General features: G+C 34.0%; 2 protein-coding genes across 3 annotated transcripts; both read right to left on the reverse strand.

The window, feature by feature from the left end:
• Positions 1-4,173: 4,173 nt before the first annotated feature.
• LOC132705687 (mitochondrial amidoxime reducing component 2-like) lies at positions 4,174-13,539 on the reverse strand. 2 transcript variants are annotated; one of them, XM_060676459.1, is made up of 6 exons: positions 13,200-13,539; positions 8,166-8,342; positions 7,008-7,197; positions 6,668-6,954; positions 4,727-4,856; positions 4,176-4,307 (listed from the first exon to the last, which is right to left on the reverse strand). In XM_060676459.1, exons 1-6 carry the CDS (start codon positions 13,457-13,459, stop codon positions 4,302-4,304), a joined length of 1,050 nt encoding a protein of 349 aa, XP_060532442.1. In that variant the 5' UTR covers positions 13,460-13,539; the 3' UTR covers positions 4,176-4,301. The 2 variants fall into 2 exon arrangements, with proteins under 2 accessions (XP_060532443.1, XP_060532442.1); XM_060676460.1 differs by lacking the exon at positions 4,727-4,856 and having other exon boundaries at positions 4,174-4,307; positions 13,200-13,524.
• Positions 13,540-19,429: 5,890 nt separating this feature from the next.
• On the reverse strand, positions 19,430-58,422 carry LOC132704296 (transient-receptor-potential-like protein). Its single transcript, XM_060674194.1, is given in 20 exon segments — positions 19,430-19,743; positions 22,276-22,874; positions 25,031-25,230; positions 25,282-25,362; positions 31,336-31,465; positions 31,517-31,742; positions 34,752-34,919; positions 34,973-35,168; positions 38,594-38,717; positions 38,993-39,126; positions 42,247-42,502; positions 44,316-44,468; positions 47,657-47,891; positions 50,504-50,695; positions 50,749-50,763; positions 50,765-50,933; positions 56,337-56,479; positions 56,539-56,776; positions 58,184-58,308; positions 58,367-58,422. Coding segments are annotated over 20 exon segments (3,663 nt in total). The 5' UTR covers positions 58,388-58,422; the 3' UTR covers positions 19,430-19,485.
• Positions 58,423-60,528: the final 2,106 nt, after the last annotated feature.

Consider the following 60,528-nt stretch of genomic DNA (forward strand, 5'->3'; position numbering starts at 1 on the left):
GCTTATCAAGTAAAGCTGAAGAGCTTTCTGTATACTTCTAGTTGTTTGAACAATGACTCTTGGAACAATTGAATTAAGATACGATAATGATGAATTTAAAAACACATAGGTACGCATTTAAAAAAAATGACTTATTTTTATTGGTATGTCCTTCCAAAGTGCACTTTTTGGGCGTCCCCCGTATAAAAGATTGTATTGTATGTGCAGTTTTCCGTACGAACCTATGAAAGTTTTAAATGAATAATTCAATTTTAAGCCAGTGTTACACTTTATCGAAGCTGGTTTAAAAAAAAACTATTTTGTTTCGAAAACAAAAACTTTCTTATAAAACCGGCCACATTGCAAAAGCGAGAATACTTTTAAATTGTACCTCAGGATGGATAATGGTTATATACCAAGTTTCACAACAATATCTATTTTGGTTCTCATAAAACATCATATCTGGGTTTCGAGTCTCTCCTGTCCTCCAAGTTTCTCTCTTGGAGGTATTATAATCCTTCCAGGAGTCTTTCTCTTTTTCTCCTTTGAGGCGGTATTCAGTTTTGCATTTCTTTAGGCCACCTCTCATTTCCCATTCAGTGCAAGACCATACCATCTTGGGCCTTTAGCTTCAACTGTGTTTATGATAGATGTACTAACTCTCGTTCTAGTTTTGATCTTCTCATTCCATAAGTAGTCTTAATAGTATTTATCCATGATGATGATATTTAGCCAATTGATTGCGTACAGCAAAGGCAGAGTTGGATAATTTATCCTTTTATTCCGACTACTGTTCCCAAACTTAATTTCAGTGCACTTCATCACAGACAAACTTCTCAGTGACTTTTCGTTTTCTTTTTGGAAATATTCAAGAACATTTAAATCTAACTTCCGACTTTGATCATTTGATACTTTTCCTGGTATTTCGTGTCTATTTGTAATTTCTCAGTCGACAAGTAATAATTACAACTAAAGCATATTCGAAAATGCGACGAAGTTTTGTAGTGCAAACTACTGTAATTTCGAAAATCTTAGTACGCGAGTGGAACCAAGTAAAATACTTTTGGTTTTATGACCGACTATGCCATCGCAAATCGTACCGACTATATATTAACCACTTCAAGTTGTTATTTATATCACAGCTAATGTCAATGTGTGCGTTTCTAGTAAATAGCTCACCTATTCTAAATGTGCTGAAATGTAATATACTTTATTGGTTATAAATCATCATTAAAACTAGAGAGGAATAACAATTTGAAGAGTAACTTTTACCCTCTGCATCGATGATAAAATATGCGGATATATCTAAAAAAAAATAATCTACACTACCCCAATGTCAATAAAAAATTATGCTTGTAATCCACATATACTGTGTGAGGGGGACTGAACTAAAGGAGGGGCAGGAACATTGTTTCATATCGGACGAATTTAAGTTTAATCGAATAACATGCTGATAAGTTTATTTGTCGCTCTCTTAAGGCTGTATCAAGTTCTTTTATTCTAGGTGCATGGAATACTGTAAACTCCTGATATGCCGAACGGAATTTTCCATTTGACGGATCGATGGTGTTGAGGGTTTTGTGGACAAGCACTAATTCTGGTTTTAACGTTATAGTTTTTAAAAGTTTTTGTTATGCGGTCTGTGATGTAAGAAAGGACCACAGTCCTAAATCTAATATTCTAAATGTAAATGTAAATCTAAAAGTAGATGAAGGAAATGCAGTGGTCATCAACACAGCTATCAGAAAAAAATTCAAGATATTCTTATAGACGAATCCTATCGTCAACTTACAAAAGATCCGCATGAAACGCAACCTTAAATCTGTTATTAAGGCTTCTACTGAATTAGAATCTGTGAGAAAATCTATCATGCCTCATCAGATTCACAAACCAGGATTACCCCTTGTCAGCATCCAATATATTCTGATAGTTTCGTATTAAATCCCTTTCACTTCATGGAACAATTGACCACCATTACATGAGATTCAAACGATACTCTGGTGTTTCAACTTAGAATCCCTTTTACTAAAGTCCCTGTTCCTAACACTCTTAACTTTATTTGAGATATATTAGAATCCGACATTTATTTCAAGTTTGGTCTAAATCATTCATAGTGTGTACAAAGGGCGGGGACGTAATCAACGCAAGCTTACGACTTGCGCTTACTGAAAATTCAGAACTAAAGCTGGGCCATTCTCTATACTGAAAACCTACGCACACAGACCGGTACATTAATGCATTGCCACATCACCATCCGGTCCAAAAATCATCCGTTATCAACTGTCATGTTTAAGAACCTTAAAACTATCTCGGCCCGAGTCACCGAATCCAAAATTACATCTGCTCCTCCTCTAATAATTTACACCACAAACTTCCAACAGCATTGAGGCCGAAAGCAATCCTATACTTGCCACTGTTGTCCTTCCTTACATTACTGAACACATATCAAAAGTTTTTACGAAGTATTACCTTTATACTGGTTAACATCAGTTCTTTTTTTAAATTTTTGGATGTATTCTACGTAGAAGATAAACTAAGTTTTTGAGCTTTGTCGTGATTCATGTTTGAGGGGATATTGAACTCGGATTTTCAAGATATGGAACCCGAAGAGTCCTATTGATTTGTTATATTTTTTGCGGCCTTCTCGAATTTTAGCAAAACTAAATTTACTAAGAATTTTATAAGCGGATGAGGTTTGGGTAAGCCATTTAAACTCTATACACTCTAACATAAGTTTAACCATTGAATTTGAAACTAATAATAATCTCCCATTCTTCTTCTTCTTCCTACTGCATATGGGCCTGATTGCATGTTTTTCTTCACATCTTTGCTATCATTCAGTCATTTGGGAGGTCGTCGGTCTACCTTTTCCTAGGTCTTCCAAGGCTCCTTTTTCCTGCTGGTGATTTGCCCTTTGATATTTTCACTATTCTTAAAGATAGAAAATCAGACCTAACATTGGCTCATCGGCTATCAATTCTCTTTTTTCTCTTGTTTACAGAGTCTTAAACTGTCGCAGACTCCAGAATAAAAACACCTTACGTCTGATGTTCTTTCTAAAATTTCCACATAAAAGATATTAAGTGTTCCATCTACACTTCACCAAAACCTTCCAATGGCAATGAGGCCGAAAGCAATCCCACACTTACCAGTATTGTAGTTGCGTACATTCAAAATATCACTAATAACATATCAAAAGTTCCAAAGAAATATAACGTCAAAAAATCGAACGAAAATCTCTCAACATTTTTGATCCGTTTGAGATAACAGGATGAAAAACATAAATAACACTAAAAAAACATGATAGACCCAAGACTAACAAATAAATGCATCAGTTTCAGTCAAACTCTGAAGAAGCCTCAGCAAGTTTAATTTATAAACAGCCGAAACTGGCGGAATACAGAATATTTGTAAATAGTATCGTTTTAGGTTTATTATGTGAGTTTCTATTTTTGGAACATATTTTTGCGGTATTTCGAAAACTATGTTTACCATAATGTCTTGAAAGGCTTCAAGAACAAGTCTTCTCAGTTGACCCTCAGTCTTTGTCAGTTTTTGGAACATTACAAGGTGTTATCTGCGATTGGAAAATAGTGGTCATTTATTTGGACTTTCTATATAATTTAATTGTAGTAAGTTTTTTGTAAGTAGTTTGTTTAATGAATTTATAGGTGATCATCAGTTTTTTTGTTTATCTTGACAGCGCCTAATACACCAAAACATTGAAAGTTTAACAGAACCCCTTTTTTGTGATTAAGACTATGTAGAATCATATCGTGTCGTATATCGTTGAATTCGCAGTATAGTGAAGTTGTTTTCACTGACCATATGACAAAAATAAGTTCATGATTTCGTCAAAACGAGACGTCACACATAAAATCTGTCAAAGCTATCTGGGACTTATTTTCTTTTAAATCTCTCTAAATAAAACCAGAACAATAAATTAACAAACTTCAGTTTTTTTGAAGTATCTTCGGAGGTGATGGGAATTATTTAGTTTTGGTTGGTTTTCTCCACAACGCGTTTATATTTTCGAATTTAACGATGCTGAGTAAAAAAGATGAGAACAGAGAAAACAAGCATTGAAGACAGTTGAAAAGGAAGTTTTGGAAAAAGAGAAAAACTACCATATCGGGTTAAATTAAACATTACAGAACCGCACTTGCCCAAAAGAAATGAGTTAAACCAGGCTTTTCTTACATCGTTTATTTGCTTATTTTCTGGAAACGTAAACGGTGTCTCCGACTTTTAACTGCCCGGTTTTTCTGACCGCGCAGTAGACACCCATCATGGGACTTCCTTTTTCGGGACCTGTGCACATCCTAAAACTGAACAACAAAAACATGAATAGTACAGAGGATATAGGAGGGTTGAATGAATGCAAATGTTATTATTATGTTATTTTTTTTTTTAGAAAATCGGTGGCATGGTACTGACTCTCTGTGAAAAAATAATAAATGGTTAATTAGTAAATATAAATAAAATATCTAGTTTTTAGTTACTAACTAGTCTCCTTCACAAAAAAAAATTAGAGGACTGTCCTTTTTACTTTTGCAGTCTTATTGAAGTAACATAATAATAATAACATAATAAATAATAAACGATTCTTTTTTAAAACACTACCTACTATTAATAATTTTTATCAAAATTGCTTGGAACTAAGACGTGCGCGATATTCAAGATAGTTAAGCTCAAGATTATCATCAATACAATTTAAAACTGCTTCTTCAATTTCTGGAGTTCTTACAGTTCGATGGGCTCCTTTTAAATGATAATTTGCCCCAGTCAACCTTCCATGTACATTTGAACATGTTGGCCTGTCTGCTATGACTGTACTAGGAAAGCGCTCTTGATATAATCTCCTAGCTTCTTGCCCCCTGTACATACACATAACCGTACATAAAATGCATATTGCCACCTCCTCATTAATAGACTCGACAATTTTTTTCTAAAATACTAATGCTTGGATGTCTTAAACACCAACTTAATAAGACGCGAAGAACTGAATTTAAAAATTGATGTCAAACAACCGCCTTTGCAACAGAATTAATAATTCTTACAGACTCAGAATACTAGATTTCAAAAATACACCTCAGAGTTGGTATTGCGATTTTTAAATAATGATAGAAATAATAATGATTATAATTCTCTACATCCTGCCATATTAACGATATTGCTATCACAATGCAGAAGAGAGGTTTTTATTTTTTAAAGCGAAAACCGTACATCAGATTAAAAAAATCAAGAAATTGAATTTGTTTAGCAATGATTGGAGATTGTAAAATAATTTTTATTTTAAGAGTAATCAGTGGCGTACCACCCATGTCTGCCAAAATAGACAGGTGAAATTTTGTACGCCCGTCACTTGTGTATTCTTTTAAAAAATATGGCCTCCTGACGCATGGGACATGTGTGCCAAAAAAGAAATGTCTATGAAAAATCAAGACGTTTAGGACATATGTCCATCTCCCCCTTAATAATTGATATTCAATTAGAAAACACCCAGTATATACATGACAAACTGCAATACAGTTCCTTTCATAAAAATATTTAAAAAAAACGAGATAAAAAATGGAAAATTGAAAAATTGAATGTTCGAAGGGGATGTGAAAAAAGATCCTACCAGAAATGGATCAATATCCACAGCCACGAGGACATAAAGGAGTGTGCAATGATGATAAAGAACTTAAGAAGAAACGAAAATTAGAAATTATAAGTATGGAGAAGTGGAAAAACTATTACAGACAGTTACTAAGAGAAAACAGGGCAGATTTCAAACATAGAATCATGGGATCTAAAGAAAAAAAAGGTGAACGAAATAAGTGTGAACGACATGCAGAAAGCATTGAGGTGATAAAATAGGGACCCGCTATTCTATATATATGGCCAACCTATTCCTAATACAAAATGTCAACATTCCTGAAGACTAGAATGTATATTTAAGAAAGAGAAGAAGAAGAAGACGTAGAAGCAGAAGAACAAAGTGGTTTGCAAAAAAGATTGGTGCCATCATCTATAAATTATCGCAAAACTGATCCCTTATAAGATCTTCCACGGTTTTTGTTATTACCTTTCTACGAAATCCGCATCAGACATTACATGAGCCTAAAAAAACATAATAGTGAACTACCAACATGTGATTTCAAAAACGGAGATACAAATTATAGTTTTATTTTTACCCATTTTTTTTTTTTCATATATTTATGAAAAGATAAACAAGGCATTTTGACCTAGTATTGATATTGGAAAAGTTCACGGTACAGAGGGCACTATTTAAAAGGTGGTAAATTATTTCAAGTTGATTCCCATAGAACAAATCTGATCAGGTTTAATGAAGTGAGCGCAGCCTTTACAGAAGAATTTCAGAAAAACGGTATTACTCAATCTTAATTGTGCGACAATTCTTAAAACGGCCATTGGCCTGGCTTGAGTAAAAGTTCGTGTAGTGTGAAATCGATGTTGATATCTGCTTGCTTTTGATATATGATGGATTACTCCACCACTCACAATGACGCAACTCACGAAACAGCTCTCTAATCTGACATGCCTAGTTGAATTTGGTGTACTTCGTGTTATTGACCAGAGATATCAGTTTCGCTCATTCTTAACACTTTCAGAAGAAAGGTGAGGCAAGATTTAAGTTGAGTTGATTTAGAAATATAACTAGCATTCCGGAACCAAATCTTACGTATTCAGTGTCTTAAATGGTTCCCCTTTCGGGTGCTTAACGGCTGTCTTTGGATCGATCGTGGGCATCTGGCACCTGACGCACTCTTTGACGTTCTTGAGGACGACTCCACCCACCTTAATAAAGTCCCAATGGTCTTCGTCGAAAGGCCTCAAACCAGGTCCAGTCACTAGCAGGTTGTTTCTGTAGTTGGCTGCAGTGATTGTGGTGTCGCCTATCCTGCTGTTGCAGTCATCTATCGACGCCTGATTGATGACGCTGACGCTTACTAAGTCGGAATACAATCCCTGCGAAGTTCACTCACATAAAAGTCACCCGATCTGAATAGGATACGACTTACCCCAGCTTGGTTGGTAAAATCTGCGTAGTATCTCGTGAACGCTTTGTAGTACTTTTCTATATCGCGTTTAAGGCTGCCGTCGTTATACCCGAGACGTAACCCGAAATCTTCGTTTAACAGGAACTTGGACAACCACGTGGCGACTTCTTGACCGCAGTCGACGGTTAGCACAGTTTCTTTCTCGAACAACCTCAATTTTTTTTTATAATAATGTGAACGGTTTTAGAAATGTCCAGCCTCAAATATCAACAAAATTCTCAGAATAAACCAACCCTATCTGGTATTGCCGGTAAAAGAAAGAGATTGTTTATTAAGTAATGAAATAATCTTTCAAAACGAATCCCCTACTATTTACAATGCTTCTGAATTTCTCCTGCATCAGTTGTTGATTAATCGAACTTGCTGACGTCTCGCCAATCATCACAATGGCCCCTTCAGGGCAATAATAACCGACGCAGGAGGAATCCAGAAGTTTGTGGAAGTTTCTTTGAAAAATTTAGATAGTTCAAAGACGTGTCACTTTCTGTTGTCTGTATTGTTATATTATCATAGGGATGCCGAACTTTTTGAAAATTGGTTTCAAAACCAATCTTTAAAAAAAATCTGGGCATGTTTAACCCCATAGAACTTTTCTGGAAACCAAGTAAAATGAAAGGTAGGACAGAAAATGTTACTCCTACTTTAAGTGCAATTTGAAAGCTGGAATAATTAATTAATTAATAAACATAAACCATATTTTAATTAACCTCAATGACAAGTCTGATAATGAAACTGAATTAAATTTAGACATTTAGAATAACAATTTAATTATGTATTGATATTCCCAGCTTATTACCAAAAGCTTTGAGAGTCCGTCCTTACTTTCAGAGAAAATTTTAATTACATCTGGAAATGATTTTATTAGGAGCTTCAATAATTCTTCGATGTTGACTAATACTGCAGATTCCTTAATAACATTATAGTTTTTCTTTTTGTTTCCTCTTATCTCACACATAATTTCTGACTCTAACATGTTTTGATATTTGTAACTTTTTTGACGAAATGGTAATTTTTTAACATCTATCGAATGAAGCTCGCAGTTACCAAGAACGTCAATAATGAGTCACAAGTTCTTTTGGAAAAATTCAGGCCGCAATAACCAGACAACTGCATACTCACGTGATGCATTTGGTTTGAATTTCGTCAGCGGGAATTTTGACATAGATAGTTTCCATTGCCGGAGCGTCAAGGGCCACGGTGTTTCTGTCGTAGGGCGTCAGTTTGATAAGCATTATTTTCGGATAATGCCGGGCCGTCTTAAATTCTTTGTGTTTCTCATTGAAAATCAAAAACGATCTAAAAGAGTGATACTTTCGTCCAATTTAATGCATGTAAGAAAAATTTTCAGTAAAGTGTAACCGAAGAGCACATTTTATATCCCAATTATAAAAGTACGACATATTTTTAACACCTGTTGGACAAAGTGAGTGCAGCCTTCTTGATTACCGAAGCTACATACGACATACGGGATGTCAATAATCTTTGATTTTGTCAAAATTGCCCAAATATTGGCAGGTGAATCTATATTAATCGATTAGATAGATTTATTTGGCGTTCTCTGAGCAAGTTCTCTGCTTGTAGCTGTTGTTAGAAAAAAAAAGTAATACTATTGATTATTAATCAGCAATATAGAAACATGTTGAGCATCAACTTAACCCATTTTGTCCCAGTGGTGCGTCAATGCACCACCTATTCCATGATTTTTTTTGTCACATCCAGGAAATATTTTTCCACAAAAGCGGTGCATAAATTTGTATCACATTTTCACGTAAATCCAAAATAGTAAAAAAAAAATTGGATTTGTATTGGCATTTTTGTGAAGTCTATAGCTTGTAGATTACATCGCAGAAAACATCCAGTGGAAATACTATATTGATTATGCTTTATTTTTTGAAAATATTTACTGGTTCGTGAATGCATCACTGGTTTTATATGCGAAACAAAACCTTGTTATTGCAAGTCTAGACAAGTCAACACATGTAGAATAAGCATCCAACAATTAGCGTGTTCTTTAGTATTAGTTTGTGCCTTGCGCAGTGAACATGAACGTTACAGTTCGTAAAATATGGCATTTCCGAGGTATTTGACTCAAAAGGAATTAGAGGCGGCAATGGAGGAGATTGTGATAGATGAGGACAATAACAATGAAAGTCGTAAGTATTATTTGGATTTACGTATTCTTATATATTGTAGCATTCCATTCCTTGCAAATTTATGCTAAAAATAACGTGAAAAAATATTTACAGAACATATTGACGTGGTCTATATTCCACCCCACTTGGACACCTTGACTGAGGAAGAAGATATGAACGATAACATGAATCTTCAAGAGTTTGAGGAACCAACTGATATAATTGGAACTTTCGAGTTACATACACCGAATGATACAACTGTCCTTCAACAGTCCTGTAATTCATCAACTACAGAACCTGAATGGGACTCATCAGACGATGAAACCCTGGAATTCAAAAGAAGACGTATGATTGCTGTAAACGCCAGGCTTGCTTCTACTGTCAAATGGAAAAAAGGTCAGATAGAGTACACTCACACACCCATATTCGATGAATTTAGATCATGTGAGGAACTAAAAAAGAGGTTTTCTGGAAAAACTTCGATTGAATTATTTTTTATGTTTTTTGATGACGAAGTCATTCATTTGATTTTCGGTAGAACATGCTCAAGACAATAACCGCCATGAATTCTCGATGTCAAAAAATAAACTTTTAAATTTTGTAGGCATTTTATTGTTCTCGGGTTATCATTCATTGCCACATATTTAGCATTATTGGTCTACTGATGAAGACAAAGGAATTGATCTTATAAAAAAATGTATGAGCCGCAATAGATTCCAATTGATAAAGCAAAACTTGCACTTACCTGACAATAATCTGTTGGATAAAAATGATAAATTTTCAAAAGTTAGACCCTTCTTTAATGTAATAAATAAAAAAAATCTTCAGTTTGGCATATTTTCTTTCAACTTATGCATAGATGAACAAATGGTACCTTACTTTGGCCGCAATTCCTGCAAAATGTTAATAAGGGGTGAACCAGTTCGTTTTGGCTTCAAGCTCTGGTGCCTTTGTTAATCTCATGGGTACCTATTTTATTCACTTACATGTGGTGCTCAAAATAAACCTCATTCTGACCTTGGTCTTGGCGGTGACGTTGTCATGAGTATACTTTCTGTTGCAGATAAGCCAGTAAATAACCAAATTTTTTTTGACAATTTTTTTCAACATTAAAACTATTTGTACATTTAAAAACTAATGGTTATTTTGCCACCGGTACTATCCGGGAAAATAGAACAAGTAAATGTCTAATGGAAAATTGTAAATCATTTGGAAAAAAAGACCGCGGATCCTATCTTTCAGCATATGAATCTGGATAAAAAATTTCTATTCTCCGTTGGCACGACAATTCAGTTGTAACTGTGGCAAGTAATGTTTCTAGTGTAGATCCTGTCCAAAATGTAAAGCACCATAATAGAAAAGAACGGAAAGATGTAAATATACCCCAACCTTATGTAATTGAACATGACATGACATGAATGTTATTTATCCGAAAGATAATCTTGTGGCATTACATTTTGAATATGATTTCTGGCATATGACCGCCACGGTTGGCGCGGATGTAGTCCAATCAGGACGTCCAATTTTTGATGACTTTTTCCAACATTTGTGGCCGGATATCGGCAATAACACGGCGAATGTTGTTTTCTAAATGGTCAAGCGTTTGTGGCTTATCCGCAAAGACCAATGACTTTACATAGCCCCACAGAAAGTAGTCTAGCGATGTTAAATCACAAAGATCTTGGAGGCCAATTCACAGGTCCAAAACGTGAAATTAGGCGGTCACCAAACGTGTCTTTCAATAAATCGATTGTGGCACGAGCTGTGTGACATGTTGCACCGTCTTGTTGAAACCACATCTCCTGGACATCATGGTTTTTCAATTCAGGAATGAAAGACTTAGCTCTATACCGATCACCATTGACTGTACCGTTCTGGCCATTAACGTTTTTGAAGAAGTACGGACCAATGATTCCACCAGCCCACAAAGCGCACCAAACAGTCAGTTTTTCTGGATGTAACGGTGTTTCGACATACACTTGAGGATTAGCTTCGCTCCAAATGCGGCAGTTTTGTTTGTTGTCGTAGCCATTGAACCAAAAGTGGAAATGGACGTAGTGCGCGATACGTATTCCGCACAGATGAATTTCCAAATCAAACTGAGAATAAATCACTTGACAGCTGTTAAATCGGTCGCCATCTTGAACAGTAAGACCAACTTAAAGTTCTATACATCGAAAAAAAACACCCATAACAATAGATATATGGGTGGGGTAGATTTACATGACAACGGAATTGCTAATTACAGGTGCCAGGTACTTGGAAAAAAATGGTGAAGGCCTTTATTTTGCAACTCACTGGATAGTTTAGTAGTGAATGCATGGAAATTGTATAATATTGTCAACGAACAAAAGATTTCCCAGGTAGATTTTAAATCTTACATTGCTTTGCGACTTTTAAAAACTGATAAAACAATTACTCAAAGAAATCTTGCACCTGCCATAGATGAAGTGCGTTATGATAATCAAGGTCACCTCATGATTGATCATGCTAATAAAGCCCGAAGGAGATGTAGAATTTGCCACAGGCACCCAATTTACATTTGTAATAAGTGTAATGTGCATTTACATACGCCATGTTTTGTAAAATATCACCAAAAATTAAACCGGGTGATACCAGTGATGCGCTCACGCATCATAAAATATTACGCGTTTTTTTGTATCAAATCAGGTTCTATTTGGAAAACAATATACTTTTAATTGTTTTCTGTCGAATGTGAACTTTCTTTTGTAAATTTGTGTGCCCAAAACATTATTTAATGTTTTTTCTCAATGGTTCGTTTACGCACCAGTTTTTTTTGTGTTTGGGGTTTTTTTTTGACAAAAGTATTTTTTTTTTATTTTCTTTATGCTTGGGATAATATGCGTTAAGGGGTTGATATTCAAATATTATTATTACCAAAGGAATTGTTATTTTACTGATAATATACAGTTCGCCCTTTTTAAGATACTCAAGTGAAATTTAAATTTTATACTGCGAATCCTCAAACAGCGTCAACTGCCAATATTTTGCTTCGGGTTCCGAATATTATTCTAACCTCACATACCAAATCTCATGACAAAATTCGCATTATAAGGTTTGTCGTCATTTTGGTCAAAGTTATTGTGAGTTTACTTTTTTTATTCGACAAACTAGTGTGTCACGAATTTTATTTAGTGATCACCGAATTATAATGGTCGTTGACTTTAAATGTAAAAAATCACACACCATACACATACACATGGAAAAACGGCCGTTATAGATTCTCTTTTCAATGAAACTGCAAGTGTTATTTAAAATCAAGCCCTATTAACCAAAGTTCTTAAATACATTAAAAGAAGGTATTGAGAATAAAATATTAGATTATCGTGTTGGGACCGAGGTCATTGTTGTCATGTTTACCGAAATTGAAGATATTGGCCTAGAGACAATCCCCACTGGGTTGTGAAGATTGATATTCCAAGAAAGTCAATGTCCATAGAGTTGTTTGTAATATGGAATTAAGTTACAAAGACATGCGTTAGACATACCAACAGTCCAATGTCAGTGTTGCCAATAGAGATACAAAAGGTTAAGGTAGAGCTAACGTTGGTTAAGTGACACAGAAAGAATTTTTGAAGAGTTGAAAAATGTATTTGAATAAATGGAGGTCTGACAAATGACAAATTGCCATGCCATTTCTACTATGAAAATTATTGTTTTTATCATTCCCTCAAACAGAATCAGTTACTTACTAAAAGTTATTATTTTGTTAAAGTGAAATAATATTATTCCTCTGTGTTAGTGTTAATTATTTTACTGAAGAATCTGAATTGACCATATTGTAGAGATTTTCTTTTCACAACTCGCCAAATAAAAAAATCAGCTTTTATTAATTTCGTTTATTGACCAAAATAATGACAAGTTATTTATATAGCCAAAATATATCGGTGTCTTCATCTTAAATACGACACACTGTATGTTCGATTTACTGTTCAAACACGAAATGTGCAACTCGATATTTTTTCCGCTTTTGCGCCGCGCGGTGTTAACTAAGCCTTACCTGTCACGCAGCTGCGTCCTGTTTGATTCGCCGGTGTCCTCCAACGTCATCAATCCTACTTCGGCACAAAACACGCTTTCGACGTCCAACGGGGCTCCGCTTTTCAACGGATAGAAATAAATCGACTTCAGAGTGCCAATTCCTTCCCATTCGGTAGGTATTTCCTGGCTAATCCGTTTGAGTAGTCGGTAAGCTAATATTGAGGCGGCTATAGCAGCGGACGCCACTGCGTAACCGGTCATTCGATGCGACAAGGTCATACTCGTCACCTATACTAATTTTCCTCTCAGATATGTGGTTCATTTAAGGCGTCGACGGTTCGAGATAAATACATTTCGATGACACGCGCGTAGCAACTCGCGACTTGCATGAATCGTGCAGATTGGTTTAACAACTTTTCGATATGTCCGACTATAATTGACGATTGTACAATGCAATGAGACATCTGGAGGACAAAATGTTAATCTGCTTGGGATTTTAGAGAAAAGGGATGTGATAGACGGTGTTTATACATTTCAGGACCTCATTTGTTTATATACACACTGCAAAGCTAGTTCGACATACAGGGGGTCAAAGTTTATTATTTGTTTTAGAGAAAATTGTTTAATTCGAAAGTTTTAGATGATACTAAAAGAAACGGTTTAATATTATTTTCAAATGCGATTCATAAATTCGAAGATTGCACCACTTTTAAAAAACGAAAACTCAGTAATGGTTCTAACGATGTCAACTTTATGTCTTCATTTATACTGCACAAAGTTCAAGACTTGATCAAACAAAATTGTTCTGTTAAAAACGTTCCTCATAAAAAATCACCGGTCAACTGGTTTGATAAAGATCTAGTAGCTCTTAGAAACTGTTAAAACTCTCAGTAAAGTCTCACAGAACCCTCTATATACTATACTATATAAATCGCTAAATAAGGAATATAAACAAAAAATTCAACAAACCAAAAAAGCTGCCTTTGATGGCTTTATCGAAAAATCAACCAATAAAAACAAAGATGTCTGGAAAATCGTTAACTATGAAAGAAATAGTCTTGGGAGGTGTGATAAAGAATCTGATTTATCAGCAAACGATCTTAACAGTTTTTTTAGGTCTGTCTCGAGTAATATTATAAAGATCTTAACGGTGAATCACAATGTACATAGTGCATGTGTTGAAGGGATTCCACTGGAGGAAACTACTTTTTTTTGCATCCGAGAACTTGTGAGGATACGTACCGAGCCATACTAAGATTAAAAAAATCTTATTCTAGCGATGCTTATGATATCAATAGTGTCTTGGTGAAGGGACTGGTTGAGTACATTACACTGCCATTAACCACTTTATTTAATAAATGTATTGACACAGGTGTATTTCCGTCGCTGTTTAAGATTTCGAGAGTAATTCCAATCCATAAGGCAGGTGATATAAATGATGCTAACAACTGCAGGCCGATTTCAATCGTGCCTTTGTTCGGAAAAATTTTTGAGATCTTACTAAAAGATCAGCTAACTTCTTATATTAATAAGATCGAATGTCTTTGTGCTGGTCAGTTTGGATTTAGGGGAGGGTGTTCGACGATCCAAGCAGTGCCTAAAGTTGTGAGTTGGGATAGTTGAGGGCCTCGAGGGAGGTGAATTAGTTGGTTTGACCTTGTGTGATATCTCCAGGGCCTTCGACTGTGTTTCTCACCAGCTTCTCATTAAAAAGCTATGTAGATATGGTATACGAGGTCTGTCCTTAGATCTTATAGCGTCCTACTTGCAGGGCCGACAGCAGTTTGTAGAATACCAAGATGACCGTTCATCACTTGAATCAGTAGTAAGCGGGGTGCCCCAGGGTTCTGTCCTGGGCCCGCTACTATTTACAATCTACATAAATGACCTTTATCATTTCTTGGCCCCCAATCAGTGCGTGATGTTTGCCGACGATACATCCTTCACTACATCTGCTAAGAGTATCGAGGAGTTGTCCGTTAGGGTTGGCATGTTGGAGGACGGGGCTAATGTCTGGTTCGAAAATTAAATTTAGACAAGACCCAGAGTGTTGTGTTTTACTCCAATTGCTTGGTAAATAGTGGACAGTCCGTCAAGTTGCTTGGCATTAGGATCGATGATAGTCTAAATTGGAAACAACATATCTCAGACCTGAAAAATAGATTCGTTCTTCGACGACTGAGAGGCCTGATAGGAACAAGGACTCTGCTTATGGTCTATTTTTCTTTGTTGCATTCACACTTATGCTATGGCACGGTGCTGTGGGTTGATTCCTCAGCTGCTGTGGAGATTTTTAGAATGCAGAAAAGGGCCATTCGAGTCGTTGCTAATATGCATCTATATCTACTACCAGTTATTAGAAATACAAAGAACGAAAGGAAAGTTTAGCGCTAATTCCGATTGCTCTGCCTATCCAACTCTGAAATTGTATAATGTTTTGCCAGGTACCGTGAAAAAGATGAGCAATAGAAAATTTAAACATACTATTAAAAAATTCCTACAACATCATTGTTTTTACTCCTTGCGAGCATACATTGCCACTGTCACTGATATCGATGCGCTATAAAACTGTATAGCACTGTCTAATTTTGTTTTGTATTAGATGTGTGTTTTTATGTTATTTATTAATTTCATTTTATTCCACTTGAATATCACTTCTGACTTGCTACAATTGTACGTCCCTTTTGTACGAAACGTAGTCAATAAATGAATCTATCTATCTATCTAATAGAAGAAGAAGGTACAGAAAATAGCTGGAGAGACAGACTCGAGAAAATATCAAAAACGCAGCAAAAAAAGCCCTCGGGGAACGTAAAACCCACAGAACATAAAAAAAATAAAAAGTACACCTTAGTTAGAAAACAAGAGCCTATCTCAAATATAAATCTACGAAAACAGGAGAAGACTATGAAGAATATAAAAGAATTCGCAACAAAAAAAAACACACTGGAAAAAGACTTTATGGTTTGCAAAATCAGATTTAGAGAACAAAATAAATAAGAACTAAAAGTTCAAATTTTCACAAAATTATGTATATTCACATGACAATTGTTTCGACAACACCGTCTCTTTATCAAATGTAATATTTTCAAACTACCTGCTACTATATATACCGAAAAATGACAATAAAACTTTAATTAATGATGTTGTGAGAATTTAAGTTTAATAATGGAGATGTATTTAAATCTAATTTATCGTTAAGCAATTCATTTCAATGTCTCCATGGCTTATAATAAATTTAATTTTCGACTTTTTGTGGCTGTATGTAAAATATCAAATTTTTTGTCAAAAATGTGTTTTTCTGTGTAGAAAAATTAGAACCTAGACTATTGTTTTTAAACGCTCTTTTATGTTCGTTAATGCGTTTTTTGGACGATCTACCTGTTTGTCCAATATGAATTTTAGGACAAGATCCGCATTTCAACCTGTAGACACCTAATTTTTTGAGATTTTGGACATTTCGTTTTATTGCTTTTTAAAAATTTTCCTATTGTGTTGTTAGTTCTGAAAGCTATTTTCAAACCACATTTCGATGAATGTTTTGAAACTTTTCCACTAGTTGTCCTATGTATGTAGATGTATTAAATTATTCCTGTTTTGTTTTAGGTTTCAGATAAATAGAGTCTACTGTTGTCTGAATTTGTTTTTTATTTATGATTTTATCGATAATGGACGGATTGTAGCCGTTGTTCAGTGCAATTTGTTTAATGATATTAAGTTCTTTGTTCTTTGGATGTGATAGATTTAGTAGATTTCACCTGCACTCGGAAACAGGTTAACCCTTTGGTGAAACAAAATTTACTAGATTGCTTAATAGTATCTTTACACCAATGGACGGATTTACATCTCTAAGGAAGGTTTGATTATGAGAAACCCAGTTAGTTCTTTGTTAACCGAGATTTTTATGGATAATTTGGAACGGCAACTAGGTCAAAAAAAAAAATAAAAAGTAAAATTTTTCTATGGTGGTATAGATATGTGGATGATGTCTCTACTTGCTTTGTTGGAATGGCCAGAGAATTGAATTCTTTTTTAAATTACATTTGCTCATTACATAATCGCATAAAATTCACTATCGAGATTGAACAGGATAATTCTATTAATTTTTTAGACTTAACCATTTCGAAAACGCAAAACAATTAGATTTTTCCATTTACCATAAACCTTCACACACAGACACAGTCACACAAAACAGCTGAAATCACCCTTATACACACAAAATGGCTGCATTTCACTCTTTTACACACAGAGCCTACCTCCCCGTTATCTTTTAGCTTTTTTTAAGTTTTTTTTTGTTAGCCAGTCGAAGTGCTAACACCACTACTTAATAAAGTTTCATAAACAATTTTCACAACCTGTTCTGCATCAACCGACAAATGATTTCGACGCGACATTGTTGCATCCTCGAAAAAGAGTGTATACGATTATTCTACGCTGCTACAAATGGTCAACGCTCAAGAAATATATCAGAAAGAAAGAAATATAGTCTGTTCATAGATATAAGAAAGTAACTAACTGATACAAATTAAGGAAAGACCCGAGCAATCTGTAAGAATGAAATCGTACTTTGCTTAGGATTTAATTATTTGGGGTTTTGTTAGGAAAGATACTAAACAATATTTATTTATTTATGTATGTATTTATGTTTAAATCTAAAATAAAATTACAAATTATTTTTATTACCTACTTAAATCACTTGAAATTAGTCACATAACATATCAGTATTATTTGCAATATTGTTCTGCTTTTTCTATGTGTTTAACAGAATTTGCCCAACTTTGTGAATGGATGTTAAAAACCTCGGTTTCTATAAGTTTGAGGACATTGGAGTTAACACGGGGAAAAATATTGTTACGACGAATGGCAGATTTCAGTTGGTGCCAAACATGTTCAATGGGATTAAATATACAGTGGTAAGGTGGAAGCCTTAAAACTGTAGATTTTTTGGGTAATTATCACAGACGTATTCCTTTTGTAAGTTCAAGCTTTGTAGAACCTTTTTGGTATAATCTTCGTGAAAATAAATGTTATTATACATGTCTACTATGATAACTTGCATTGTCCATTACAATTTCGTTATTAGGAGGAATGTTTGGAACTAGTTTGTTTTTAAACCAACATTCAAATAAATCAGGGGTGGTATCTTCATGGTACTCTCGAGAAGAATCTTTAATATCAGAGAAGAATCTTTAATATTTTTCGCAGACAGAGAAAGTTCATTTGGAATCCAACCATCCTTAGAACCAGCATGCAAAATAGTTATTCTTTTACCTCTTTTTGATGGCGCGTTTGTTTTACACTTATCAGTTGAGTCAATCCAACCCTTTTCCGGGGTATCATAAGTGTCGAACCATGTTTCATGTAAATAATTGGCCTTTGTTGTTCTCTGTAAATCCTATTTTTTTCTAGATATTCCAGTCGCCATTTCCTAATTCTAAAAGATTCCATTAAAACTTGCCTTTTGTTATATTTTTTAAATCTAAAACCCATGTGTTGAATACACTTCCATAAGATAGTTCTGCCGGTTTCGTCCTTTTCAAGCCTGCTAATTAAGATATCTAATCTAGACACGCTTTCTTCCTCGCATAACTGGTAGATTTTATGCCGTATTATATCTTGTTCATTTTCATCTACACTCGAGAAAATGTCAGCATCGCTTCTTTTTTTCCTCGCTGACATGGGATTATTCACAATTTTCCATGCAGTTGATGTTGAAATTTTGTGACCGTTTTTTCTAAAGATGCTTGCTGGCTGGCACCACGTTCAATGAGAGTCAAATAAGCATTGTTTATAACTTCCTTAGTCTCAATAGAATAGTGTTTTTTACATTTGGGCGGGAGCATCTCCTGAGATACACTAGACTCGCACATATTTTGCATAATTCGCAAACGATTCAACACACGCTGTATTAGACACGAAATAAGAATGATTACCAAACCAAAGAATATTAAACACAGATAGGTATAAAATTATTTTCTATTACGGGCCACAATTTTACCTGAATTTAAATTCCGAAACTTTAGGTGATAATCTTGTTGCATTGTATTTTAATGACCACCCTTGGATAATCCCGTTCAAAAGTAATTGGTCACTTTCTTATATCTATGAACAGACCATACCCTGTCACTCGAGTAAGAATATTTTTTTTTGTTAATTTCTTTACCTGATAACAATAAGTAATAACATCATTCAAGTTTTATTGGGGAGGGTCCATCGAAAACCAACACGATAAAGATTCAGACAGACTGTAGTAAGCATCCTTTATTCCAGCAACAAACCAAATATAACAGTTATTTTCATATTCCTTAAAGCCACCCGTAACTGGGTTGACCAAAGGGTTTGGTTCCCACCCGTTGGACATTTTTTCTCATTAATGGACTGGCGGACCTGGGCGGCGAAGGAGGTTTATCTACGACAAGCAAATGCGTCTCCGCCTGTTGCGAAGGTACGTCTTCAGGCGACAAAAGTAGCGTCTCTTTTCGAGCAGGTGGCGACACTGTCGGCGGTGACCCATGGCCGCTCGGCTGAGGAATGGGGGGTCGTTTTGGTGGAGATCCGGGTTCCTGTAGAAAACGGAAACTGTAAGGCAATAAAGTAACAAAAGAAAGTACGCAGTCAGTCAACGATAGAGTGGAGTACATTGATTTCAAAAGTTATGAGAAAATTATACTGGGTAAAAGTATACAGGGTGGCTAAAAAAAGCATGACGAATTAAACATACATACGGAACACCCTATTTGGAAATTTAGTTTTGAATTCTTTTTAATATTATTCAACTTTTTTTATTATTAATAAGGCATATACAGAGATATTCATGGTGAGCGCCCTATTAGAGGTTTATGGTGACTTGTGGTAAAAACCGGAAATGTTGGTTACTGATGTAAGCGAACTTATTTAAAACATTTTTGGCCATGCGGTGTTTTTATTTGGTTTTTTAAAGGCCACACCCTGTATATTATTACATTTTTTGGATTCGGCGAAATATTCTGCAACTTATTTATGTAAAATATAGCTCCCGATGCTGGCTACAACACTATCCACAACCCATATTTTACGGCTTCAATATTTAGTCCGGAAAAGGTCAATTGTCAAGAGATTTTTGAAAAATCCTGTATATAATCGAAAAAGTGCTTGAAATAAATTATTAGTACCGAATCATCCGCGTCTCTTGGTTAAAATTTTTTTCCGATTGTGTTTTCGAGGAAATCATTTTTTTCTAGAAGCCAAAACAACAAAAAGAAGTAAAAATTTTTAAAAATGTATTTGGCGAATTTTCAATTGAATTTCTAGATGTGAGTATGGATTTCTACTGCTCTGCTAAATTTGAAGTCGATGGCTGCAAATTCGATGTACCTGTTAAAGTCCAGCGCAATTAAGTACCGCCAAGTATATTTTTTTAATTTTCGAAATTTTTTTTTTGCTTATTTTGGCTTCCAGAAAAACATGTTTTTCTCCATAACTGTTCACTCGATCGGTAAAATTCTTTAATTGGCAGACGCGGAGGATCCAGTGCTATAACATTTACTTAAAGCATTTTTTCGATTACATACAGGGTTTTTAAATTATAGACGAAAATCTAAGACTTTGAAAATTGTTCATTTCCAGAATAAATTATTAACCGCAAATCAAAAATAGCAAAACATATAGCAAATGGTTTCCAACAGTCTCATTGGCCACATCAAGAGCTTCAATTTTTGTATTTGCAGTTTTTGTCTATCACATACACTGCTCGAGAAATTTGAAAAAATCCATATGAAAATCACTATTCCGGGGGCTGTCAAGGCGCGATGACGTCATTGATTATTACGGCGCACCTTCCACGAGGCACATAAGCCTATAAGAAATGGCCCTGATCCGACACCGGTATCCATCATTTTTCGACTGTTTTTTGAACCTTGTTAAGAAACACGATAAGTGTCAGAAATTTGAAGCATTCGACTTCATATTTGACACATCTATGCAGCTTTGACCCGAGACGGAACCTATTAAAAATGGGGGGCCGGGACGGGAAGTATTTTAAAAAAATTAAAAACCGCGTGTGCAAGGGTCTACAAAAAAGACCATTTTTCAGAAACCGTTTTCAAGACCGAAAAAATTCTTGAACCAGAAGACGCAGAGGAAATGACTCCATAAACTTTTATTCTTCACAATTTTTCAAAAATATACAGGGTGCGCCGCAAATTAAAAAAATAATGAAAAATGGGTCCCCCTATTATTGAAAATTTCTTTTACACGACAATATAGCCCATATAGACAGCTTAATTGTATTTACGGTTTTTAAGTATTGCACAGGGTGTTCGCGATATTCCGTGCAATATTAAAAACCATAATAAGTGCCCCAAATTTGCAGCTACCTACTTCAGACTTGGGAGAGTAGAAGTCCGGATCCGCATTTTAGACTCTTTAAATTGGGAGCAATAAAATAACGCTAAGTATATTTTTTTATTATTTTTTTTGTGGTTATTTTGGGATCCAGAAAAACATCCGTAATACGTGGGAGACCCGGAGCTATAACTTTTGTTTCACGTATATTTTCGATTATATACAAGGTGTTTTAGTTATAGATAAAAATCTAAAAGACCCTGAAAATTATTCTTTTAGAGAGATTATTAACCGTAAATCAAAATTCGTACAAACAATGGCTAATCCGTTTAAACAGTGTTATAGGCCGTATCAAGGGCTACAATTTTTGTATTTACGGTTTTGGTCTATCACATACGCTGTTCGAGATATTTGAAAAAATCCAAATGAAAATCACCATTGCTCGCCCTCAATCTGGACGCGATGACGTCGTTTACTATTACCACGTATTCCAGGTTTCAAAAAACAAGCAGTTTTTGAAAACCATTTACCCCATTCGAAAAATTCGGATACCAGGAAACTAAGGAGATCAGGGTTATATCCTCTATTTAGAACATTGTTGGAATTATATACAGAGTACGTCGTTTGTGTAACTTTGAAGTTCGACGAGATTAGAAGGACATTTTATACAGGGTGCATGCACAATTAAATTACATCGATTTTGCGAAAGTTTCATAGTGGTCCGCAGGAATTATATTATTGTTATTAATATTATTCGAAACGTCTTAACTTACCTCGCAGGCTATCGGAATATCGCCCAGTCCGATATCATCTTTTAATGGAACGATTTCCTCGCCATCGTCGTCAGATTTCTCCTTTTCGATAATTCCATCGAAATCGGCGCTGTCCTCGTCCTTCGACGAGACCCCGCCGTCATCGGAAGAGATTATACGATTCAGCTCGTCGTATATGCTGCCGTCTTCTGAATCGGCGAGCTTCTCGTTAGAAGAGAACGAATTTTTGTCGGACAACTGCTGATCCGCTTCGACCGAATCCTTAGCGGACTTTTCCCATTCGAAAGTATCTTCATTTTTCGAATCATCTTCGCCCGTCGGCGCGCTTTCTTGAATTTCCAAAATGTCCTTCTTTGGTGAAGGCGGCACATCCGGAATCACTTCCACCGGCGGTTGCGTCGAAGAAGCGCCTTCCTTCTTGCTCGCTATAGGTGAATTTTCAGAGCTTTCCAAATTAATCAGATCGACGTCGTTAGCAGCACTCGGGGACTGCTCTGGAACAGGCGACTGAGGCGGGATCACTGATATGGTCGGCGACAGTGGTGGTCCTTGACCTCTTATCATGGCTACGTTCGGATTAAGGGTGACTGTTTTCTTAGCTAAGCAAATCAAGCGAATCAGCAATCGAGGTACTTCAAAAATATAGAGGAAGATTTAAGACCCCTAAATGTATTGTGATCTAACTGGGACAATATAACGGTTCAAAATTTAAAAACCTCAAATTTTGGCAAATATCTAAGCTTTAGCAAAATGGACAAACGCTTGTTTTACTATTGGCTGTTGGCTTCTTCAGAGCTTTACTAGGCTGAATTAAACGAGGGAAACGACTCAGTCGTGGTTAACATTGTGTGGTTGCTTATAATCCATCATCCGAGTAGCAGAGTCAGCATCTACCGAAATAAATATACTACAATGAAGCTTTGACTGACTTTGACTTTTACCGAGATTAATCTACAGAATCGTAAATATATGCCAAGAATATGGCATGAGCTTAAACACAAAGAAGACCAAGATTATAATCATTAGCAAAAATCCAAACGCCAAGCTAATCTGCAAGTGAAAAATACTGATTGCACTGAGGTGGCTTTTACTTAATGAAAATCCATTTATCAAAATAGATAAGAACTAAAAGTTCAGATTTTCAAGAAATTATAAATTTTGACCTGATAACACCGTGTCTTTATCAAATATCATTTGATAAACACAAAATATATAATTTCGTGAAAATCTGAACTTTTAGTTCTTATTTATTTTGAAAAACACTGACCTCGAAAAAGTAGAAACATTTCAGTATCTTGGTTGCAGCTTGAACGAATGATGGGATCATTTTCGGATAATTATTACTCGAATTGAAAAAATACCGTCAGCATTTAACCACTTCAGAAACATTCTGTGTAAATTAAACCTTAATCTGCAAATATGGCTGTGATTCCTCAAATGTTAGGTGTCCTCTGTAATGCTCCATGGAGTGTTGAAATGTGGTGCTATCGTAGAATGATGGACATACCATGTAACTCACGATACTATCTTGAATAAAAATAAGGAACTCTTATGAGAAATAAAAAATATCGAATATTGCAACTTATAACACAGGGAAAACTAGGTGGTAAAAGAGATCCTGATAGGCGCAGAATCTGATGGTTACACAACCTTAGGTAATAGACAGGGAAAACATCTGTCGAATAAGATTCGATATTCGGTTTCATGATTGTGTTTGGGAGGTGTTGATGAGTTTATTTGTCGTAGTCTTAAGGCTCTTTCATGTTCTTTGAGCATAGTTGATATTTATATCTCAGACGGAATATTGCCTTTGAGTGATCGAAGATGTTGACACTCTGACTGATGATAATGAAGAACCCATAGCCGCTCCCGGTGTTCCAGGCAAGCACTTTTCAATCAGGATGAGAAGATTGAAAAATTTGGTCAGTTTACATAAAACCTAGGCAAAGCAGGTCTCATATGCATTTGAGGTATGCATTGTCACATTACCATCAGAATTATTAGAAACAACACCACCACCTTCAAAAAGAGATGCAATTTAGGTAAATATATTAATGATAATTACAAATTTCTCTAATGTTGGGAAGGTATCATCTTCATCAAATAAATTTTATGTTTCAAAGAACAATTTAATTTCGGTATGGTTTCTTATAGCGACTTTCGGATATTAGCGTTAGAAACCCCGAAGCATCTGGCATTGTGAATACTATCAACCTAATTACACACCAAAATTTTGAGAAACAAAAGGCAGTTCCAAATTTTAACAAGCACGTCATTAAAGCTGAGAAAAAAATGAACAAAGAAAATTGTGTGAAAGGAAAGAGTATACTAACATTAAAGAAACGGAGAAAGAGTTCAAAGAGCAAAAAGAAAAGAATTATTTAAGTGTGACGACGAAGAATAGTTTACTGTTATACTCAGTGAAGGTGCCATTTACGATGCAGAACACACAGAAGACTCCAATTTACTTGGACACAATACGAATGTTCTGGAAGTGATAACCCCACTTCATAATGATTAAGAATTAAGAATGATGACGAAAGGGTAACCAGACTTTGGAGAGGATCTATGAAGCAAACCTAGCCCAAGGTGGACTTAAATGTTTTTTAGGAACGTTTATAAATAAATGAAACCCTGTAGTACAATATTAAGAAATAGTCGAAGTGATTAAAGTGAATGGAAGGGAATCGCATTGAAGGAGATTTTCGAGAAAAGAAACGATTGGAAAAGAAATAAATCGTTCAACAGGGCGAACCTGGTTTAGCGTGCGAAGTCTCATCTTCCGTGACAAGTTTAACAAGCTCCTCTCCCGTAAAATCGGGCAACACCAGTGGCGTAGTGGCCCGAGAAGATTCCGGCGTTTTCTCAGCTAGCTTCCGCGCTTGCGCCATGGCTTTCTGTAGATTTTGCTGTTTTTTGAACGAGTCCCTGCTATGGCATCGCCCGATCTGCGATCTATAATCCGATTATAACGAAAACCAACATAAAGGGTGACATTTCGCTTACGCAATGCAGGCCCCCTTAACTACCGCTTTCCACTTGTTTAAATTGGAATCCAGTGCTGCCATTCTAGCGATCCGTCTAAACCTGAAATGTTATCGAGAGCATGTAAAACAAACCACAATTTAACTTTTCACTTGTGCATGTTTCTTTTATCGGTTTGCAAAGTTCAGTATGCGAAGTGGTAAGAGAAGAAGAGTACAGACGGAAAACCAGGTTGTTCATTTTTTTTATTATTATTTTTGCTTGGCAAATCCATGCGGTAAATGATACCGCCAAATCCATACCGTAGGCTGCGTATATTCAAACGGGGTTTATAATTATATCTGAGGTATTATAATTCAAACGGGTTTATAATTTTATTTGGTGTATTATAATTCAAACTAGACTATGTTTAAAACTCTCAGGAAATGAAAAAGAAGATGCAAAGTTCCATTCTTGAACCACAATCAATAATGAGTAAATATTTATTGAACTGTCAAACGAAAAATGAATTATTTAACATAAGACGGTCACCTAGAAGATGATTTACACCAAAGTAACCAAACGATTTAGATTTTGGTAGAAAAAATAAAGAAAATAATTGTTTACTATTATTTACAAATCTTCTGAATCCTTTCTGCGTCGGTTGTTGATGAATCGTACTTGCTGACGTTTCGCCAATCATCCTATTGATTTCTTCCAAGCTTTCCTCAAACAGGTTTGGTTACTAGAGCTTCTCGGATTTTTGTTGTTTGTTTGTTGCTACAAGAATTGATTAGATGCAATAATTTTAGTCTTAGCGAATAAGGTCTTGAGGCTCTTGTATGTTCTTTGAGCCTAATTGATATTTTTCGTCCGGTCTCTCCGATGTATTCTATGCCGCATATGCAGGGAATTGAAATGGAATTTTGTCTTTGACGGACCGAAGATGTTGAGAGATTTTTGGATAACTGGTAAACCTGTTTTTGACGTTATATTTCTTTTTTTTACTTTTGATATGTGGTCAGTGATGTTTTGAATATAAGGAAGGACCACAGTGGCAAGTGTAGGATTGCTTTCGGCCTCATTGGTATTGGAAGGTTGTGGTGAAATGTATTTTTTGATCGAACGCGTAATATCTTTAATGTGGCAATTATTAGAGAGAAGAGCAGAAGCAAGGTGTTTTAATTCTGGGTTCAGTGACTGGGGCTTAGATAGTTTACGGCTCTGTAAACAAGAGAGTTGATAACCGATAATTTTTGGGTCGGATGATAATGTGACCATGCATTAAGGTATCGGTCTGTGTGCGTAGGTTTTCTGCAAACACAATGTTAGGTCTGTTTTTATATTGATAAGAATATCTATGAATGGAAGATTATTACTAGTTTCCGACTCAAACGTATGTTAGGGTGTATAGAGTTCAAGTGTCTAAGAAAATCTACTAGGGTTTCTTGACCGTGAGGAAATTAGATGAAAGGTGTCGAAAGCTTTCTTCTCAAAAGCTTCCATAAATATATTCGCGATGACTGAGGTGCCGTGAGGCAGCCTTGGGCTGTCCTTCAGCTTTCGAACGATAATTTCCATGTGCATTCCACACGGACCGGCCATTGCGACGCGGTGGAAGGAGACGTAGAAGGTCATTGTTTCAGATGTTAACTAAAGATGGAGTATTGACTAGTAAATTTAAAAATAATAATTTACTAAATTACCTTGATAAAATAGATATAGAGTATAACAGTTTTAAAAAATTAAAGTTGATTTTTTTTTCTAAATTTACGCTGTTTGGTGAAAATAATTTAAAAAATTGATAGTATTCTTTATAACATTGTTAAAAAAAATAAAATGTTATTAATAATATATATAATAAAATAACATAAATAATAATAATAAAATGATTTTTTTTACCAAGAAATGCTGCGGATGCTGAAAATTTCATAAATTTATCTCTTACGGTTGATTTTTAATTCATTTTTAATTAAAAGTGCATACAATTTTCATTATAAAAAAAATGTTGTTGTCAATTTTCCAATATAAGTACTTATAAAAAATATATATAGATTAATTTTTTATAATCAAGTGGTAAATGTGGGGTCCACGTGACGTGATCTTACTCATACTATACTAATTCTAAGACCGTTAGTTTTTGGGTACATTTTCGCAAAACAACACAAATACACTCACTAACACGACCGTGATTGCTCCCAAACGCGCGCGGTTATAGCCCGGAAATATCCGAAGTGGCTCGGATCTGTGGGACAAGAAACTCGCGAGGTAAATTGACGCTTCCCGCACGCTAGATCTGCGTATAATAGGATATTTTTTTCACAAGAGAATAGAAAAAAATATTCTCACTCACAATCTCACTCTTTGGTCTAAGCTCCAAGGTACTGAACCCGAAATGTTTAGCTGACACAATGATCTCCATCGATGTGTCTTCAATGCGCAAGTTTACGAACGAGTGTATTTATCCTACTTGATGTAGTGTCGTTTAGAAGTGGAGGTTTTGGGGTTTTTATTTCTTTTAGATCGGAGTGTTTGACACAGTTTTTGATATAAAGCGTCATTAAAGTTAGAAAAAAAATATTTACCTTAAAATTTAAAAATAATCGGATGGATTTCTAAGAGAATACAAAGCAACTTGCGGTGGTTTCTCTTACAAGTGGAGGTTTGGTTAAATAGTAGTAGTTACAGATGAGTCTTGAGAAAACAGAATGCTTGGTAGTAAACAGCGATGCTCGGTCTCAAGTTCTAGTTAATGATACAGATATTAGCCAAGTGGTTACATTTAAATATCTAGGAGCACTTGTGAATAAAAACGGGACAGGAGACACATAAATAAAACACAGAATGCAACAAAGTAGGAAAATCTTAGGAACTCATTCCAGTGGTATAAGAATATCTCAAGTAAAAACAAAAAACGAGTGGCGCAAGCAATGGTGGAGGCAGTTTCGAGATACGGATCAAAAGTGTGGACTTTAAATGCTTAATAAATCCTTCTAAAAAGAGTAATCTTAACTATAGAACGATTAGAAAGAGAAACCAATGAGGAAGTAAGAGCTCGAATAAGAACAGAAGAAACGATGATGGATCGAATAGAAAGACCATACTTGAAATGGTTTGGATACTTATTAATACCAAAAGAATATTTTTAAGACCACCAGGGAAAAGAAAACGAGGCAGACCAGGTAGATCGTGGATGGAAACGATCAGAAGAATAATGAATGGGCGAAATCTACAGCAAGAGGATGTCATTAACGAAATATTGTATTTGTCTTAAAATTCACAATATGATATCTGGATGGATGGATGGATATCAAAGAAAACACAAATGTCTCAACAATTATTCGCATTGGTATGAGGCACGTTTAGCTGAAACAACTGAAGAGTACAGGAAGGCTACTCTAGAACATGGTAAACAAAAATATGATTTTGGAATATAATTATTGCCAACTTGAACTAAAATACTTTTTGACAGAATATACAAAAATATATAAATTGTCAACGAAAAAGTATAAAAAAGAAACTTTGAATCCAATACACAAAAACTGGGCAATAAAGATGAAGGTCCATAATCTATTATTGCAATCTTATCAATGTGGTATTGCTGTAAAAAAATCCTGCGCTTTTTGAAAACAGAATCTTTTTAGATGCTGTAGGTCTTGAAATTTAGCTTTTGATAGTATTGGCTCATCATAAGCTAAAGTTGGAAGCAAAACACACTTACTTTTCAGGTAGCGAAAGTCTTTTTCTTTTTTGTTTTAAGACAACACTTTCAAGTTCTCGACCATTATAACTTTCCTTATGTATCATCATACGAGGGTGATTTTCGGTTACAGTTAATTCTTTAACCGGTCTTGAAGAAAGAGGACACTTGGGTATATAGAAATTTGGTTCAACTCTTAAAAATGGACTGATCTTCACGAGAAATAAATTTAAAAGGGCTTGGTTTTCTTCGTTAATCACTTAAAACTGCATTCTATTCTTGAGGCAGTTCTTCTGTTTCACTATACCCATATTTCTATCGCATTCTAGATACGAATATTCACGAACAGGAAAAACCATTTTGAACAAATAATGTTACATTCCAAACACCGTGAAATTTTAATTTTGTCTACACCATTATTCACAAAATGTTGTAAGCTTCTTTTCATCAAAATCTAGATGGTTAAAAAGGTAATCCCATAGCAATGAAGAAACATCATCAGCGATAATACGTGTCCATTAGTTGTAATATTCTACAGATGAAGATTTTTTTGAAAATCCATTACAATAGCTTCCTTGGTTTTGTCTTTTTGAGCATCAAGCCTAGAAGCTTTTTTTTCGTTTATAAAAGGTGCCTGCTCTTTTTAAATGTATTTCTTTTTCAATTTCGCCGTTCGGTGTGTAACTTGTGTAACTGCTGTGCATTGTGATCATCTGCACTTTGATTTTTTTTTCAACTCGTCGCATGTACTACAGGTACTATTAATTTTTCATAAGTAACTAATTTATCAGGATGTTTTTCTTTGTACATAGAGTACATTTTCTCAATATTGAACTCAACAGGTAAATAAACCTTTGTTGTTTTAGTCAAGCCATAGTGAGACTTTCTACTCTTAAAACATCTAATGTGTTCCATGATCGAATCTGTTACTTGTCTAAAAAGTCGGTGAGGTCTGGAAGAGTGCTTTCGTAGCATATCTAATGGCGCTGAACCCCTTGATTTCGATACGCTTTATATAGTTTGTGGCCTTTTTGCAGTTTGCATGTAAGGCTAAAAAAGCTTTACAGCACACTGGGACTTCACAAAGTTCGTTGTCTTTTAACAATCTCACCTTATGAAATGAATGAAAATCAGCTTCATCTTCAGATTTCCTGGGACGATAGAGTGTTATTAAACCACTCTGATAAAGGGATTGTTCATCATAACTTTGTAGTTGATTAAACATAGCCACGATCGATCTTAAATCGGCTGCAATGAAATTTCGGAAACATTTAAGTTTTGAACATTCGTAGTATTGTCCAGTTTGATGACTACTTAAGCGTAACTTTACATCCTGCATTCGTCCCTAGGATTTTCTTTTCCTTGTTTCTTGTTGCTCGGTCATTATTCAACAACAAGAAATACACCACAAAACTTTAAAAACAGAATATTCAATAATTACACCGATAAACACAAGTCGATAACTAGGCACTGAACTAAATGCATTATTTACGATCATAAGTCGGCGAAATAGCATCTTTTTCGCTCACAACCTTTGGTACCTTGACCTCTTTTGACCACTATCATACATTTTAAATTCTGCTTATCTTTCTAGCCATTAGTTAGTTAGTCTTACTTGGGCCAAGAATGGACCCTCTCCTTTTTTCGCATGTATTCTTCAATTATTGCCACAGTTGTCGTTCCCTATATTCAAAACGTCACTGACTACATATCAAAAGTTCTTAAGAAATATAAAGTCAAAACCAAGTTTACCACTTGTTCAAAATCCTCTCAACATCTTCGCAAGCACATTTTGAGATAACAGGAGTTTACAGCATTCCATGCATATGCGGCAAAGAATTCATTGGAGAGACCGGACGAAAAATATCAACTAGGCTCAAAGAACATGAAAGGGCCTTAAGACAGCAAATAAACTCATCACCTGTTGTCGAACATAATCACGAAACCGGCCATCAAAATTAATTCGATATCGCAAAAGCTAAAGCGCTTGTGACATACATTCAGATGAAGTTTTCTTTTTGAAAATGGACACAATTGGAAAACATCCTGTATAAGCAGTTTCGATAAAGCCCTGAAGATGCCAACGGCATGATTGGCGAAACGTTAGCAAATTCCACTAAAAATATTTTAAGTCGACGGAGCTTCGCCGGTTGTGGAACTAACCAAATTTTCAACTTCCATAAACCGTGAAAACACCCCGTACATATTTTTTACTTCTAAAGCGTGTTTATATTTTTATACACCAGCTTTAAGCCTCGAATAACAAACATTTCTGTTATATTGCGTTAGGATGGTGTTTTAAATACTTTTTTGTAAAAAAAACCCGTTGTTTTCCCTATACTCTTCACATAACCCTGCACATTATTATTTATTTTTCAAAAATAAACTTCTGCGACCTTGCTAGTGACGACTCATTGTCCGGAGGCGGAGCGAATATATCCTCGTTTTCTTCGGCTGCCACCGGAGCCACTTTGAAGTCTTTCAACAATCTCCTCTCCCACACCTTCATTTTTTTGCCCAGCACAGCTGAAATCGCGGAAAATTATCACACCTCAAGTGGTACTTATGGAGTCTCACCTTTCTCTTTTATTTCGGCCGAGGAAATGTCCATCCCGTTCCTGTTCAACACTTCTAGTATCTCGTAGCGGAATGATGATATGTCGCTTTTCAGTTCGTTGACGTCGTCTTCGGTAACCTCGCTCTCGTCGCATTTGCGATGCATCGCCGACACGTATCGCCAAACTAGAGCTCGCATCACCGCCGTATATCGGTAGTCTCTTTCTTTCTCCTCGCGGTTCCTTCTCTGACCGTTTAATTATATATTATTACATTTTGCGCGTCGCTTTCAATTTATCTTGATAACGTAAATTACGGAAAACAAAGCCAGCTTTCCAATAGGGCTTTTGTTTTTTTTTTGTTTTTTTGCATGTAATTTTACTTTTTACAAAACTTCTGGATGCCTCCTGCGTCGGTTTTTGCTAAGTCGAACTTGCTGACGTTTCGTCAATCATCCTGCTGGCATCTCCTGATCTTCACTGAAACTGAAACGAGCCAGTTTCGACTCAGCAAAAACCGATGCAGGAGGAATCCAGAAGTTTTGTAAAAATCTATAAACAACCTAACAATCTTAACCGCGACTCAGGTCTTTACCTGTCATCCGAGACGGTGTTTATTTCCCTCATTTAGCTCCGCCCTCTTAAACAATATAAAAGCAGGTAGGGAGTAAAATGCGAGCCAGTTTCAGTCAAGCTCCGAAGAAGCCAATAGGATGATTAGCGAAACGTTAGCTAGTTCGAGTCAACAATAAAAAATAAGTCATTTGATTATTTATGTTTTGATCCCCACTCCACAGAATAAGATGTTTCACTTCTGAGGGAATGTGTATGAATTCCAGTATTATATACACAGAGATGCCTTCTATAGAACATAATATTTTTAGTACCCTCGTGGTAAAGGTAATTTTTTTTTTGAAGATCAAAAGGCAAGCAGCCATAATCACCATCACCATCAATCACCGCAACCATCTTTGCGCAGGGTCCGAGCCTCATTGGCTAACTCATCCTGTTTGCTTCTTCAAAACTTAACTTAACAGTTAAGCTGGATGTCATACGCAGATTTTGTACGAGAAATTCAAATTGTGTAATCTAGTGTATCAACCGTTTTCATTACGAATGGAAATTGTCAAGATTCAGAGTCTACATTGCTTTTGAAAGATTTTGCAGAACAAAGAAGTATTAATTATTGACCAGATTACACGTTAAACTAATTTTTTCATAAAATGTTGGTTGGTAGCTTTCTGCATAACAGGGAATAATAAATTAGGATTCTCGTAGGTTCAATAAAGACTATTTAGTGACGATAAGTGTCCATTTGTGCAAAAAAAGTAGTCTCGTCTTCAAAAAAAATCTATAAAATCGTACGGTTTCAAGGAACCGTTCACCTATTCAAAAACGTAAATGTCTCTCTTCGTCTTTCTTAATAGCATATTATGGAACACACGTGGTAATCGGCATTTGAAGCACGAGTTACGTTTATTATTCTGTTTAACCTAGCACATTGTCAATGATAAGAAATCGAACTGTGGTGGCGTTTACTTAATGAAAATCCATTTATCAAAATAAATAAGAACTAAAAGTTCAGATTTTCATGAAATTATATATTTTTACATGACAATTGTTTATCAAATTTAATATTTAGAAACTACCTGCTACTATATACACCGAAAAGTGACAATAAAACCTTAACTAATGGAATACTGGGAAATAAATTTTGTACATCAAAAGTCAATGGTGTTACGTTAGAAGGGGTTTTGATACCTTCAATTTTGTTGACTAATTCAAAAGAATTTAAATTACATTAACAAGATATGCTCATTAGACCAGTCGTGTCTTATGTAACGGCTTCAGCAGTTAAACTCTCAACAAAATTAGTAAATATTTTAAAGTTCCACACAGATTTTAAACCAAAATTTGCAATTAAAAATTATTTTGAATTAATCAACAAAATTAAAGATATCAAAATCCCTTCTAACGCAACACTATTATCTTCTGATGTACAAAACCTATTTCCCAGTATTGCGGATGTGATAGATTTAGTAGATTTCACCCTCACTCAGAAACAGGTTAACCCATTGGTGAAACAAGATTTATTAGATTATTTAATAGTATCTTTAGACCAAAATTATTTTGAAGTTAATGAATGGATTTACATCTTTAAGGAAGATTTTTATAGATAATTTGGAAAATATTATACCAGAACATCCTTGAAGTAGAAGTTTTCTATGGTGGTAGAGATATGTGGATGATATCTTGGCTTGCTTTGTGGGACAAACAATTGAATTCTTTTTTAAATTACATTAACTCATTACATAATCGTATAAAATTCACTATCGAGATTGAACAGGATAATTCTATTAATTTTTTAGACTTAACTATTACGAAAACGCAAAGCAAATGAAATTTTTCCATTTATGATAAACCTTGACACACGGACACAGTCATACGTATCGAAAGACTTCTTAATACGCCACTCTTAACAGAAAAAGACAACAAAGAACTTAATATCATTAAACAAATTGCACTCAACAACGGCTACAATCCATCCATTATAGATAAAATTATAAATAAAAAACAAATCCAGACAAAACACGAACGATTTAGAACTATATACATAGGAGAATCCAGTGAAAAAGTTTCAAAACATTTGTCAAAATGTGGTTTGGAAATAGCTTTCAGAACTAACAACACAATAGGAAAATTTTTAAAAAACAATAAAAAGAACTGTCCAAAAATCAGGTGTTTACAGGTCCTAAAATTTATATTGGACAAACAGGTAGATCCTTAAAAAAACGCATTAACGAACATAAAAGAGTGTTTAAAAACAATAGTCTCGATTCCAATTATGATACACACTTAAACACAGAAAAACACATTTTGGACAACAATTTTGATATTTTACATACAGCCACAAAAAGTAGAAAATTAAATTTATTAGAAGCCATAGACATTCAAATGTATTGCTTAACGATCAATTAGATTTAAATACCTCTCCTTTATTGAACTTAAATTCTCACAACAACATTAATTAAGGCTTTATTGTCATTTTTCGGTATATATAGTAGCAGGTAGTTTGCAAATATTACATTTGAGAAAGACACGGTATTGTCGAAACAATTGTCATGTGATAATATATAATTTCGTGAAAATCTGAACTGTTAGTTCTTATTTATTTTGAGTGATAAGAAATTCACTTTATCAAAGAGCGAGTGTGAGGTGCCTAACCTACGTGCACAGCCAAAATTAGTTTCACCAACCTTCGTGGACATTCGTCTCATCCGATCCTTCTTTCTAATCCCGAGGAGCTTCAGAAAGTTTTTCGGCTTTGGGAAAATATTAAAAGGCGGAGGCAGGGTACCCGACTCGTCAAAATAGCTCAGCCACAGCTTGGTTCTCGCAAACTTCCATTCGGTGTCTGAATGTTCCTGAGGAGGATCAATCTTCAGAACCGCGTGAATGTGTTAATTCGTGGTTTCACCTCAATCATCGCATAAGAATTGGACATCATAGCGATGAGTAGATTCAGCAGAACGATTACATTAATTACGGAGTATGAACCGAACATCAGAAGACCCCAGAATCTCGTGTAAGTTTTGATGCCGGTAAGCTCGAAGCTGGCCAAATCGATCATCCCGAAACTCGCCCAAAAGAGCGACTGTGAAGATTCAAAAACGCTGAAAAATAACCGGCATACGCAATTTGACCACCGTAATAAAATACATTATAAATACAATACATCATCAAATGAAGAAATTTTTGTGATAAGTCTGTGTTACCTTCTGCTGAGGATGTGTGAGAGAAAAATGACTACCTATTTCGACATACTAAGCGAGTAAAATGTCGATTGATATTGCTAACCTCAAAAGAGATTAAAAAATATGCAGGTGTTTTTGATTGTCACGATATCGACCTCACACTAGCATTCAGGAGCAATGCCCACTAAAGGGCTGGAATAATGGTGGTAGATGAAATAGAGCCACTTCAATATAATATAATTTATTATGGCTAATAAACTTTTAGTGTCGCGTTTAAGTTATAAGAGAAAATGTTATTACAGAAATCTGATCGGCAACGGAAAAGAATAACAAAATTTCGTATTAATAAAATGTTTAACAAAGAAATAATTAAAAACCGAAAAAATAACCAAAAACAGAGCCTTTCAAAAATATTAAATTCATAATATTTTCTTTATAATAAATCTTATTATTATTATTATTATAAACAGTCTTTATTCGTTAACATACAAAACATTACAGAGTGCTGGGGGCGAGATCCAACATTGTTGCTCTTATTTCATATTATTAAAATATTTAACAAAGAAATAATTAAAAACTAAAAAAATATCCAAAAACAGAGCCTTCCAAACATATTAAATTCCTAATACTTTGCTTTATATCCTTTACAATAATAATAATAATAATAATAATAATAATAATAATAATTACTATTATTATTATTATTATTATTATTATTATTATTATTATTATTATTATTATTATTATTGAAGATTCAGTAGTTCTAGCTTGCCGGTATCGTTTGGAGTGCCGCAGGGATCGGTGCTCGGGCCTCTGCTGTTCATAGTTTACATCAACGATTTGCCTTCCCACATACCATGTAAAACTACGTTCTACGCGGATGATACAATTCTTTTATCCGGAGCTAGGAACCCATATGAACTTAGTATTGATAGTATGGCCAATAAGACTAGAGCGCGTGGATGATTCGGGTTTAACTCCTTACAGTTAAACGAAAATAAAACGAACAATCTTATTTTCTCTTGTAGCAAGGTGCACAATTTAAAGAATGCTCCGGTTAAAGTACTTGGAGTCTGGATCGATCGTTTTTTTTTTTTCTTGGAAAGATCACATTGAACACCTGTGCCACAAACTGTCAAGTCAATTGTTTCCAATTAGATACTTAAGCAAGTCACTCATTCCTATCATGTCAAGACTTGCTTATTTCGGATTGTTCCATTCTTACTTAGCGTACGCTATTGTCTTGTGGGGTGGTTCCGTGCGTGCCCGCAAGGCTTTTCTTATGCAAAAAAGAGCGATACGTGTGATTGCGAATGCAAAACCTCGTGATCACTGCCGCCCGCTCTTCTCAAAGCTTAATATTTTGACCTTACCATCACCATTTATTTACTATACAGTCACTCGCATACATGAACTAAAGAACGATATGCCTAAGCACAGTGATCGCCACAATCACTACACCAGGGGATCTGAATTAATTGTCCGGGGTCATTCTAGGCTGCGCACATCCGAATTAAATACATTGTACATTAATTACTACAATGTTCTACCAACCGTTGTCAAAAATCTGCCATTCACTAAATTTTGTAAGATAATAAAACAATTTGGGAATTGGAGAACGCATTCTATACTGCAGATGAGTACATCCGTGTTGCGTCACGAGTGTCTCTATAATACTAACTGGGAATTTATTTATTTATTTATTTTTTAGCTAATTCTTGTCATATTTAGTGTTTGTCTATCTGATAATTATGTGGCTCTCTATGAATGTTATTAGAATGTGTTTGGTATTGTGTTGATTCATTTTCATTCACAGATGTGACTTGCCATTTGTTGTTCTTGTAATTTATTTAATGGCCAATAAAGCCTAAAGTCTAAAGTCTATTATTATTATTATTATTATTATTATTATTATTATTATTATAAACATTATTTATTCGTTAACATACACAACACTACAGAATGTTAGGGGCGAAATCCGACATCGCAACCCCTTAAAGCCAGCAATCAGTCCCAGATTGAAAATATACATTCAATGTGTCCCAGATTCGCTTGTGTATACAGGGATCCCCGCTCCCATTATACCTACAGCAGAGGTTAAATGGAAAAAGTCTTACAGGAAACTTAGTGCAAAATGGCGGAATTTGTTTTTCGCCAGTAAATCCAAAACTGACACCTGTCAAGACGTGACATAATTCAGACATTTTTTAAGGACGAGCAAGATAGCGTGTATGGCGTGCGTCAATTGTCTTTCGTTATCTCGCAACGCGCCTTAACCATCCTTTTCCTTATGGCCGCCATATTGAATTTTTCGATTTTTGGAAAGAGCGTAAAATTCCCGGTTCAGTGTTCAGGAAGGTTGTGGTGTAGTGTATTTTGTGAAAGAATGCTTAATATATTTAATGTGGTAATAAATATTTTCGCGATGCTTGGTGATTATAGAGAGCTGTTCCTGATGTTTGTTCAAAAATTTAGCTATTATAACAAAAATGTGGTACCTACAAGCAATTTTCCATTCAGCTGGGAATGTTTGGTTGCAGATTCTAGGATTTTAATAAATCGGAAATAATATTGAAAGTTTCAGGAATAGGGACTTTAGTATAGATTCTACGTCGAAACTAATGCAACGCTTTTTAATTGATCAATGAAATGAAACGAATTAAGTACGAAACTATCAGCTTGCCCTCTAAAGGGTTTCAGCTACTCAAAATCACCTTCAAAATTTCGAAAAACTAACGGCAACCATAGAGAAACCATCTCTCAGTTCTTGCAAAAGGTTTCAGTTTCGTCTATATCCAATGCAAGTTTTGCAAAATCAATCAACATAAAACATCGTTGCAATAATAAAGACACGTTGTTGGGATAAGATAGTGGTGCCTCATAAATTGGTCGTCCTGTATACGCCGATGGATAAACATTTCATCCATAACTAATTGAAAAACTAGTTTTTCTCTTTTATTTTAGCTTTGACCTTGACCGCCTTAACTTCTTCAGCACTATATCCAGAATTTTTTTCAAACATTTTTCTTCCATATACAATAGTACATCTGTCTTCAGTTCTTTTGGAGGTACAACTTAATTAAAATTAAACGTAACTATTACTTAATAGAGTTAGTACAACACTAGCACTAACACAATTAATCACTGTACCTAAAATCAATTATTAGAACACTATCACCCAAAAATACATGACGTCACTAAAAATCAATACTGCAAAAATGTACTTTGCTCAAAACTTCAAATGCATTTTTGTACTTGAACACTTTTTATTTACCAATCCTCCAGCTTATGGGGCCAGTTTTATAGGCGACGGAGCAAAATCAAATAAAAAAAAAGTTACTTACTTTGCAAACCGTCGCCACTTCATGCAAGAATCGCCAGCATTGTCGAAATCGGGATCGCCAGAGGGAAGATGGTAGCATTTTTGTCTCTCCAAGTCCGAAAAGTACCACAGCAGTTGATTTAGACCTAAAATAGATATTTCAGTGTTTTTCAATATACTTTCGAATTCTGACGGGTTTATAATTTAAAGACCTCATAAAATTTGTTGTGCACGCCAATGAGTTTTACGTAAAGATATTTATCAAAGATTGTGGTGCCTTTTGACATCTTTAATGTAGAAACACATAAAAAATCAGTAAAATCCAACAGACAAGAGCAAATAGAAAAATTCTTCTTGAATAAAATGAGTATTTTCTATGTGATGTTTAACATGGAGATAGCAAAATGGTTCAGCTACTTACCACATGCGAAGGCAAAGAGTACCAACGAATATATAAAGAAGAACTTGACGATGTCTATTACCATCCGTCCGAGTGATATTTGCAGTGGTCCGAGGTGTGGATTTATGGAGAACAGATGTACCAATTTCAATGCACTGCAAAAATAAATTGTTGGTATGACACATGTTAACATAGACATTATCCATTGCATCCATTACATACTCTTCTCCCAATACATCAAAATAACTTCAAACTATAGTTCTGGATTGTCAAAAGGCATTAAACGAGGTCGTGCTTAAGAAACATCAAAGCCTAATGAAGTGAAAGAAAACACTGAATGGAAATTCAGCCAAGAAGAGGAGGAAATAGGGACAAAAGTACCTAGCCAGTGTGTAGGTATATCGAGAGAGTAACTAAACCAGAGGCAATCAGCTGCACCAAGAATCTAATATCGAAGCTGTAAAGTTTGGTTCGAGAAACGAACGTAGATAATCTAGATGATCGGACAATGGACCCAGATACTAACCCAAATGTAGTACAATGGGTGAAATACCAAATACCACTTTGAAAATTAAAAAATACGAAAACCACACATGCGATGAATGCCAAGAAAGAGATGACTTTGAACGTACAGCATATTTGGACAAAAAGAAAGTAAAAAAAGTGATAAGTATACGAAAAAAGGAAATAATTATATTGAAGTGAGGTATCTTTTACTTGATGAAAATCCATTTATCAAAATAAATAAGAACTAAAAATTGAGATTTTCACGAAATATCGTGAAAATCTGAACTTTTAGTTCTTTTTTTTTAATAATTATATCATTAACAAAACAAAAATTAAAAATTTTCGATTTATTGGTATTAACATTAACAATATAATATGCAAAAAACTACTAATCAAATACAGTAACTATTATTTGAGAATAACAATAATACCCACGTCACATCTTTATGTCACACCAATAGTATTTTTATGGAAATTTTTGGTCATAAAATTAGGTATATTTTCTATATTTTTTTTAATGATTGGTATGTTACTATAAAAGATTTGAAGACATTTTTTATGCAAAGGCATGCAATTAGAAAATGTTCTATTTTTTCTTGAATATTATTTTGGTAAACTTACTCACGAAAAATTGTTCTGTAACATTGGAGAAGTAATTTATGTAATAAATAGTTATATCATTTTATTACTTCTTGTTTTGAACTGACAGACTATAAGATAAATTGCGGAAACTTCAAACATAGTTAGGAGAAGGCTCGCACTCAGAAACTATTCAAAGCAAAGTCAATAATAGAAAAGTTAGAAAGGTGTATTTTGAATGGTTCTTAAGATATATATACAGTGCATAGCGAATTTAGGATACACATGAAAACAGATGATAGAAGTTTGAAATGTTTTTCGATGTACTGTTACTTACAGTGTCGCTTGATGCTAGCCTGGTGCATTTTTGTAGCACATTTGTTCTTGATATTCTGTTTATTTGAGAACAGTTATTATGTGCCTGATCTGAGAAAATACATGGTATTAATATTACACCTAGCACAAGTCTTTCTAAAGCATATTTTGAAATACCTGGTTTGTAAAAACCATTTAAAAAATGTATTTGATAATTACAAAAGCATATCGAATTTTGGTTACAAATGTATTAATTATTATTATTGCTCTCCGATTTTGTGAACACTCCTTGTATTTTAAAAAATATTCCGCCTCTTCCTCTATTTCATCAACTTTAAAAAATAGTTTTTTGGAGTTGCATGATTGTTTTATAATTTTCTTGCCTAGGTACACAAGAGAGAAAAATTTACAGGTATTTGGGTAGTATTTGGTAAATTTTTAGAAGGTATTACACCTTTTTTTTTAACTTCCGATTACAAGGAAATCATTATTTGCCTAAATGTTTTGCACATACTCTGCAATTTCTGTATATCTTTGATGCAACAGCCATCTTCTTTATTAGCCCTTTCTTCTCTGTGAATTTGACGCCATCATTTTTCAAAAACCGTTTACATGACCAAAAAAATTCTTGAACCAGAAGACGCAGAAGATACGGCTCCATAAACTTTTTTCTTGACAAATTTTTCAACAATAGACAGGGTGCGCCGCAAAATCAAAAAAAAACTGAAAAAATGGGTCCCCTATTATTGAAAAATGGTTATAACTGAAAGACTGCAAATCAGATCTCACTTTCTTTCAAGTTGCGATATAGCCAGCATAGACAGCAAAAACTTTTATATTCCCGATATTCCGTGCTAAATGAGAAATGTGTTAAGTGTCCTAAAATTGCAGATATCATGTTCAAATTTAGCAGAGAAGTAAAAGTCCGTGTCCACTTTTGAACGGTAGAAATTGGGTGCAATCAAATCGAAAATTGTAATTTTCTTTTTGGTAACTTTAGCTTCCAGAAAAATATTTTTTAAATTTTTTAATTTTTTAGCCAGCATATACAGAGTTTTCAAATTATAGGCAAAAATTTGAAAGACCTAGAAAATTGTTCTTTTACATATTAAATTATTAGGCGCAAATCAAAAATCGTGAAAAATATGGCTAATAGGTTCAAACAGTGTCATAGGCCGCATCAAGAGCTATAGTTTTTGTATTTGCGGTTTTCGTCTATCACATGCGCTGCTCGGGATATTTGAAAAATTATTACGTCGCACTGCATGGTTTCAGAAAAAACTTATTTTCTCGAAAACCATCCACTATTTTCAAAAACTTCTTGGACCAGGAAATGTCGAAGATCCAGGGCTATAACCCCTACTTCGAACATTGTTTGAATCATGTCCAGGGTGTGTCGTTTCTAGGTAAACTATTGGCGATAAATGAAAAACCTTTAAAGATGGAATAATTTTATTTGAACAGTATCGTAAACTGTGTCGAGAGAGAGTTTCAGGTTTCGTCAATTATACAGGGCGCGAGATATTTGAAAAAATATCATTATTTGTGCAAATTTTAATATTTAACGATGTTTGCTGTAACTTTGAAGTTCGACGAGATGTGAAGGACACTTTATACAGGGTGCGCGCACAATTAAATTAAATCGATTTTAAGAAAGTTTCATAGTGTTCCGCAGGAGCACGATAGAAAAACATTCGTCCCTTTACCACAGGAAACCGCGAAGTTCTTTCCTTTTATACTAACTTGCCCCTCCCAGCGACGATTTTTCGAAAGCAACCTTGTTTCCACTTTGACTTTAAAAATTAAGTGTGTAAATAAACCATTAAATAATAAAACAAATATTACCCGGTGTAATGATAAAAATTCAACTCTACCTGAGTATATTAGCGGCAGCAAACAATCCTTCTGCGATCAGTTGGGGATCGAACGCGTTCCACTGTTCTCTCCTGAAGTAAGCAGTATTTGGATCGTGACGGATTTCATTGGCCTGTTGTATATAGGCGATGACACGCAACCCAAACGTCATCGTGTAAAACAAATTCCTCGTAAAATCTATGAAGTTCCATAGATTGCGCAGGTACGACTTTATCCCTTCGGTGAATATCTCTTGCGTTTCTTCTACGATAAAACCTAAACGCGTTTACATCATTTACTATTAGTTTCTGTCTCGATAGCAATATTGCTTTCCGACTAACAAACTACCAATATTCTGGAATTTGCCGAAACACCTCGTAGCTAATTCGCCAGAGCCCACGATTTACGCATACAGGGTGTTTCGATTTGTTGTAACAGGACTTTGAAAGTTGATGGTACTTTTGGAAATAATCACAAAAGTTCATACAAATGTTTTCTGAAATCCTGTTTCCAGCAATCATTAATCTTAATAAATAAGAAATAAAAGTTCAGATTTTCACGAAATTATATTTTCACATGACAATTGTTTTGACAACACCGTGTCTTTATCAAATGTAATATTTACAAACTACCTGCTACTTTATATTTGTTATATGTTATGAGAATTGAAGTTCAATAAGGGAGAGGTACTTAAATCTAATTTTTTTTTTTGTTAATCTCCATGGCTTCCAATAAATTTAATTTTCTACTTTTTGTGGCTGTGTTTTTTCGTGTTTAAGTGTGTAGCATAATTCGAATCTAGACTATTGTTTCTAAATGCTCTTTTATGTTCGTTAATGCGTGTCTTAAAGGATCTACCTGTTTGTCCAATATAACTTTTAGGTACGAAATCCGCATTTCAACCTGATTTTTGAGGTTTTGGACAATTCGTTTTATTGTTTTTTAAAAATTTTCCTATTGTGTTGTTGTTAGTTCTGAAAGCTATTTTTTAAAACTTTTTCACTGAATTTTCCTATGTATTCAAATGTTTTAAATTTCTGAAAGCTATTTTTTAAAACTTTTTCACTGAATTTTCCTATGTATTCAAATGTTTTAAATTGTTGGTGTTCTGTATTAGGTTTCGGATAAATAGAGTTTACTGTTGCCTGGATTTGTTTTTTATTTATAATTTTATAGATAATGGACGGATTGTAGCCGTTGTTTAGTGCAATTTGTTTAATGATATTAAGTTCTTTGTTGTAATTTTCTGTTGAGAGGGGCGTAGTAAGAAGTCTGTGTATAAAAGAGTGAAATGCCATTTGCCATGCCATGTTGTGTGTATAAGGGTGATTTGAGTTGTTATGTATTACTGTGTCGGTGTGTGAAAGTTTATGATAAATGGTAAAATCCAGTTTTTTTTGCGTTTTTGTAATAGTTAAGTCCAAAAAATTAATAGAGTAGAGTTATCCTCTTCAATCTCGATAGTGAATTTTATACGATTATGTTTAAATTACATTAACTCATTATATTTGTAGTCTTATCTATAACTTTTATATTCAACCTGACAACGAGATAGATAAATTACAATGATGAAGGGCTGTTTTCTTCACTCAAGATGGTATGGCGCGCAGAATTACAGGACTGAAGAGTTTGATCATATTAGAACTACTTTTTCTCAGAAACTAATGGTTTTGGTTTGTGATTGACTACATAGTTTTAATTTTAGATTTAATGCAATTTTATTATGATATTTTGTTTATAACTAAATATTTTTATGTTTAACTAGTACTAGAAAGAAATGATTGTTAATGTAACAGTATGTACGATATTATGTTTCTACACAAGAAGTAAAATGCTTAGGTCATTTCAAAATCATTTATTAATAACAAATATTTTATTTTTATCTAATCTGTCATGAGAGCAGGGCGTAAGGAAAAGACGTGGAAGGAGCTAGATTAAAAAACCAAATAAAAAAAAATGTTCCTTCGTTTTTGAGGAAAAAAATAAAAACTGAAAAATAGTTAAACGTACAATAAAGACAAAGAACTTATTATTTTTAGTTAGCATTTTTTTATGTTGCTTAACCAAAAAAACGAAACATTTTACTTACTCACAACGTATATCAGAACAGCGTATTCGAGAATTGTGGGATAATTTCCTCTTTGTTTCGCTTTCTTCTCGATCACGAACGCTTTCATCGATTCCGAGCCAAAAAATTCGAAAAATAGATCTTCTGCCCGTAAAGAAACCAGGATGAGGAGCACTGGAAGAACATAATCAGACCACGAATCCTTGACATGGAATGGAGGGATAAACAGCAGAGCCAAGAATGTATACCGTAATTCCTTTCTTACGTATAATTTAACGAGATTCCTTTAAAATTCTTTGTTCCGATTTAATTATTTAAAACCGTTAATTAGATCGTCAAATTTAAAATCAATATAGGTTCAAAAAGAAATAATTGTTATTTCTGTATGAAATATCGACATAAAACACTTTTTCAAGACGGTGACGATGGTTACATGGTTATTTCATGCAATAACTTCTTTGTTACTTTACGTTACTTTACTTTTTTTGAAGATTATTTTAGAGTGATCATTTCTGAGCAAAAAATTTATACTACATTTTTATCGATTTGCGTTGTAATGTTGCATTTAAAATTCTTCAACTTTTTTCAGTAATTTAATTTTTCCAAAAATTACTAGTTTTTACACTTGGGGTGCTTCGCCTTTTAAAGTCAATGAAGTATTTTTTCCCATTCATTAATTCAGCTACAAAATAATCCATACCTAATCTTTTTTTCACTTTACCGGCACCACAATAAATTTTATGAATTTATTTGCTCATTTGCACCTATAATAAAACCATAAGCTTAAACAGAGAGGAGTAAAGTAGTAATAATAAATCGTAAATTATTAAAAATAAGGTTTCTTACATACTTAACCCATATTATCCAAGCATAAAAAAACACTTTTTCGCTCTGAAATTATTTTTTTTTGTTTCACTTAAGAATACATTACATGAGTCAAAAAAAAATCGAAGCATATAAAAAAATACTGGTGCGTAAACCAACCACTGGGAAAAGACATAAGATGTAACATATATTTTATATATAAATATACAAAACAAAGTTCAAATTCGACAGAAAACAATTAAAAGTAGATTGTTTTAAAAATAGAACCTGATTTAATACAAAAAAACGCATAATATTTTATGGTGCGTAAGCGCACCACTGGTAACACCCGGTTTCATTTTTGGTGATATTTTACAAAGCATGAAGTATGTAAATGCACATTACTCTTATTACAAACGTAAATTGTGTGGCTGTGGCAGATTCTACATCTACTTCGGGCTTTATTAGCATCAACAATCACGAGGTGACCTTAATTATCATAACGCACTTCATCTATGGCAGGTGCAAGATTTCTTTGAGTAATTGTTTTATCAGTTTTTAAAAGTCGCAAAGCAATGTAAGAATTAAAATCTACCTGGGAAATCTTTTGTTCGTTGACAATTTTATACAATTTCAATGCATTCACTACTAAACTATCCAATGAGTTACAAATAAAGGCCTTCATCATTTTATTCCAAATACCTGGCACCTGTAATTAGCAATTCCCTTGTGATGTAAAGCTACCCCACCCATACAACTATTGTATTGGCAATTATCTAAGGTTGGGGTATATTAACATATTTCCGTTCTTTTCTATTATAGCGTTTTACATTTTGGACAGGATCAAAGAAGGGTCTAACTTTTGAAAATTTATCATTTTTATCGAACAGATTATTGTCAGATAAGTGCAAGTTTTGCTTTATCAATTGGAATCTATTGCGGCTCATACTAAAGATAACCCGAGAACAATAAAATGCCTCCAAATTTAAAAGTTCATTTTTTGACAACGAGAATTCATGGCGGTTATTGTCTTGAGCATATTTAAAACGAAAATTTTAAAATTAAATAAATCACTTCGTCATCAAAAAACTTAAAAAATATTTCAAGCCGAGTTTTTCCAGAAAGCCTATTTTTTGGTTCCTCACATGATCTAAATTCATCGTATATAGGTGCATGAGTGTACTTAATCTGACCTTCACTCCATTTGATAGTAGAAGCAAGCCTGTCGTTTGCAGAAAGCATACGTCTTCATTTGAATTCCAGGGTTTCATCATCTGATGAGTTCCATTCAGGTTCAGTAGTTGATGAATTACAGGACTATTGAAGGACAGCTGTATCATTCAGTGTATGTAACCCGAAAGTTCGAACTATATCAGTTGGTTCCCCAAACTCTTGTAGACTTATTATCACTTCATAGACTTCGTAGACTTCGAAGACTTCATATCTTCTTCGTCAGTCAAGGTATCCACGTCGGGTGGAATATAGACCGCGTCAATATGTTCTGTAAATATTTCTTCACGTTATTTTTAGCATAAATTTATGAGGAATGGAATGCTACAATACATAGGAATACGTAAATCCAAATAATACTTACGACATTCATTGTTATTGTCCTCATCCACCACGATCTCCTCCATAGCCGCCTCTAATTCCTTTTAAGTCAATTACCTCAGAAATGCAATATTTTACGAACTGTAACGTTCACTTCATAAGGCACAAACTAATACTAAAGAACACGCTAATTGTTGGATGTTTATTCTACATGCGCTGACTTGTCTAGACTTGCAATAACAAAGTTTTGTTTCACAGGTAAAACCAGTGGTGCGTTCACGCACCAGTAAATATTTTCAAAAAATAAAGCATAATCAATATAGTATTTCCAATATATATTTTCTGGGATGTAATCTACATGCTATAAACTTAACAAAAATGGCAATACAAATCCAAAATATTTTTTTTTTTACTATTTTGGATTTACTTCAAAATGTAATTCAAATTTATGTACCGCTTTTGTTAACTTTTGAAGTCATATATAAGATCTTTCCTTTACACATAAATTCGCGATTTTTACGGTTTTGTGTCCTTTAGTAGTGATAATAATAAAATTCCGAAACGGATGTGCAAAAATAGAATAAAATGTTGAATAGGTGGTGCATTCACACACCACTGGGACAAAATGGGTTAATAAATGTCGTAGGTCCAAATATATTCGTCTATTATCAACACCCTGTAGCATCTAATTCAAATTGCCTTGCATATATCTTTTACGTCATCTTCGAATAACGCCATTATCAAATGTGAGTGATCTATTATTTATCTGTCTTTAAAAATAATACTGCTGGAAAAATTAAAACATTGAAAAAATATTCGCTTTAGGTATGTATTATTCACGAATAAGTTGAAGACTTTTAAACGGAATTCAAAACCAAACTGTGCGACCCTGTATCCCTTAAAATAATTTAATAACGACTTGAGATAATGACGAAAACCTAGGTTTTAATTTCACGTTTCCACTGTTAGGTCCATCGTGGCTTACCCTTCGCTTAAAATATACTTACACAAAAAGAAGAGGTACGACGAAGCGTGAATCAAAAATTTCATGAACGGCTTCCGCATCAGTTTCCCGGTTTTGGTTTCGGGGGCCAGCATGTACAACATGCAGTAGAAGGGAAACAGGAGCGCCACCCTCACTATAATCAAGATTTTGTTCATGCTTGATTTTCTTCTGAAGCCTGGGACGCCTTCGTACCAAAACGCAGCCAGCAGTTGTTGGATGTTGGGATGGGCCACAAACTGTTCAAAAACTCATGATATTTTTATTATTTATTTATTAGTTCTGCCGATTAACTTCAAATTTAACCACTATTACTTATAATAAACTTGAAAAGTTTATTATAAGTAGAGATTATTCTTGTTTTCTTCGATTTTATGCTTATAATTGTTATTCTTAACATTAGACAAAAGGGCTTTAAGTTTATTTCTGTAGCTCTTATATTGATTAACTTTAGCAAAGCTGTAATTTTTCTGAAGTTGTTTTAGAGTTTGTCTCGAGTTTTAATAGAGTTAATCAAGGCATTAGCAATCCAAGGCTTCAATTTATTACGATCTTTTATTTTAACTTCTGTTCTACATTGATTTAAATAGTACTGAAAAGTTTCTATAAAATGGCCTTTTTGTCAGTTTGCAGATTCTAATTTGAGTTTCAGTGCGTTGTAATTTGTTCTGTCTTTGTTTAATCTCACATTGGGTTTGCTATTTTGTTGCTATGGATTTGATATATTTAACATGACATGATCTGTTATGTCATAGTTTCTTACATAAGAGGTAAAATGAAGATTTTCGACCTGCAGATCAAGAAATGATCCAAACATGTCTAGCCTGTCGAGTAATATGATTTATATAAGACTCGAATCAGGAAATGGTGTTTAATTTTCGTATAATCGTTTATTCTTGCTATTCGAAGATTTGTCCCTTGATCTACGAAACAATATGTTTCGTCTACCTATCCGTCGGAATCCAAGGTTTCCCGACTGGCGCCCCTTGGATTTTGATGTATGCAAAGAAAAGTTTATTACCTTCGTGTTATTGTTTTCTGTATGTCGTGTATTATCCGTTGTTGTTCCTTTTTATTGCATTCTTTGAGTGTTCTGTGTTCATGTCATATAATTAAAACCTCTTTTAAATAATTTATAATATTCGTAATTATAGTTGCTTCTGAAACAACCGTTTCCTGTTCACCCATAAAAATCACTTAATAGCTTTATTAATTCGGCCAGTACTACTTTCTAAACCCTCAAATTAAACTCCAAAACTGGTCTGACTAGAGTGACTTTTAAAAAATATTATTTTTGAGCAAAAAAAACAGACACTAGACTAGCCACTAGGGTGCTTAAACCATTTTTTTTATATTTTTTTTTTAGCTCTTACCCTCTCAAATGTTCCTTTTTGATATAAAAAAAATCCTCACCAGAGATGAGCCCTGCAGCTCAACCCTAAGAGGTCGCCATTATTATTTTAGTTTTCCATTTAAATAACATGGGAAAAAATATTTTTTCACTAAAATTAAATTTACGTATAATGTTCCCAATTTTTTACAAAATAACAATTCATATTGTTAAAGTTGAGTCTTTAGGCTTATAAAAAAATAAAAAAGTATGAGCATCATTAAAAGAAGATTAATTACAGTTATTTGAAAATTACCAAATTTTGAACTTTTCAGAAATAACTTCTAATAGTTTTTTATCTACATAATATCTCAAAATTTTTATCCTAATAAATAGTCAGTGTTTTATTTCTATGGATTTGAAATTTGAAAATGGTTGTCAGTACAGTACGGTACAGTTGTCAAATTATCAGTGTCTGCAATACATACATATATTATGAAATTATTGCGTATTGTCATTCTTTAAAGCTCTCAGTAATTTCATTTATTATCAGGAAAATGATTGAAAAGAGAATTTATTTGGTTGCTTTTTCATGTAGAAAATTAAGTAAACGAAAATTACCGAGTATAAGAAAAGTTTTACAATTATTTTTCTACAAGCATACAGATTCTAACCTCACAATTCGACAGTGTTTTGATGAAGCGATTCGTGATGTTATGAAAGTTTGGAACCTACTGGCATTCCCGTCTGTCAACCATATAACGCTATTTCTAAAATCATGAAAGTTTATCGAAAGTTTATTGAAAAAAAATTAAAAAAAAAAAAACTTAGGAACAAAAAATTAAGGAGCATATATTTAAAAATCGCCTTGAGAATTTGTCATACCTCAGTCTAAATATTGAAATAAAGAATGGAAAACGTCAAAAAATTGTAATCGATGATTACATGTAATAATACATATCATTCATTTTATCATTCATTTTTCAGTTATCATGAGTTCTGCAACCCACACTACGTACTGACGACCATTTTATAAATTTGTAATCCATAAGAATAATAATACTGACTATTCCCTGATTTAAAAAATGAATTGAAAAGTATTGAAAAAACGACATATTTTAAATTCCTTCTCTTATGCAGAATTGAAATTGTCAATTTTTTTAAATTCATTTTTGTATTCAGGGTCAGTTAGGATAAAAATTTTGAGAAATTATGAAGATAAAAAATTATTAGAAGCTTTTTCTGAAAAGTTCATAGTTTAGTAATTTCTAAATGTCTGCAATTAATCTTCTTTTGATGATAATCATACTTTCTTATACGGTTATGGAAAGCTTATAGACTCCACTTTAACAATATAAATTGTTTTTTTTTTGTAAAAAATCGCGAACATTATACGTAAATTTAATTTTAGTGAAAAAAGATTTTTTCCCTCCTTAGAGTTAAGCATTTTTTATATAAAAAAGAAACATTCGAGAGGATAAGAGCTAAAAAAAAAAAAATTTGAAGCACCCTACTACCCACCTTCTTCTGTTTGTACATAATGGCCAGCTCAAGTCTGGCAAATTTCATGTGTTCGCCCTCCTCAATAGCTGAATTATCTGGGTCGTGGTTCAAAATAATCGCCAACTCTTGTGAGCTCCTCGATTGGTGCAGCAAATCGACTGCAAATTGCTGACACTGGCGCCTGAGATCCATGTACTCCGATTTGCATTCCTTTAGAAACGGAAGCGGACTTATACGATCCCCTTCGAATGGTTTACGCTTACCGGTTCGGCGAAGGCCGGCCAAGTTACGCAGTTCCCATGAAAGCTGAAAAGCCGTCAGCAGCGGATCGCTAGACGATAGTGCGATTAGTGATGGACTAGCCAGTGCTCGATATTCGTTCAGTCTAGATAGCGAATGACGCAAGGAGTCCTTTTCGGATTCTCTAATACATTCGTCACAACCACACCTAACGGTACAAATACAGAGCATTTCAGTGACAACTATCCAGAAGGCGTCACTTTTACGAAAAAATAAAAAACGCTTCAAAAATCATATAAAGCAGAAGGTATATTTCTCTTGGGACACTGCCATATCTCAGAAACTGTAGGGGATGGAGCCAGTTAAATACAAAAGTTAATGGCGGTGTTACAAACCATCAATTTATTTTAATGTTGTATATACTGGGTGTTTCATTATTTTTTACAAAACTTCTGTATTCCTCCTGCGTCTGTTTTTGCTGAGTCGAACTTGCTGACGTTTCGCCAATCATCCTGTTGGCTTCTTCAGAGCTTGACTAAAACTGTTTAGTCTCAGTCAAGCTCTGAAGAAGCTAAGGCTCTTTCTTGGAAACTTCTGTTCTTCTCAGCATATATCTCTGATATTCCTTTTCTATTGAAACTGCTTTCCACTTTTTAAAAAAATGAAGTATTTAGTTAAAAGATTAACGAGAACCTAAGTTCCTCTATATATATATATATATATATATATATATATATATATATATATATATATATATATATATATATATATATATATATATATATATATATATATATATATATATATATATATATACAGGGTTTTTCACTTAAAACTCCGCACGCCAATAAGTCCAAAACGAAAAGAAATATTTAATTTATGTAAAAAGTAGTTAAAGTGTGGGGTCAAGTAGATATTTCCTAAAGTTTAAAAAATTCGACGCCTGCAAAGAGCTGGGCGTCGCGACGCGTCGAAAAATTATTCGATTGCAGAGACTTTGAAAATACGCGCATACAAAAGTACATATTATTTAAAAACTTTTTTGTTATTTACTCAAACTTATTTACTTTACCCGTTTCTAAGTTATACCGATTTAAAATAAATATTTCTTGATTAATAAAAAATGTTAACGCTTATTTTTACCCATGAATGTTAGTTACTATGGCAACCATTGTCATCGCAGTTGTTTTAAGTGCAATTACAAACGTAAGTTGTTATTGCTGTATCAAAAAATTGTTACATTTTGTCACAAGAAATATCCAAATTAGTTCGGTTTAAAAAAAACTAAGAATTATTATGTGAAAATGGTGCAATTTAGCAATGAGGAAAAAGTAGACATGTTACTGGTGTTTGGAGAATGCAGATGCAATTGTAGAGAAGCAAAAAGAGTTTACGCACGGCGTTATCCGCATAGAAGAGTCCCCGATGCAAAAAGCTTTTCAAGTTTATGTAAAAACTTAAGAGAATATGGCAGCTTCATAAAACCTAAAAGAGATAGGAACAGGACGGCCCCAAGATATCCCTATCAGAGATAAAAAAAATACCGGTGTTACCATAAGTTCTTTGTGGAGAATTCTACATAGAAACTCTTTTCACCCGTACAAAAATAAACTAGTTCATAAACTAAAACCAGGCGATTATGCTAGAAGAATGTATTTCTTAGCGACATTGTCCGATTTGTATAGCCAAGATGCAAATTTTCTCTCGAAAATTTTATGGAGCGACGAAAGTCGATTTCAAAATAATGGAATCGTTAATAGACACAACTGTCGTTTTTGGTCTGAAAACCATCCTCGTTGGATTACAGAAATAGGTAACCAACGAATTTTTAGTATCAATGTTTGGTGCGGCATATTAAATGGATTCCTTATTGGACCTTACTTTTACGAAGGAACTTTAAATGCAGATCGATATTTAAGATTTCTTCAAACTACACTTCCGGAACTATTAGAAGAAGTGCCTCTTGACACTAGAATGAATATGTGGCTACAGCAGGATGGTGCGCCTGCACATAATGCCCAAATAGTAACGAGGTATTTGAACCGAGAATATCCCAATAGATGGTTTGGTAATAATGGACCGGTAAGGTGGCCGACGAGGTCCCCTGACATTACACCACCAGATTATTTTCTTTGGGGCTACCTAAAAAACGTTATCTATGAAGAACCTATCGAAGATATGGCTGATCTCATTAACAAAATTAGTGCAGCGTGTGCCGCTATCACAAGAAGGACTCTCCTACAAGTGACCCAAGCTCATCTGTTAAAAGTTTTTGATAGTTGTGTTTGAGCAGATGGACATAATTTTGAACAAAATTTTTGAAATGTCTTATTATGTAGTTAATTGCAATAATAATTTTGGTTATTAACTTGTAGGTATTTTACTGTTTTTTCATTTATTTATCATGTTATCAGAACTAAATCGATAAAAAATAATAAATAAAATCATACTAAAATAGTTGAAATCTATTGTTTGTAATTGCACTTAAAACAACTGCGATAACAATGGTTGCCATAGTAACTAACATTCATGCCATACTTGTAAAAATAAGCGTTAATCACATTTTTTTATTAATCAAGAAATGTTTACTTTAAATCGGTATAACTTAGAAACGGGTAAAGTAAATAAGTTTGAGTGAATAACAAAAAAGTTTTTAAATAATATGTACTTTTGTATGCGCGTATTTCCAAAGTCTCTGCAATCGAATAATTTTTCGACGCGTCGCGACGCCCAGCTCTTTGCAGGCGTCGAATTTTTTAAACTTTAGGAAATATCTACTTGACCCCACACTTTGACTACTTTTTACAGAAATTAAATATTTCTTTTCGTTTTGGACTTATTGGCGTGCGGAGTTTTAAGTGAAAAACCCTGTATATATATATATATATATATATATATATATATATATATATATATATATATATATATATATATATATATATATATATATATATATATATATATATATATATATATATATATATATATATATATATATATATATATATATATATATATATATATATATATATATATATATATATATATATATATATATATATATATATATATATATATATATATATATATATATATATATATATATATATATATATATATATATATATATATATATATATATATATATATATATATATATATATATATATATATATATATATATATATAGTCAGTCTCACAATTTTCTAGCTTACTGGATGTAGCAGTTATTTCAAAATTTTACACAAATTCCATCCCTACAAAATTAAATTAGTCAAGTACCTGCAATTTTGTGAATTGTGCAATATGTGCTTTTCCGACAAATGTTCACTTCGGAAAATGATTCACACGTAATAAGGAAGTTTCATAGTCAAAAGCTCCAAAAATTTAACTTATATGGTCAAATTAATAGCGTTTTAGGTGGATACGTAAGCGAGGCTCAATATTCAACCGATTTAACCCCTCTGGACTTCTTCTGATGGGGATATCTGAGAACTAAAAATGTCGACACATAACCGAAGACGTGTTACATAATATTCAATTTGAGCATGTTATAAAATAATTTAGGGTTGTTTTGTGGACTTGTTTCCAAATAAATTGTTAATATTAGTAAATTGGAACCAATGACTTTTACTATTTTTGGAGTCCTCGTGTCAAAAATTAAGACAATTTTATTTTATTTTATTTTCCTTTTAAATATTTGTCGTCAGATATAATCAGATATATAAGTTCAGTTAGTGTAAGGTGGCTATGACGGCGTTTAAACAAAACAAGTGCTAGAAGGCTGCTTGCGTATTATGTTTACCACGGAGGAAAAGATTGATATGTTAGAAAGTTACATATCAAACGATAAAAACCGGACCATGGCTCTTAGAGACCATACTAGAAAATTTCCATTAAGTGGGCGCCCAGAAAAAAAGATCTTCGACAGGATTTACCAACACTTGGAACTTTGAAGAAAGAAAATCTGGACGTCGTGATATAATGCGGAGAATCACATATTGGCGAAACCAAACGATCTCTAAAAATAAGAGTTGAAGAACATAAGAAACATGCAATGAAGGGTGAAACGCAAAAATCAGGTATCGGAGAACACGTGTGGACCAAACAACACAACAATGGTCCAGAGCGTGGGTTTTTCACAGAGAGCAGCATTGGAGAAAGCGCAAATTTAAAGAAGCAGTTTCCATTAGAAACAATGAAAACATCTTCAGCAATCTAAGCGTGGATATGCCAACAATTTGGCAACCTCTAATAAGGCGCACCAATGCTTGACTACACCCGACTCCGTCATGGATGAGCGCCGTCGCCTAGTATATAAACCTTAGAATTAAGTTTAGTTTACACTTGATAACGGGTAGTGATACAACTGTCCGAAGTTCGACATCCCTGTGCTGAAATTTTAACTCATCTCTTACGAAAATGTTATCTAAATACGCATCTCCTCTGGTCGCGGCATACACCGTCTGTTTTAGACCAAAGTTAGTGTTGGTTTCGTTTCACATTAAAGTCTACTGCTATTTTAAGGTTCTTTCTGGCGTCAAGAGAATTCAAAACTTTGTCTATTGCTTCAATACAGGAGTCAAAATGAACATATTGAAACCCTTTAAATACATACAGCAAAATGCAAAAATATTTTTCAATATTGTAGTTAACTTCAAAGTTCTCTTAACATAAATAACTGTACCTCCACCTGTAACTGCCTGTCTTGCACTATTACCTGCAGCAACATACCCATTAATACCGAATGAAGATATATGATGTATAAAATATCAAAATTCTTGTTAGATATAAATGCTTCAAACTGTAATCCTCTATTGCGTAGGGATCTTACGTTTACATCTAACTGTTTTAATTTTTTTGTACCTTCTTCCAAGTAGTTTACATTGATCTTCTTTTTAAGTTGTCTATTGGGTCCTGTTATAAAAAGAGTTAGGTCTAATAATTGTGTTTTTGTTATTATTTGCAGATTCGGGTAGATTTTCTAGAAAGTATTGTTCTAATCTAAAGTAGAATTCATTAAATAAAATTTGTTTTGGCCATAAACTTTCTTGATGCACCTGTTGCTTTAATGTTGGTTCAACTCCGACCATGAAATATTGGTTCTTTTCACTTTTGCTTTTCGTCGGCAATTTTTTAACAACAGTGTCAGTAGAGTTCGAACGTTTTTCTATATAATTTTGTATTAACTCTATACACCCTAAGATACGTTTTACCATTGAATTAGAAGCTAATGATAACCTCCTATTATTAGATATTCTTATCAATAGTAAATCAGACCTAACATTGGGTTATTCTGTTTATAGGGCGAAAAATTATCTTAATCAGAACCACTGAAAACAGAATTAAAACACATCTGCTTTACCCTCTAATAATTTCCACATTAGAAATCCTTCCCTTCAAAACATCACTCAAAAACCAACCCTTCACCACTTTTCTATAGAGATAGATATTTGTAATAGCTTTGAAACAGTGCATCACTGATTGAAAAAATGATAAACTTTTGCACAAAACGGGTTTCCAAGATAGCAATTACGTGATGGCATCGCAGAACCTCAAAAATAATTTCCAGCAATTTCTTTTGCCCGATTTAATAGCAGAGTTTTCTTACTTGACGTCGTGAGGCATGGGAATCGAAGCTCCCCTGTCCAATAAAATTTTCAATATCTCGTAGTTATTCCTATGTGCAGCCAGGATAAGCGGAGTGATATCCGGCGTAAACATGGCTGTGTTAATGTCGACTTTTTGCCAACTCTGAAACAATCACACACGAGATACACAATGCACAATGCACCAGAAAGGTATTGTGTTACATATGGCTCCGCCTCTTGGTGTATGAGCTCTTCATGTTCCAGCAGCAGTTCCACCGCTTCGACGAATTCGACATTTATCGCGTGTAATAGGGCGTCCCTGGTCTCCACGCCCATCACAACCAGAAGCTCTACCATTTCCAAGTTTTCTTGGTCTATCGCTATGGATAAGGCGCCTCTGCCCAAGCTATCCATGCAGTTTATATCGAAGGTTTTTTTGCGTTGAACCTTCTGCAATAAACTGCAACAGAAATCTAATATTTTTCCAGGCATTAACACTGCTTCCATTACTATGTGTTCAAGTGAGGTAAGTAGCCTAATATGGTATAGATCTAAATACCTGATATAATTATAATTCTTAAGACATTCAGTTCGATCCCTAATGAGTTCATCAAGTCGTATACTGTCAAAAATCTACTATTATCTAGATTTAATTGAAGAAAAAGTAACCATAATTAAGTGGTATTATGCAGGGAACAGAACCTTATTAGAACAACTCGAGTCCAAAGGCACCATAATAAATAGCTGCCAATGTTCAACTGAGAATGTTGATAACAGAGCAGAAGAAAAGGACAATAGAGATTGCATGTGGAGGAAAACAAAACGATAAGTACGAGGATTCTTGGACATCAAGAGCTCCGGGAATGCAATGAAGAAAGTAAAGTAGCCTTTCGGTTTGAAATTATGGAAAAAAATATTTCTTTTACACTCAGCAACCAACCAAATGTTCAAAACTATGCATTTATTTTAAAATAAAAGACTGGCGGATCAAATTTACAGCCGTTCCTTGATATACTGACGCTGAGGAAGCAGTTGCACACAGGAACTGTTTTATTATTGGTAGCTTTTGCGATCTCCACCAGTGTATTCCATTTACGGTTTTGAATGTTTTGTATTTTTGACAAAGGCAATTCTACAACATTCTCGAAGATATATTGAAATTTTTCCGTTGTTCTACAGCATCTGATACTGGCGTCTTTTCTATGAGTGTCAATGCATGCTCGAACTAGTAGCACAAATTGTTTTGTTTGTCAATCCTTTACGAAACTACTATAATTAGGCTGATTTTAGTTTTTTTCGCGAGACGTATTCGACAGGGACAATTTATAGATCGAGAAAAAAACAGAAATATTCACGCGAAAAGCTCGTTGTATGTATGTGGTACTATATTGTTTATAGTGTCTTAAAAATACAAAAAAAAACGGGAAATCAATTCAAATAAACAAAATTTTTGATTTTTTAAAATAAAAATCAAAGTTTTCCCAACACCGTATTTATGATGTTTAATCTATTTAGGTTTTTTTTAAGTTTCCAGAAGGGATGTTAGAGGAATATATTCATTGAACTTAGTATACCGTACTTGCCAATTTGTTTCTGTTTTAAATTGGGCTGTATTAAAGTTTTTATTTTTATTTTTGAAATATATTATCAATACAGATACTAGTTTTACTTGTTTTACTATACTTCGAAAACGCTTCCGCTCTAGTTAAAATAGGGCCAAAGTTTGATTTATTTTTTATTTTTTATATTATACGCTTTTTGTAGAACTATTTTGTCGCACGCCACAGGGTAATTTCGTATTTTATCCGCCTTTTTACTTTTAATGTTATTTTACAATAAAACAACTACTGTTGAGGTGGGCCCTTACCGTCTGACATTGCCCAAATCACCTCTCTCGATTGCCAATAGATATTTTTTCTCTTCTAAGGAAAGCGTTTTCGGTAAATTCGGCATGATGATATTTTTCCTTGTTATTTTATTTTCGACGTCCTCCTGAAACGTACGCGTTTAGTTTACCATCTGGTAAAATCACTCGCATATATTCGACTACCTCGTCGCTTTGGGTGCCCATGGCGACAGCAATACAAAACGCACTTAAAATGGCACTGTAATCTCCCAATAGCAGAAACCTACTGGGGAGTTTGTGTGGTGCCTTTTTACGGGACACGTATAATCGCATTATTACATTTACAAAATTGAATTAGCCTCGAATATTGCAAGGAAACCTGAAAATATTAAACAGATTTAACGTTCACCTCACATATTTTTGCCGAAATAACTGGTTTATCGTTAAAACTTGACAGTATCTATGGAGCATTCGGAATTTTTCAAATAAACTGTAACTTAACTGAAGTGCAGATACAATTTGATGATACTTGTGAAAGAAAAGTTTGGAAAAATGGAAGTGCGGTCCAGCCAGGAGAGATTCTATGCGAATGTGGATGGAAGAAAGACAGATAGATACTACTAGATACTCGTTGCTTGGTTTCTTTTCGCATTCTTTAATGGAATTAATATTCTTCGTTATTTAATCTAAAATAAAAAGAAAATGAACAATTTTTAGATAGCTTTTTTCAATGTTAGATCATTAACGGGTCACTTATTAGCGATTATATAATACAATTATGACATTTTATGCGTGTCAGGAACGAAATTTCGAGATGGTGGGGATAATTTGGATAATATCCAGATAGATGTATCTTCCTTCACAAGGAAAGTGTCTTTCACTTCTCGCCGAACTTCAAAGTCACAGCAAACTTTGATAAATGTAATAATATGCAAATAATAATAATATATATATATATATATATATATATATATATATATATATATATATATATATATATATATATATATATATATATATATATATATATATATATATATATATATTCTCACGTATTGATTCACGGATGGAAAAATGTGATGACACTATACTCCGGGATATCATCCGTTCGCTCGTTGAACTCCGACTGGAATCCTGCATCCGACTGGAATCCTGCAGACGTTTCGCCAAAATCTCACTTGGCATCTTCAATGCTCGCGCTCCGAAAGCCCAGTGTTCGAAGTGTTTTCGGAGCGCGAGCATTGAAGATGCCAAGTGAGATTTTGGCGAAACGTCTGCAGGATTCCAGTCGGATGCAGGATTTGCAGGATTCCAGTCGGAGTTCAACGAGCGAACGGATGATATAGAGTATAGTGTCATCATATATATATAACTATATATATATATATATATATATATATATATATATATATATATATATATATATATATATATATATATATATAAATAAGAGCGAAAATGAAATTCTCTCAAATATTTCGCGCTCCCTCTATGATCAACGAAATCTGAAACTCTCTCTCCACACAATTTTTGGGACTGTTTAAACCAAATTATTCCATGTTTTGCAGTTTTTCATTTATGGCGAATAATTTATCCACGAAAACGGCAATTTTCAGGGTCTTTTAGATTTTTTTGCCCATAATCGACGCACCCTGTACATATTTGAAAAAATTCCAGAAATCGAGGTTATAGCCCTGGATCTTCCACGTTTCCTGGTCCAAGAATTTTTTGAAAATAGTAAATGGTTTTCGAGAAAATAAGATTTTTCTGAAACCATCAGTGCGCCGTAATAATCAATGACGTCATCGGGCCTTGACAGCCCCCGGAACAGTGATTTTCATATGGATTTTGTTAGGTCTGATTTTCTATTGATTGATATCTAAGAATGGGAGTTTATTATTCGTTTCCAACTCAATGGTAGTAGTAGACTAAGAAAATCTACTAGAGATTCTTGACAATGAGGTCAAATAACAAAAGCATCATCGACCTAGCGTTTCCATAATTTTGATTTTAGATGAAAGGTGTCGAGAGCTTTCATCTCTTCTATAAATGATGATTGAAACTATGATTTTTTTGAAATTTGACCGTTATAAGAAAAATGTGTTCCACACAAGCATTTTTCAATTAGGGTGAGAAGGTTTGGCTCCAAATTCTCGGACTTTAATATACCTGAAATGGTCGTGAGAGTTTCAGGAATAGGAACTTTATTAAAGAGGGATTCTACGTCGAAAATAACTAGAATATCCTATGTATCTAATGTAAACCGGACATAAAATTTTATTCGATAAAACTAAAATTCTTGCATGGAATCAATTCTTCTACCAACGAAAAATCATATGCAAGGTGTGAATTAAACCTACAAAAAG

Source organism: Cylas formicarius, unplaced genomic scaffold, assembly GCF_029955315.1.
Source record: "Cylas formicarius isolate icCylForm1 unplaced genomic scaffold, icCylForm1.1 PGA_scaffold_7__23_contigs__length_41026272, whole genome shotgun sequence".
Taxonomy (NCBI): Eukaryota; Metazoa; Arthropoda; class Insecta; order Coleoptera; family Brentidae; genus Cylas; species Cylas formicarius.

What these genes read in the sequence shown, in the direction of transcription:
- LOC132705687 (XM_060676459.1), bottom strand. Translation starts at nt 13,459, where the DNA reads ATGACCTTGTCGCATCGAATGACCGGTTACGCAGTGGCGTCCGCTGCT. An exon ending in ATTCAAACCAAATGCATCAC is followed by an intron (nt 7,198 to 8,165) that starts GTGAGTATGCAG and finishes AAAAAAATTGAG; the next exon opens with GTTGTTCGAGAAAGAAACTG. An exon ending in ATTTTACCAACCAAGCTGGG is followed by an intron (nt 6,955 to 7,007) that starts GTAAGTCGTATC and finishes TGAACTTCGCAG; the next exon opens with GGATTGTATTCCGACTTAGT.